Consider the following 72,089-nt stretch of genomic DNA (forward strand, 5'->3'; position numbering starts at 1 on the left):
CATCCTGAAACTATCCCCCATCCCTGGTCCATGGAAAAATTGTGTTCCCCAAAACTGGTCCCTGGCGCCAAAAAGGTTGGGAACCACTGCTATAGGCTGTTATCAAATAGCCTGTTATCAAACAGCTCAATATCTGAAACTGGAGTAAGCTTTCCAGGTTGCTGGTTGCAGCAAGTCACATTCTACCCTTACTGCCTCTCCTTCCACTCTCACAGTGAGAGAAAACACAGCAGGGGGGAATGGCAGACATGGCAACCTCCCTCCTGAACACTGCATCCATTACACTCTAGGAATTTCCTGAACCTCTATGGTATTTACCATAGAGACTGGCAAATTCCTAAAGAAGCAGTAGGTGTTGACATCACTTCTGGGGGGGGGGGGGGTTGCATTGCTGCATTAGCAACCCTCCACCTCTCCATGCTCCATTCCACCAAACGCACAGGATTCGCAGCCCTAAACTTGAGGTTGTACATTGCACAGTACCGTCACGTCCTTATGCATGGGTTTGCAGGCATTAAAGACAAGGGGTATCCACCTGCTCTGAGATATGTCTATAGCCGCAAGCGTAGAGGTGAATCCTACAGCTACCCTCCGCTAGTGGCAATGGTTTCCATGGAGGCAAGGATCATTACTACTCAGACACGCAAGCCTCTAGAGTCAAAAGAAGGTTCCTTGTGAGCACCACTGATTAGGCTTCCCAAGTCCCCCACAGCCTCCGGTACTCTATGGTACCATAGAGTTTTCCTCCCAAATTGCTAGAGCCTCCAGGAAAACCATAGAACTTTACTGGATGCTCCTAGAGTGGCTAGAGCAATGACATCACTTCCAAGTGACATTATCACTACAGCGACATCGGGGGAGGATCTACTTGGCAGATCTACCGATATCGAGGGAGGATCTACCATAGGCTTCCCAATCCCCAGGTCCCAGCGGGGGATCCCCTGGTTTTACAGGCTTTCCCCCTCCCCCAGCCAGCTGGCCGGCGGAGGAAGCTCCACCCCCACAGCCATTATGCACCTGCAGGAACGATTCCCATAGGGAATGATGGGGAATTGATCTGCAGGTATCAGGGGCTCTGGGGGGGCTGTTTTTTGAGGTAGAGGTGCCAAATTTTCTGTATAGCATCTAGTGCCTCTCCCCAAAATACCTCCCAAGTTTCAAAAGGATTGGACCAGGGGGTCCAATTCTATGAGCCCCAAAAGAAGGTGCCCCTATCCTTCATTATTTTCTATGGAAGGAAAGCATTCTAAAAGGTGTGCTGCACCCTTTAAATGTGATGGCCAGAACTCCCTTGGATGGCCAGAACTCCCTTGGAGTATGCTTGTCACACCCTTGCTCCTGGCTCCGCCCCCAATGTCTCCTGGCTCCACCCCCAAAGTCCCCAGATATTTCTTGAATTGGACTTGGCAACCCTAATCTACCATGGGGGGGGGGGTTGGGAACCTCCAGGGCGGGAGAACCCCCGCCTGGCCTGGGAACATGGCAGTCCTACCATGGATAGTGGAAGGGATCTGTGAGATTTAGCCTATAGGGGACATCCCTATAATCAGGGCTTTTTTTGTAGCAGGAACTCCTTTGCATGTTCGGTCACACACCCCTGATGTAGCCAATCCTTCAAGAATTTATAGGACTCTTAGTACAGGGCCTACTGTAAGCTCCAGGAGGATTGGTTACATCAGGGGTGTGTGGCCTAATATTCAAAGGAGTTCCTGCTACAAAAAGCCCCCTACCTGTAATCATGATGTGGTTTGAAGGTGATGGGTATGCCAATCTGCAGTCTGGGCAATCCTGCTTCCCCAAGTCAGTGTACAACTTTCCAAGCTCCATTGATTTCAGTGGGATTTGAGCTTCCTTGAAAACACCAACACACACAGAGAAAGTTGCCTTATATTGAACCAGTCTATCAAGAACAGTATTGTCTACTGCAGCAGCTCTCAGATGGAAATGGCAGGGACTGAACCTGGGGCCTTCTGCATGCCAAGCAGAAGCTCTGCCATGGAACCACTGGCATCTCCCCTCCTTATCCTCTTGAGGTATGTATCCTGCTTCTCAAATTTATCTGGAGGACAAACCCCAAAATTAATGTTCAAAACAATAAGAACATTAGAGAAGCCATGTTGAATCAGGCCAATGGCCCATCCAGTCCAACACTGTGTCACACAGTGGCCAACCCCCCCCCCCCCCCCGTGCCATCAAGAAGTCCACCAGTGGGGCTAGAAGCCATTCCACTGTGCCCCCCCAAGCACAAGAATACAGATCATCACAGCCCCAGACAGAGAGCCCCAGAACAAAGGAACCCCCCAGGCTAAATAGGGTGATACGATTCCTATCTCACTACAGCTGCTAATTTTCTGTCCCAAGTATTTCCCATTTGCTCCGATCAAGCTGATCACAACATGCCTTGTACCCCAGCATCCTGAGTTCCTTCTTTGCAAACACTTCCCCCACTTTCTGGCTATAAGAGATCTCCATTCTGACTTGTATCTGCTTAAGAGAGTTTCAACTCTCAAAAACTTATAGCTCCCAAAATCTCATTGATCTCTTAGGTGCTAGACTAGGAGTGGCCAAACTTGCTTAATGAAAGAGCCACATAGAATAAATGTCAGATGTTTGGGAGCCGCAAGACATGAATGTCAGATATTTGAGGGAAGGAAGGAAAAAAGATGGGGAAGGAGAGAGAGGTGGAAAGAAAGCAACTTCAGATGCATTCTCCAAGCAGCTGACTGGCTTGGCTTGAAGTGATTTAAAGAGACAAATGCCTTCTGTAAGCCAGCCAACGGGGCGGTGGGAGCTTTGAGAGCCACACAATAGGTATGAAAGAGCCACATGTGGCTCCTAAGCCACAGTTTGGCCACCCCTGTGCTAGGAGACTTCAATCTAGCTGTTCTACTGTAGACCAACAGGGTTCCCCTCTAACCCCCAAAATGCAGTTTACGCTTATTATTTTCAAAAAATATTATGGAAGTTTTTGAAAGACTTATTTATCGATCAGATAAGATGCAGTTGCTACATGAACAACCAAAGAGTGTTTGAACGTGTTTATGGAGGTATTTTGAGAAATTATAAAAAGCTGCGCTTGGCTATAAAATGGCCCATTTCTTCTTCCACCCTCTGAAGACGTCCAAAGCATCTGTCTGAGTTTGAAGATGGTTAAAGATAACCCAGCCAAACCCCATTCTAGCTTCTGTTTATTTAAAAGGCGGTGGCCCGGCTGCTACAAAGTCAGCGCCTGCCTCTACCCTGGCGCTACTGATTACTTTCTGTGGTCAGTAAATGGGTCTGAAACTGGAAAATGCTGCTGTCATGTTTTGGAAAAGTTTAAAATCCTTCCTGGTTTCCAGGGCAGTGTCAGAGAAGCATAAGAACAACATGTCTTGCACCAAATGAAACAATGCTGTGACTGAGAAGGTTAGCCAGTCCATAGGTTATTAACAAGAGGCCATCCTTGACCTGAGAAGCTGGAGGAAAACTTACAAAATGTTTCTCCCTCCCTCCTCTCTTACTGTTCTCTTGTCAAAGAGAAACATAGATGTGAAAATATGATAGGGTTGGAGGGAGCTGTACAACAGGGGGCAAGGCCAGCCCTACCACTAGGCAAACTAGATAATTGCCTAGGGTGCTGGCCTTCTGGGGGCACCAAATTGGGCACCTCCAAGTGACTTGGTGACGTTATCAGTGTATGTTGGGGGAGGGGGGGGTCACCAGAAGTTTGCCTTGCCTAGGGTGCAAGGCAGTCTAGGGCTGGCCCTGGGAGGGAGCAACTAGTGAAAATCACCTCCTGCCTTGTGGTGGTAGAAGTACCGTTTTGCTTATTCAAGAGATGGGTTAGATCCAAGCCACTAAGGCTGCCCTCCTGTACCCAAAATCTAGGGCTGCAGACTCTGGCATGGGAAATTCCTGGAAATTTAAAGGTAACTCAGGAGGGATGTGATGTCACTCTACGACAGTCTTCTGTTTCCCTTAGGCTCTATCGTATACCATAAAAAAACACACATTTCCTCCCGGGGAACTGGTCTCTGTAGTCTGAAGTCCTTCTGGGAAAACTCCAGATCCCACTGTGAGGTTAGTACCCCTACTCAAATCACTTTTCTGTTATCTGCATTTTATTTTTACAGTCAGTAATGGGGTCCATCATATGTACACGGAGCTGCCTTTGACAACAGTTTACAAGTTACAGCTAACGCAGAATACTACCTGGTGATGTGTGAGGGCCAGGCATTTTAGATCCAACTGGCTTCAATTTGCGAGCGTGCATTTGGCTCCCTCTGCTGACCAAAAGCTTGAACTGAGCTTTTTACATCTGCATACTTCAACACTAGCCCTTTTCTAAACAGCTTGGGTTCAGGTAGCCAGCTCAAGGTTGAATCAGCCTTCGATTCTTCTGAGGTCAGTAAAATGAGTACCCGGCTTGCTGGGGATAAAGTGTAAATGACGGGAAGGCAATGGCAAACCACCCCATAAAAAGCCAGCCATGAAAATGTCATGATGCGACGTCACCCCAGAGTCGGAAATGACTGGTGCTTGCACAGGGGACTATCTTTACTTTTTTGTTTTTTGCCTTGTAGGATTATTTGTAAAGCTATTATCTCAAACAAACAGGTTCCTCCACTCCCCAAACCCCGGCCTCTCCCAGATCCACCCCCAAAGTCTCCAGGTATTTTCCAACACATGCAACTTCCAGCTGAGTAACCAGAAGTGAGATGTCACTGCATTGTGTAACACTCAAGGGTTTCCCCAAAACTCTGTGGTAAAAACCACTGCAATAGGGGAAATTCCTAAAGCATCAGGCAACATGCCAGCATCATTTACAGGTAATACTCCCTCTAAGCTGTAGAGTCTTGTGAGCAAAATTCTACTTTGTGAGCTACTAATATTAAAGTTGTAACCTACTGCATAAATTAGTTTACTTTGGGGGCATTTTTCCTGAACTAAGTAAAAAATGTGCGAGTTGGAATCCAAAACACTGAGCTAGCTCACACTAACTCAGCTTAGAGGGAACGCTGCTTACAGGTTCTGAAACAGAAGTGGTGTCATCTCCTCACCTTTCCTCCTGTGTTCCATTGAGTACTGGCAGGAGGATGGGAAGTGCAGGTGAGAGCCCTAGAAACAAACTCTTAGCTGGTAACTCAACTAGACCAGAACATTATTGCTGGCTCCCAGTTGCAGTCCATAGAACACCTTGCATGTGTTGGTCACAGGATGACGCCTGCTCCTCATTGGCTGTTAGAACAGAACTTTGGATTTATTTGTTTTTCAAAGGGAAAAGAGGTAGTTGGACAGTTTGAAGAAGGAAGACAGCACAATGGTTTAGAGGTACTTGTTTAGAGATTTATTTGTTTTAAGATACCATGTTAAAAAGAAAAATTCAAATGGGATTAACAGTGCAAATTGATTATTTTTTTAAAAAAGGTTAGACTGGTGTAACTAAATGGGATTTGAGTAGCTGTGATTTAAAAGGCCATATGTTATGTAGGAATGCAACAGGTGGAGCCTGACATGAAAGGCTTAAAAAACTGTAAATTTTCTCCTTCCCGTTCAGTGTCTATGTTTACTTGGTTAGTTAGAGGGCATAAATACTTCAAAACATTGCAAATGAATAGCAGCTTCTTTGATTTTATTTTTTTGGAATTTTATTCTGGATAATTCATATGGTTAACTATGTTCGTCTGTAGCAGGAAAATAATTCTGCTGGCATGATCTTAATTGTCAAGGTACCAGTGGACTCCTGTACTGGTATTCTGTATGGACCCTCAGCCTCAGTTTCCCTTCTACAACAGAGGGATTGCTTTTAAAAAAATATTCTGAGACTCAAGGCAGATTACATACTGCAAATCAATACAATCAATAGGATGTGACAACTAATAACCAATGTAATTGGACTAGAAATACAAAACATTGCCCTACACATATTGTCTTAGGCTCAGACTAGATGTGATGACAACCTTGTGGCCACCATGAGATCACTGTTAACATTTTAAAGTGGTTCCTACCCCTCCCCCCCTCGCAAGTGCAGCTGTCTTAGGGGCTTCCTCCATTTCCCTTCCCCTCCACCAGCCTATTAAGTGCCCAAAGCCCCCCCTCCCTTTTGGCATTTGATAAATGGCAAGGGGGGAGGTGAGAGCCGTGTGCAGGCCTGATCAGGACTGGGCTCTCATAGCATTTCAAAATCAATTTAAAATGGCAACCGCATCTTTATGGCGGCCATGAGCATGCTATCATGTCTAGTTCAGCCCTTTTACTAAGTCAGACAGTTGGTTGAGGTCGTCAGCCTACAGGTGGGACCTGGAAATCTCCCACTTTTCCAACATCTCCAGCTGGCAGAACTGAGCTCCCCTGGAGAAAATGGATGCTTTGAAGGGTGGACCCTATGGCATTGTACCCTTCTGAGGCCCCTCCCTTCCCCAAACCCCACTCTCTCCCGGATCCACCCCCAAAATCTCCAGGTATTTTCCAACACAGATGTGGCAACCCTACACTTGATCTGCTAAGGTCAGTACACAGATTGGCAGCAGCTCTCCAGGTTAACAGGTTAGAGGTCTTTCACATCACCTGCCTCTACTAGGATCGCCAACAACCTGGAAAAGTGTCCAGTCTCTTTATTATTATTATTTATCGCAATGGGTGTGAAATACGTTCGACAGCAATAACAGATTCAGGTGGGTAGCCTTGTTAGCTGGTCTGAAGTAGAACAAAGCTTGAGTCCAGTGGCACCTTTAAAGCCAACAGTCTTATTCAGGGTCTAAAATATGGAACGCTTCGCGAATTTGCATAACAGATGGGTCCCGTGGCACCTTTAAAACCAACAAAGTTGATTTCTTGCGGACGCAAACTTGGGAACTGGAAAGTTTATACCCGGAAATAAATTTTGTTGGTCTTTAAAGGTGCAGTAGCTGGACTCAAACTTTGTCCTGCTGCTTCAGACCAACGCGGCCGGCTGCCTGAATCTAGAAAAATAATAGCCTTCCTTTCTCATCCCATACATGGACAATTCAATGCTCTGCAACACGGAACCGGAATCCTAAATTAATCTGTCATAAATTTTCCCAAACCACCGTCTCCATTTTAGGCGCATGCTCATTTAGCTGCAGACTTTTTTTTAATAACCTCTCTCGCGCTCTCTGACTCTCTAGGCGTCTCATGTCTATGCTCTGAACGCCGAAGGGCGACTGATTTCACCCGAGTGCTTCCGGATCACGGCCGATTTCCTTCCTGACAGTGGCTCTTTCTGCTTTGGCGGCGGCGGTGAGTGCATCGTAGGCGCGTTTGCAAAAGAAGACGGAGGCTGCGGGTGGGCGGCCTTCCCTGTCTTTCCCCAGCTCCCCGGAGGTCTCCTCTCCCTCCCAACTGTGACTTCGGTCCGGAACCTCTCTCAGCACGAGAAATGGTGGAGATCTTGTAGAGCTGCCTTCATCTCTGGCGCATCCAGACGATACCTGGGGGAAGCCAAAGCTGGTACATCTTGTGTGACTCTAACAAACGACGGTTGGGTAAATTCCTCGGTCAGATCCCACCCACTTTCTTCTCTCTCTCGCTCATAACTCTTGTTTTTTGGGAGGTTTTTTCAAAGGCGCTTTTAAATTATTTTTATGGGATCTACCTGGTAGAAAGCTTCCCTCCTCCTCCTTTACTTCATTGGAGATGGAAGAGTAAAAAGAAGACTGCAGATTTATACCCCGCCCTTCTCTCTGACTCAGAGCGGCTTATAGTCTCCTATATCAGGGGGGGGGGGGGAACCTCTGTCCCGAGGGCCGTATGCGGCCCTCGAGGTCACTTGGTGTGGTCCTCGGGGATTGCTGGGCCGAACCGAGCCATGTGGCAGCCTCCCTGGGGCCTGGCTGGCGGGTAGGAATTGCTGCAGGGCCTGGAAGTTACTGCCACAGTTCAGTTTGCACTTGATTATCCCAGATGGTGTGGCCTAATATGCTAATGAGTGTGTGACCTAATATGCTAATATTAGGGGATGTGGTCTAATATGCTACTGACTTCCTGCTGGGCTTTTTCTACAAAAAAGCCCTGGACCTATGCATTTGCCTAGGGCAGCGGGTCATGTGTGTGTGCTTGCCAGATTAGACTCTCCCCACATGACTTCAAATAGAAAAACAATTATTTGTATTAATTTTGCCGGCCTGAATTGTTCTCCCTTGGCAGAGCAGTTTTTTAAGTTAATAATTTTTATGGCCCGCAAATGATGTTATAAATAGCCATATGGCCCTTGGCAGAAAAAAGGTTCCCCACCCGTGTCCTATATCTTCTCCCCTCACAACAGACATCCTGTGAGATGGGTGGGGCTGAGAGGGCTCTCACAGCTGCCCTTTCAAGTATAACTCATGCGATAGCTATGGCTAACGCAAGGCCATTCCAGCAGGTGCAAGTGGAAGAGTGGGGAATCGAACCGGTTCTCCCAGATAAGAGTCCGCAGATAAGAGATTGAATTTATACCCAGCCCATCACTCAGAAGTCTCAGAGTGGCTTACAGTCTCCTTCCCTTCCTCTGCATCTGTTCTGGAATACCTGTGCTGTATAATATTGTTTAATGTATTTCTATCCTTACAGCACACTTGACATTTAAAATTCACTGCATGCAGCTGTCTTATGCTAAGTCAGGCCATTGTTCCATCAGTCAGTATTGTTTGTTGTAGTGGGCAGTAGCTCTCCAGAGTCTCAGGCAGATGACTCACATTGCAGGGTGTTGTTCTGTTAAGGTAGAAACCAGCTATACTGCCTGGCAGCTATTGTCCTGGCTGTCAGGCAGAGGTCTTTTAAGTGAAGATGCTGAGCATTGCAGTGGAGACTGCATGCAAAGTGGATGCTCAACCATTGAGCTGTGGTCCTTCTCTATATTACCAAAATGCAGATATATATATGTGTGTGAGAGAGAAAGAGGAGGGTGGAGAAGGGGAAGATCTACCTGAGTCAGAAAGGAATCTTATGTATTGTAAATGACTTGAGATTAATAACATTGGGTCATAATCAGTGAAGTAATTATGTTGGAGTAAATGGGTGGTTTTGCATCTAGAACATGACTTCATTTTGACTCATTGCTGACTTCCCTCAAAGTGGTTATGTCCAAATTGAACTACCAATTATGTGTGGTATGCTTTTTGAACCTGTGTAACTTCTCTATAAGACTTCGTAGGCGTTCTTTATCTTGGTGCTGTTCCAGATACTAAGCATTGCTGGCTGCTTGGCAGCATTATATATATGTGTGTGTGTATATATACTTTTTTTGGTCTTGCTTTTCAGACGTCCCCACTAACCAATGTCCGGAAATGGTGATAGCGCAATTACAAGTCCCTCTGAGGGATCTCTGTCCACAGTTGAAGTTCTGCCTGAGCAGCCAAAGTATGTGTGTACACTGTCCGCTGAGCTTATTGCCAAGGCGCGTGAAGAGCTGCAGGAAAAACCGGAGTGGCGACTGCGAGATGTGCAGGCTCTCAGAGACATGGTGTGCAAAGATTATCCTAACCTTGGGACATGCCTAGATGATGCTTTCTTGCTTCGGTTCCTCAGAGCCAGGAAATTTGATTATGATCGAGCGCTTCAGCTTCTTGTGAACTACCACTGCTGTAGGCGCAGCTGGCCTGAAGTGTTTACTAACCTGAGACCGTCTGCTATAAGGCCTGTGTTAGAATCTGGGTTTGTCACTGTGCTTCCTCACTTGGACTCTGAAGGACGTCATGTGGTCTGCATTCGCCCAGGTATTTTTTGTGACGCTGGTTATTTAAGAGAGGGCCAGTCATTCCTGTGTCTTTATCATGTGTCTGCTTGTATCAAAATATGCCTCTGTCCTATAGCTTGCTCTCTTGAAGCTGATGCATTTTGTTTAGTTTCCCTTTGTATGGTACTAAAAATTCTGCAGTTCTAGTAAAAGCAATGATTTGGGATCACAGTATCAATAATCTGGGGACAATATTGATTTTCTTATTTTTTTAGGGGGAGCCAGCTCCAAAACCATTTTTGTATTAATCCGATGTTTTCCTTAACCAGATGGAACATCTGTTTTTATTATTCTGTTCCTAAATCTGCTTCTTACTGCCATGTTTTATGAAGTGTTTTTTTTTTTCTTCTCTCACCTGCTCCTTATTTTCTTAACTTCTAATATAGTGTTTGCAGAAACACATGGGGTATTGAAAATACTTCATGATACTTGCTATATCATGCAATAAGAATAAAGCCCTAGCCCTTGGGTGTATATATTGTCTGGGTAAAACTGATGTAATTGTAAATGTTCCAAATTATATATTGAGCTAATATTGTGATCTAGAGGAGTGTGTGAGACAGGATGCTGGACTAGATGGACCACTGGTGTGATCTGGCAGGCCTGTTTTTTAAATTCTTACATAGACACAGAGTACCTGTCTTCAGGGCTGGGATGTGAAATGGACCATAAAGAGGTAGAAAAGGGGCTGTTTATGTAGAAAGCATATCTTAAAACAAAAAAGACTCATTACTTTTTATATTCCATAATGGATCTCAAAGCAGCATAAAATAGGGTTTGCAGGAGGTCTGAGCATTGATCAGCCCAGATCCAAATCTGTTTAATTCAGGAGCATTGCTGTACCACGTGCTCTGCTTCCATATTCTGGCACTTTACAGTGTCCGTTCAGAACAGGTTGAAATTGTCTCCCATCCACCCCAATAAGTCAATGTATGATTTTTGTTTGGCTCTGAAAAGATTAGGCAGTTATGCAAACATAAATTAATGAGTAAGTTCACCTGGATGGGGTCCAATAAAATCAGACCTCTTTCCAATTTAAAGGCCTCTCTAGTCCACCCCCACCCATAGTCCTGACCCAAGACTAATGTCATATGATGCCAACGCAGAGATTAAAAATGCATTCATTTTGACTCCTCCCTTTGGAGTACTATTGTCCACGTTGCCAGGCTCCTATTTCTTTCTCCACCCGTGGCTTGCTTACAGAGTTGTATCTGCATGAATTCAGTGGTCAAAAACTATTGTAGAAGTGAATGATCCTATGCTGAGTAGCTGTGCTTGTGGAAGCAATTTTTCTAATCTTTCACCATCCACCAAAGCTTCCTGTGCCCCCCAATATGCTGAGCTGAGGGATTGGTGATACCTCACCCCCCAAAACGGCATGGAAAGAAACTTAAGTATGAGTCTGAAGTGAGAGGGCTTTTCTATTTCTTTTCTATTTCTATTTCTTAATTTTTTTTTCTTTTTTCACATTAACCCATATGACATTTCCATCCCCCCTCCCTCCAAAAATTAAGAAATAGAAAAGCTTTGTAACCATATGCTACCAATAAATTGTTTAAAATCTGAAGTGAGAGGGGAGAATCAAGAATTATGTTTGGCTTATCTGTAATTTCTTCGTCTGCATGAATTTGATTTTATACCTTTTAAAGAAGATTGGATGGAATAATAGTCAGTACACTTGTATATGTCTTGACCTGGATAATGCAGGCTAGCTCGATCTCATGAGATCTTGGAAGCTAAGCAGGGTCATCCCTGACTAATATTTGAATGGGAGACCTCCAAGGAATACCAGGGTTGTGACATGGAGGCAGGCAATGGCAAACCACTTCTAAAGATCTCTTGCCTTGAAAACCCTGCAGGGTCACCATAAGTCAGCTGTGACTTGACAGCAGTTTCCATCACCACACTTGTATATGGCTATAAACCCTGGTCTTCCTATGGAATGACAACCTCCAGTATAAACTGATAGTGTATCTTCCCTGAAATAACAGGCATTTTTCTTAAGCAAGAAAGTAAGAGCTGATAACTGTCAAGAGAAACTAGTAATTGTAAGGCAATTGGAGCATATTGTTGGTTCTCTCATTAGCTTTGAAACTGATCGTCCTTGTTTTATGTCCATAGACAGATGGACACCAAGTAACTACCCAATTACTGAGAACATTCGTGCCATTTACTTAACTCTGGAAAAGCTCATTCAATCTGAAGAGACACAGGTGAATGGAATTGTGATCCTTGCAGACTACAAAGGAGTCAGTTTATCTAAGGCCTCCCATTTTGGTCCCTTCGTCGCCAAAAAGGTTATTGGAATTCTTCAGGTAAGGCCTGAAATGCTGTGCATGAGGGATGTGCAGTGGAAGCTGCATTTGTCAATTAAAGTGCTACAGATAAAGTGATGTAAGACCAGTCCTTTCCTAAAGAAGTATCTAGTAGAAAACAAGTAGAGCATTATTCTGCAAGAGAGAAGCTTCATAAATTGGTGAAATGCAGACTATTTCAAGTAGGCTCAAAGGAGCTGTCAGATATTTAGATCAAGGGGCAAGAATGATCTAGATAGGGGCACTTTTGATCTACTGCATTTTGAACTTACTGAATGAGAGCGGGGGGGGGGGGGTGGAACAAGCCACCAATGAGATTTTTGTCCCCAAATGTATTCTTTGAATTTGCTCAAAACCTACACCAATTACATTGGAATATAAGTCACAGAATAAAAGGGGGAAATGTCCAAGCTCCAAAAAAAGACTTGGTGTGCAATTAGCTGCCTAATATTTCTTATCTTTGAAATTGAGCTGGTCATAAAATACAGATATTATGAATCCTAAGTAACATTTTTACCCATACAAAATGAGTTGTGAGCTACAAGACAGAAGTTCTAGAGAGAAAGATGGATGTGATTTGCATCAGGGGCATACAATATAGCATTAGTTGGCAGATACATGGGGGGGGGCGGGAAAGGTAATCTCTATTTATTTTTAAACCAAGTTTCTAGTCCTTACTGTTAAACATACAACTGACACTGTCAAAGTAAGAATCCTATGCTCAGAGGATGGAATATTATTTGTAGTATTTATTGTGTTTGGACTTCTGTGGGTTTCTGTTTGTATATAAATTATTCTATAAAGATTATTCTTTTTAAAAAAAGTATTGTTACAGTTGGCATGGGCAAGGGTAATGGTAAATATTAGGGTTTTCCTTGTTTTTCCTAAGAAGCTGTGAAAAATAACTAAGTTTATACATCTTCTGAGAAACACCTAGCACTTTTGGTAATGTCCTTCCAGCATGGCATGTTTAACTAAAGGAAATAAGCAGAAAAGGGCCTTAAGCTGAAGCATAGTGATGTGGTTGGCTTCACTAACGCTGGTGCGGACGTCGCTTTTTGGATGGGTTTGAACCTGGTTTATTGTTGGGCATTTGTGCTTCCTCACCCATCCCCATATGCTGCATGTGTTCGCTTTAAATTTGCCATTTTTTCTTTAAAGAAGAGCTTCCACTTTGGGACATAATAGGTTGATTGTTTGTATCTTTGCGAATATAGCTATTGGCTACAAAGAACTTTTTTGTTTCAATTCTGCCAAACTCTGTGTTCTTGTATCAATAGAAAATTAGGCTTCTTATGATGTAATGGGTTTATCTTAAATCAGTTTTCCAGATATTCTTATCCATAAGTGGACCTTTCTTCACAAATCTTGCTTGCATGTTTTTTTTTTTCTTTAGGATGGCTTTCCTATTAGAATAAAAGCTGTCAACATAATTAATGAACCTCGCATATTCAAGGGCATTTTTGCAATCATCAAGCCTTTTCTGAAAGAGAAAATAGCAAATAGGGTAAGTGACAGGGTCTTTTGGATAAATGACAAACTTGGAGACTGTATTTGTATTTAACCCAAACTGAGGATGGTGTGCCTGATTTGCTTTATTCATCGACTTGTTTCCATTCTAAACATCCTTAACAAAGAGCTAAATTTTATAATACTGGATAGCTACAGCCAGTAATAATAAGAATTATGAATTATTGGGAGGATTTTCTCTAATACCTCTTTTCTTCAGACATACGCTCTATGGGTTTTTTAAAAGCTGATTGCAGGACAGTGTAGTTGGATTGTAGCTCAGGCTCATTGGGCCAGTTTTAGCTGCCACATGCCCCTGAAGCCGAACTCTATCCAGATCCTTCTCCAGAGGCATAGAGTGGCTGATAGACTGTGGCTGTGCAAGGGATCTGATCTCTCTACTGTCCTAAACCCAACAGTAGAAGTGCTCTTGTACTGCTTACCTTGGTGGAGCGGGGGGGGGGGGCTGTCTGTGTGCAGGCAAGACCGCAGGGTCAGTTTCCTCTGGTTGAATTAGGTTCTTTTGGAAGCTGAGGATTATCTTGTAAGTTGCTTTGGGGATCTTAAAGGGGTACATTTCTTCAGAGGCTGTGCATCTTAACAGAGGGAGTTGGAAAGAAAGGCAGGGGGATATCCTCTGCCTTTCTCTTTAAAACTCCTCTGCTGTAATTTCCTTGCTGGCTGAGTCATTCTAATGTGGACTCCCTCTTGTTTTCAAGTCTCATTCTGTCAGCTGGATACACAAGGCTATATCAAGGTGCTTCCCAAGCACACTTCTTCTTTTCCCCCTTCCCTAGTGAAGCTAGCACACATTATAAAGAAGCACCTGTGCTGTTCAGCTACAGCACATAATTCTTATTGGTCCCATTTTTGAGGCTTTATTTTCCCTGATCCCTCAGAATACTGTCTGCCAAAGAGCCTACAAACCCAAAGCAATCTTGGATAAAAGGCTGAGTGAAGATACAACTGATAAGCAAGCACTGTGAGATGCTGGAGGTGGGGAGATGGTACCCTCTTTGCCTTTCAGCCTCTCTTCCCCCACCTGTCCTGCCTTCGCTCGCTCTGCTCCTCTTATTATACTATTAGTTTGGACACTTCATGCTGGCAGAAGTTCTCTCATCACCCCTCCTTTCTCAAAGCCCCAAATAGGTATTTTCTGTCCAAAACTTTTTTTCCCCAGCAAACTTCCAAGGCCTTATGGTTTCTTCTTGCCTTGACCACACCTCCTTCATTCAGACGTTGGGTGAGAGCAGTTGGATCCAAAGAACCTCAGAAGGACAGAACATAGCTGCTTGTGCTATTCTGCACAAGAGACCACAGGTTCTCTGCAGAGCTGTTCCGTAGCCATTCTTAGGCTTGTGCAAGAGATTGGGAGCCTTATTTTGCAAGTGAGAACCCCCTTTGAATTCAGCACCATGTCGTATCACACAACCTTCCATCAAAACGTGTAGAAACAGTCGTTTCCTTTAAATAGAATGGCTCAAACTGTGCAAAAGTTTCAAGGTACCTTGAGGGCACCTGAGCCTTGGAATACGTTTCATGTTTCTGGATATCTCAGGGATATTAAGTCTGGTGACTGCTGTCACCACTGCCATTTTGGTTTCATGGGCAGGTTTTGAGAACTGCAGTCTGTCCTCTTTAAAAACCAAAACTGACCTCTTTAAAACAGACCTGCCCCAGTGTAGTTACGGTAGTTGTTAGTAAATGTGATTTTTGAATTGGTGTGCTATTGACGTGTCTGGGTTTCCTCCTCCAGTTTTTTCTGCATGGGTCAGACATGAGCTCCCTCCATCAGAACCTTCCACCCAGCATCCTCCCTGAAGAATACGGGGGCACGGCGGGCAGCCTGGATATCTCCACCTGGAACGACCTGCTGCTAGCCTCAGAGGGTGACTTCCTGTATGATGTCTCTCAGCTGGCTCCCTCCAATGACCCTTCACCTGATGCCCCACTAATGAGCGCAGAGGTGGACGAGAAACAGTGTGATGACTCCTTGCGAAGTTTGAAAACGCAGCTCTATTACTGCTATTGACTAGACAGGGAACACCACCCAAGAGGCACCCTTCCAAGTCACAAAGAGATGGTGAACTCTACCTTGTTCCTCAAACAAGAGCCTTGTTGAGGCACTTTATGTTGGAACCAAAGCAAATGACAAAGGGGGAGGAAATGGAGCAAGGTAGAGTTCCGTGGAACTCGGGTAAGATGAGGTACCCTTTCAACATCCTTGAAATCCATGGTTTAGTGACCCTTTTCGTTTGCATATCAATGCAGATTGAGAGCTGCTGTTAACATCTTGGTCCTAAGGCAGTTTACTTGAAAGGAAGTTGCATTGAAATTGTGGGAGGGGCTTCCAGCTATGTAAGATTAGCATCATAGTGCTGGATTTGCCACTGTGGACATGCTGCAGTAAGGTTCATACTCAAGCCTCTGCTACTTGATGTTGGTTGAAGTGAGGACAAATGGCAGATAAACTTCCAGGAGACCCATTTTGGCTGCCCTGTTCATACTCTCATCCTGCTTGTCACCATCCCATCTATTCAGTGACTCTCCTGTGTCAGTGGAATAATTTTGTCACTTGGGGCAAAAACTTGAATGGCACCTTGCAGCAGTGAGTTAGCAAACGGCAGTTATAATAAAGCAGATGCATTGACATTTGCTAACCCTGCTAACTTTGGGGCATTTTCTTGCATGATTGTATGCCCATATTTGAATTTGTGTAACAACGAGGACCAACTAGGAGGGAGAAATGGTTTTTTGCACAGTTTTTTAGTTGCCAGTAAATGCCCTGTCGTAGTAATAGAATAACTCCTCTTAAGGTGGGGAGAAATGCAGACATTGTAATGGCTGTAGGTGTAAAGGTGGGAGGAGAGATGCTTGTTCAATTATTTTATTTTGGGGAGAGGATTTTTGAATTAGTCTTTGTAAAGCCAAACGTAGGCAGGGTATTCTATAAGCACAACTATCAGGTTTGTAAATGTAACTTTCCCTCCCCCGTGCAGTCTGTGGTGTTTGTCCCTTAGATCTTGGTGCTGCACTGGCCCTGATTTCTTTGGCATAGGCTACTCCTGATCTTGTCCCCAGAGCCATGTTGTCCTGTCGTTGTACAGAAGTGCTTCAGAACCTTCTGTCTGACTGTAGTTTAACTTTCCAGACCCTCCCCATGTCTTTCCTTTGAATTATCTCACCTGAAACTAGTTTCTGATTTACAAAATTTGAGTTATAGATCTGTGATTCACATAACACGGAAACTACAGGTTGAAATATTAAATAGGAACTGGATTCCTGAATGCACTGCTGCTGACCTGGGCAGCAGGTCAAGGTTACTTTTCACCCCCTCATATTGACAGCACTTTTTTAAATGCTTGGGGAGGGAAAGGGGTGGGAGGGGCATTTACTTAGTGCCAACTAGACCAGAAACTGGTGCTTATTGTAAATATGAAATAAGGTCTTCAGAAGTGGGGCTGTTTTATTGTATACGTGCCAAACTGTATTTGCCTTTTTTGTTTCTAAAACCCATATTACCAAGAGGAAGGCAATTTGCCTCTGATGAACTGCTCGGACTAGTCTTGTCTCCTCCCCACCCCCCCCAAAATCCATTGACTTTCATGTACAGTGTTAACTGTCAAAGCTGGACACATAATGGTTCTCTAATGTTTATGGGAACTCTCTTGAGGTTGCAGGCCAGTCACAGACTTTCATCTCCCACCCCCCTTTCCAAACACGGCTGTTCTGTGGTGAGAAGGCACGGACACCCTCAGAAATGGTGCTTGCAGTGTTTTAACTAGCATGAGAAGGAGCTGAATGTCTTTTCCATGGAACTAATATTCATGTGTGATTATCTGAAGTAGCACTGATTGTGATACTTGAGCCCCCCCCCCCCCCCGGTAAGTCGGCCTAACAAGTACTGAGAACTTGGTGGGAGGAGAGTAACTTTCAGTTAAGTGTTAAGAAATATCACTAATCTAGCACTGTTGAAATATGCATAACCTCTCCAGTATGCCTTTGGCCTATGACAGTCTCTCTGGAGCTTAAACTAATGTCTGAAAATGGAAGTTGTTGGTAGGGACTACTATTTTTTAAAAAGAGGACTTCTTGTTTATTCACTCCAAGCTAGAACTTTCCCTTGTGGCTGAATACATGGCCAGTGTTTCATTTCAAGGGGAGCATCTCGTGTGCAGTATTAGCACAGTGCTAGATCTGTGGAGTCATAACATTGCACAGCCAGCTGCTCTGCATAGGCAGGTATGTGCAGGTCAGTTCTTTCTCGCTGATTCACGTTTAAACCTGGCCTCAAAAGACATACCATGCCTACGTGGTTCTTCCTTGCGCAAAAGACAAATTACAAGTCCCACGTTTCATTTGAAAGTTTTCGTCAAGGACAGAGTTTTAACATCCTTTTTAAAACTATATATATACTGCAAAACTATCAATTGAAGGAAGCACTGGAGGAAGAGTTCTTGAATTTTTTCTAGCCTCTGCATTATAAGGTTTGTACATTTTAGTGACAGAACAATCTTTAAAGATCTAATAGAGGCTTGATTTTTCCCTTGGTTTTTACAAGTGCTGCACCTTCTCCCTCCCACAGGTACTCGAAATAAATAGGCTTCTAGAAGTTGTATTTACCTGTATTTGGTTATTTTTATAGGTCTTGTCTAATTATTGGAGCCTACTCTGAACTACCTTCCATCCATGGCTCTTCAGACATCACAGTTGTGTTTCCTATGAATCCTGTCAGTTCAGTTGTAGCTGCCCCAGAGCTACCTCCAAGGAACAGTCAGCAACCTACAGCATTTAAGAGCAACCATGTTATCACTGAGGTGTTAGTATAAGCAAACAGTTTTTTTTTCCAGAGGGAGAAGAAAGCATACCTGCTGTCCCCTCTAGGATTTTGGGCTACAAGGTATTTTTGCAGTATTGAATTTTCCAGATATCCAAATCGAAGTGGGCCAGTTGTATTAGAGTCATATGAGAGTTACCATATTGCCTTTAAGACAGCTAACAAAGGAAGTAAGGTAACTTGTTTCTGCAAGTTAAAAGTACTTGAATTCATACTGTGGCTAAACAGGCACCTTATAAAGCTTGAGGTGTTTTTCCATAGGGTGGCTGAGGTGCTTTCTTTGTACTATCCTGTCAGTCAGTGTCTTTTGGCATTTTACTTAGTAATGGGTTTCAGACTTGTTTTGCCTTTTGCTGTATGTAGAATTCAGGTGTTTGATTACAGTACACACCTTTTGAGAATTTATTTTTATATTGCATTTTATAAAACGAGTTGTAAAAGTGTAACTCTATGCATGAATGGATAGTAAAACAACCTTACTTTAAAAACAGCCTCTTTTTATTTTAGAAGAATATTTGCATCACTTAACTTCTTATTCCAAAGTTAGTGCAACTGAAGACGCCTCGGAGAACTTAATGTAGAAAGTATTGCCTGTGTGGTTGGTTAGCCTACATGCTTTGTACTTTCAGAATGTGATGTATTTTGTCATCCATTTGTGTTCCTATCACTTTAGGTTTTTTTCTTTACCACACATGTTTTGCTCCCCCTGGTGGTCAATTTGATATAACATCAGTTTATTTCCAGCGTATTTTTCCTTCATCTTAAAACTGCAGGGAAATATGCTGGAGATAATGATAGAATATCAAATTGACCACTAGAGGGAGCAAAACATGTGACACACTATGCACACACAAACCAATGTGTATGGAGGAGCCCCTAGAGCGGTTGACTTGCATGACATAGGACTGATCCTAATCAATACAGCATTCTGAAACATAAACAGGCAAGTATATTAGTACATCATGAGCACAGGCACTTCATCCCTTCCCCCACATGCAAAAATTTTCTATAGAGTTTCTAGCCCGAGTCTGATCTGTTCAAACACCTAGTGGATGAGCTAGGGAAAAAGGACACTGAACAGCTAATTTTAATCAAACAGGTTTATAGTGCAAATACACTGGCATTTATAAGAATTGTTCATATTACAAAACAGCACTGGAATAAATCTTCATTTTAATGTGCCTCAGTTAAAGCTTATTTAGGATACCATGCACATTGAAATTTATTAGGAAACACTTGATTTCTATACTTTTGTTCCTTACAATGAAAATCCAAATAGTTGCTATTTTTAACAAGTTGGCTCACTACACTATTTTAGGATGCTATTAACAACAGGTTTCCCTGAAGTGGAATGTACAGAGTTTACAGCATGGCTTTCACTTCCATACACTGAAGCATGAGGATTACTTTAAAATATATTACTTTCAGTTCCATTAAACACCTTCAAACATTGTGTGTAGGGCTACACAACAGGCATTTCCCAAAAACTTTTAACAGCACAGCTGTAGTAGATTAATAGTAAAGCTAGCTAGCTTGGAATTTAAACACAGCAAAATAGACATAGTTTAGATCTTGCATCAAGCATTAGGCAAGGTAGCAGCTTTCTACCCACTGTATGTTGCTGGAGAAAGAGCGCTTCAGCTATAACTCCAAGAAGAAATACAGAACATTTGGCTTTCAGCAAAGAGGAGCTTTGTTTCTGTTCCTGTCTTTCAATTGAAGTCCCGATTGGTAAGGACAAGTGGAGCTACTAAGGTCCAGACATAAAGAGCAAGACAGACCCAGCTCGAGGAGATCTTCACCCAGACGGCTGGCCATTTGCTTGTCATAGTTTTGAAGTCGGCATCAGGGCTGTGCAATGAATACAACAGGTTAAATTGAGCCACGATGAAAGCTTCAATAAGGTTAGAAACAAACAGAATTCCTAGCGCTGTTTTTTTAACCACTCGGCTGAGCAGAAAAGCAGTGACAGGCCATGATACTGGCCTGAACTGCATGAATAGGGGAGGGGGAATACGCTATTTTGGCTCCCCCTCCCCAATCTTCCTGGGAGGGGTCATTTTAGGTTATGGTGGTAGGGATCCCATTCCATGGCTGGAAATCTTCCATGGGAGCCAAGCTACTGTTTACAGACTATACTTCGCCAATACAGCTTCTATATGCACACTTAAAGAGTATTCCTGTGAGCCAGAACAAACCTTACAAGTCTTTTCCTTGCATTGCTATTTTAAGATGAAGAAGAAGATATTGGATTTATATCCTGCCCTCCACTCTGAAGAGTCTGAGCGGCTCACAATCTCCTTTACCTTCCTCCCCCACAGCAGACACCCTGTGAGGTGGGTGGGGCTGGAGAGGGCTCTCACAGCAGCTGCCCTTTCAAGGACAACTCCTGTGATAGCTATGGCTGACCCAAGGCCATGCTAGCAGGTGCAAGTGGAGGAGTGGGGAATCAAACCTGGTTCTCCCAGATAAGAGTCCGCACACTTAACCACTACACCAAACTGGCTCAGGAGTTGTTTAAGAACCAATGAAAGACATTCTTTCACCTGGTCTCAGAGGGGGTCAAGGGAACTTCCACAGCCTCCAACACTGGGGGCAGGGTCAACATTCTTAATGAGATCAGGCACAGCTCAGCCATATGGGTAAGCTATGAATAAAGCCCTAAGAAACAACAATTTCCTTCCATGCCCATGTGAACAGGCAGGGAACGAACCACTTTAAAGGGAAGTTGCAAAAAATTCAAGTTAAGATATATTAAAACAGTCTGGAGGAAAGCCAGTTAACAGAGGCAAGGGGGCTCACTGAAAACATGCAAGTTACAGACCAAGCTGGTTGCAGTGGAACAGTTCTAATGTCACTTCCAAGTAGTCTCCCATAGTACTTATTGAAATGTTTTTTTGGCCTCACAGAAGGGGGACTGTAAGAGAACTTTAGGCCACTGACATGCATCTCTAAATAGGAATGCCCAACAAGTGATGGCATCTCTGATTCCCAAGTAAGAACAAGGCTGATCCGTGAATCTCATTCCAAATTCTTGCACAGCACTTCCTGTACTCCAGCATTTCTTACTTCACGGGAGAAGGATGGCAGTTCTGATCTGCAATTTGAGGCAACATATAGGGAAGCCTGCATTGCTAGCTACAAGTCATCAGCTCAGCTATGTGGCTAAGTCTTCATTTCTCTCAAGCCCAGCCACCCTCTCCAGCTCCCAAGGATTTTATTGCAGGATTGTTCCAGAGATCACTGAGCATGCCTGAAATCATTTGACGCAATTAGAGGCACGGAACCTTATCTAAACTGCTAGTTTACAGACACTTCCACTCCTCCTTGAGCTTATGAAACCAATGTACAAAATAGTGAAAATACAAGAATCTCCTATTAAAATCCCCCCCCCCCCGGATACACCTACCTATACCAATTGGTAAGAGTCATCATGATATACAAGGAGGCGAGAAACAGCATGAAGTGGAAGAAGGCATAGCTGTACTGCACTCCTTCCTTTTCATTATCTGTGACACGCCGAACTTCTCCGTCTTCGACGTCACCAGCAGCACCTGCGGCATCATCCAAGATGACGCTGTCACTTGCAGAGAGGGTCAGCTTGTTCACCTGGCTGTTGCTAGAGGATCGAATGCTGCCAAACCATTCAAGATAGATAGATACAAAATTTCAAATCTGCAAATAGCAAAGCTGCAACTAGTCACAGACCAGTTTGTGTGGCCTTCTTGAAAGCATTCATAAACTCCTTGAGGTCTAACCCCCACCCCACATATGTACCATATGATAATAAATTTTTATTTATTCCCCGCCCTCCCCGCCGAAGAAGGCTCAGAGAATGGTTTAAAGGTACACAATGCAATTCCACTGCTGACTATAAGGACATCTGGCTATATAAGCTGCCTGGAAGTGAACCATATGTCAGCAGAAAACTCAGTTGCAAATTTAAGAACCTGTCAGCTGATGAAGACTGTAAAAATATTAATTCTCTCACCAACTGGAAACAGCTGCATCTGCAAAACTAGCATTTAACAGTGAACTGTGGGGAGGGGAGGTGGATTAAAAATACATGCATCACTTTCAGTTTACTTTGAGTACTGTTTACAACATATTTCACCAACATTCCTTGAGCCTTGGATTGTTAAAAAGCAGCCTTCTGTCCTCTTAAATTAAGAGAAATTGAAAAACAGAGGTGGCATGTCTCTGTTCAATACAAGCTAGGAAAACTTCCATGCACTTGACAGACTGCCGCAAGCACACACTGATGCTACAAAAAGGATCTGTTTACTTGCAGTTTAGCAAGCTTGCTTCTCAGATCTCACCTGGAGTACAAGAGACAAAGCACAAAGATAATAAGTCCCACAATGCTTTGCGCATCCCACCACTGCAAGGCTTTTTGTGGTGCAGGAGTCGGAGGAAGAGAAGCGGCAGTGGCATTCGCTGGGCCTGCGGTAGGGGAGGCTATTTGGGTGATGAGGTCCAAGAGGCTTGGGTTACAGCTGCGATCTGAAAGATAATCCCAGAGATAAAGCACAAAACCCAAACTGTCTCTCAGCATTCTTAAACACAGGCTTCGGGAACAGCCACTGCCAGAAATGTATGTTGCCTATAACTGGTGCGACCCTGAAGATTTGTTTCCACTGAAAACCATCTATGAGCAGGTACTTCTGATATTAGTTCAAATACTACATAGTGAGTTTGTATGCTACATAGTGAGTTTGTATGCTCTTAGGAAAAGCATATATGTGAAGTAAATGCAGAGTGCAACCAGGGTTGCCAACCTCCACGTGGTATACCAAAAAGCACAAAAATTCTCGCACAGATTTTCTCCGTGCCGGATGCTGTGTGTAAATTATCAGCTGTGAATTGGTGGGAGACGCCTCTCTGAGGAAGGTCGTCCGAAACAGTGACAAAGGCGCGTCGCTATCAGAGGCTTTCTCTATCCCCACTTTTCTAAAATCATTCAAGTGGAACGAAGCTTTAAAAGTGCAATATGAAATTCCAATGGATAAATCTACAAAAGAAAATAGGAAGTTTCTCTACATTGCACTTTTGCAAACACTGGCACTTCAATTCGTCTGCAGGAGCAGCAGAATTGTTCTTTAGCATCTGAAGTCGGAAACTGACATGCATGTTTAACAGAGACTTTAAAATTCAACCTTTGTTCTCACATTATTGGAGAATGGATTTTGTATATTTAGTGCATTGCTTAATATGAACTGTTGCCAAATATAACTCTTATGAATTGCTTTTTCAAGTATTGAGTGTTTTTGTTTAAAAATATGAGAATTTTTGTTCATTAATTGGCCACGATTTTTGTGCTTTTTGGTATACCCTTCATTGTGGCACTCTAGAGTTGCCAGCCTCCAGGTGGTGGCTGGAGATCTCCTGTGATGACAACTGACCTCTAAGTGACAGAGATCATTTCACCTGAAGAAAATGGCTGCTTCTCCCAATCTCCCCTCCTCAGGCTCCATTTCAAAAATCTCCAGGTATTTCCCAACCCAGAGCTGGCGACACTCTTGCAACTGATCCACGATTCCCCTCACACTACTGTTCCTTGCCCCCATATTGTTCAGCGTTGACATTAAAGTCCACACTGCTCCAATTCCCCAGATCCTCCCCAAATTTGTAGAGGTTTCAACCATTTCTTCCATTGCCACTGTCATTCTGAAGCAGCCACAATAAGCAGCACATCCAAACACTTACCAGGCTCGTTGGACATGGCAGACCAAGTGAGGAACATGGTGTAAAGTGTAATGATGGAGGACTGGAGGAGGCCCGAACGAGGCTGGTGTTCCTGTTTAAACACACAAAGTGATTAATCAGACAGAAGCACTCTCTAGTGCTTTATCAGTGGCACCTAAACTAGGGCGCGCGTGCGCACACACGGTTGCCTTATACTGAATCATATCTTTGGTCCAACAGACTTGCTAGTTGTTTTATTCTAAAGCCCTGCCTCTGTTTTCTTCAGAATTTTCCTACAAGCTTCTTAAAGGCTGGACATAAAACAAAGCATCAAACGTGTGGCAAAAAGCAATACTCAAAACAGCGTTCATCCAGGTCTCCTAGCCTACATATACTAACTTAATGAACAATGCTGTTCAGCCTCCAAAAGACTGATTTCAAGATTGCCAACCCTGCTGATACCTGTTCTCAGGGTCCTTCACAGCACTCCTGCCTATTCAGAAGTCCTATACAGCCAGCTACAACCCACCCTTTGACAAGACAATGGCTGTGTCTCAAGGCAGCTTTCCATACAAGGTTTTTTTTAAAAAGGATATACTATATTTCAGTTATTTGTACCCCAATGTCAATGAAACAACAGGTTGCATGATCAGCAGGGGAAGAAGCCGGGAAGACTGTGACAGCTGGCTAGAAGTAGCTAGGCAGGATGTCTGCTGAGTTTATTTCCCCTCTGTTTACTAGTACTTAAATCTGGGCATGGCAGGGCACTTCTGTCTCACTCCCTGTAGATTGTAGCCTGGAGCCCAGGTTAAGAGACCTTAATAGATGAGGACATGTTCAAATAATGCAACTTAAACTGTATTTTTCTGTAAATCTCTTTGTAGAGAAAAGAAGCATACATACGAAGCTACATTATAGACAGTCAGACCTTTGGTCTATCAAGGTCAGTACTGTCTGCTGTGACTGGCAGTGGCTCTCCGGGTTTCTTCATATCACCAGCTACCTGATCTTTTCAGCACAAGGTACTGGGAGTAGAACCTGGGACCTTCTGTGTGCAAAGCAGGATGCTCTGCCACCGAGCCACAGGACCTCCCAGTACAACACAAATGCCTCAAACAAAAACAAGCAGCTCTGTTAGATTACATGATTGCTCCATCAATAAAACCATACATTTCAGAGCTGCACAACTGGCTCAACTGAGGTTTCTGAGCTCTTTGGTAGAGAAGGAAATAAGCTTTTTAAGCAAGACTGGAACCTATCTAAGATGCCAGAGAGAAATGCTCCCTGCTCTATCTAGGAATCATGCTGATGACATCTACATTAAGATGGCCATACATGCTTAAAAGCTGTGTTGCACTGGCTGCAGCAGAGACAAAGGGGTGCTTTGCTGGGATTCCTTCAGAACAACGTGGCTGTGACTGCTCCTTGCCAATGGGTGATTTGTTACTGCATGTTCTTCTTCACTGTTCTACACAGACTGTCACCAGAGATAAATTTATTGTGTATCATTGTTAAAATATTCATCCACTTCTGATAACCCACAAATTAAGACACTTTCTAAGTCACTTTTGTAAAGCCTGTACAGTTGATTTGGCTAAATTCTTCTTTACTGTTTTTCATTCTTAAAATATTTTTTCTTAAGTGTTTGTCTATGGGCTGTTAAAACCCGAATATATAAAAAAGTTAAAAATACGGCAGCATATAATTTTTTTTAAAAGCATTTGAAGAGGAACCCTATTGCCAAATGCAGCCTACCTGGACCTTGGGAAGGATTGAGATGATGGAGACCGCAATGCACAGGAGCATATTAAAGCTGATGAAAAACTTGTTTTCAGGGCAGATTTCAGATTTTGTGTAGAAGACATAGAACAGCACAACAGCAGTGAGAGACAGGATGTAGTTTATGGCTGTACATGACAGCAAAGCTGAAGAGAAAATACACAAAAATCACAACATGAAAATGTGCACTGACAAAAAGTACACAGGTTAAATTTCAGTCTTATCTCCTAAGGGGTCTGGCTAATTTCGTGTTAGCCCCTCTCCCCTATGCAAAACTGAGCACCGCTACCTCACTTTACATGGTAATAAACAAGCTCTGCGTGAAATCATAAAGAATATCTTCAAAGCACGTCCTCAACTGGCTGATTCCAGAACTTTGGAACATCAACAGAGCCATCATGAGCAGAGTTAAACCCTGCTAAGCCCATTCACTCCAATAGATCTGGATGCACATAACTCTGCTTAGGGCATTGCAGTGACTATTTCAAGTACTTTTCAGTCATGTAAGTATCTTAAGCACTGTCTTAACCAAAGAGGACGCCTAAAACAAACTATATTCTCAAACACAAGGAGATAGTTGGCAAAGTGTTAGTGGTCAGACACATACTCTGGCAGAGTGGCACTTTATAGCTTATAGAGGCAGAGACTCCTCTCCATACATCACCCCAATATCTAAAGGGCACTGCTTGGGCCAAAGGTGGACCAAGATGGATGCTAGCCAGGCATCAGCCTGGGAAAACCATTTTAAAATGTGAGTCAGAGCAGCTGGCTGTCTACTACCCCTTCCTTGCCCTGGTAAGATGCATGACTTTAGAACACGACTCACTGATTTGCTCAGCATAATCCCATCATCGTCTCAGTCTCACTAAGCAGCAATTAATCAATGCTTAAATCTATTCACCTTACCTATTTCCCTTCCTGTCTGGTACTTGTAGAGCCATCAAACCTTTCTGTCTCCCTCCAGTTAAGCCATTCAGTCATTGTTTCCTGGCAAATGCATCATCCCCTTTACATTTTGCCCTTTAACTGGATTACCCTGCTGGCCCAGCAGTATGTGTGTGTTTTGGATCTCTCCTCACATTCTCTCTTTTCTGTGGGCTGTTCTCTCTAGCTTCCCAAAACGCTGGTCATTTTGCTGCTTCTGCAGACCTCTTCAGGACTGGCAATTATCACCCTTCCCCAAAATCACGTTCTCCCTTTCCTCCCTGGTATTTCTCTTCATTAGCCCTTGTGTGTGTGTTTCTTGTGTGCTTTTTGGTCTTTTTCTTTATAATAAGAACCTTTCCAGTTGAACATCTGCCTGGTTTATTTGAGCGTTCTCTAAAGGAAAAATCCTGGCATATGTAGGTGGAGAATCCCAGTTACCCTCCTCTCGCTCTCTGTCTTTTTTTGTGAATTCCCCCAACTTAATTAGAGACTACCTATTTGGTAAACAAAAGCAGGATTCAAATGAGAGCAGCCTTCCTAACTGCAACACTTAAGCAGCAGGATTTAACCTATTGTATTTGGCTCCAGTGCTGTGAATAAAGTGACTCTATACATTGTATCATTTAGGTTTTATAAAGCTGGCCAATAAAGACAAATTTCATATGAAGCGGCAGATGAATCAGGTTCTAGTTAATGTCTGGCTTTGCACCACTTACCAGCATACCAGCACCTGGCATTTCCCTCCTCCATTTTTTCAACCCAGGATTCATTCCAGGAATGAGCAAAATCGACAAGCAATATTAGCTGGATGAGAATGAAGCAGAAAGCACCAGCAGTGCCAATAGCAAACCATGCTGAAAAGGATAAAGGGTTCTTTGTCAATTACTTGGCATTTGAGAGCCCTGAAAGTCACCCTCCCTTTTCTTGGCATGCAGATGTTCTATACACACCCCTGTTTTTTCCTCCCTCCATTAAAAAACCCTTAAGCTCCTCTTCAAACTCCTTAACTTAAAAAAAAAATGGAAATATGGAGCAAGAGCAGCCAGTTTTCTTTTAATCTGTTTTTGCCATTTTGGTGTGAGAAAAAATTAAGGTTTGGGCTTCTGTGAAGACACCTCCTGAACAACAAACTCTGGGGGAAAGTCAGATACAGAGCAAGTGTGAACTTATAATTAGTTCATGTGTGAAGAACAGTGGGAAAATCTTGCTTCAGATTCTCAGATGTGAAACTTCATCCAACAATTCAGAACCAGAGTCGGAGAAATATGTTCAAAGACTGGGAGGCAGGGGCAGGGAACAGCGCTACAGATTCTAAGTGTTGCAGAATTTGCTCCTAAATGAGCCTAGGCCTTTTTGAGCATCATCATAAATTGATTTAACATCTGTTCTTTGCAGCCTAGTGCTATATTCCTTCAAATAAGCATTGCCCTGCCTATGCCCTTACATATCTGCATAGCTGACATTCCAAGAGACCAAGGATACCAGGCTCCAGTCTAAACATATAGATTATCAGTGTGTATGAGGTGCCTTAGCTCCCTAACCTTGATGAAGAGGCTATCTAGGGCCTATGATCACGGATAATAAGCTAACTTAGGGCAAAGTTCATACAGCCAACATATGAGAGGCTGGGTCTTGTCAAGTTTGTCACATTCCTACTTGACATCTACATCTGATTCTCTAGACTGCAGAAAAGTATATATTGCTTGTGCCTTATTTGTTCGGAGCTGCATGCCAACAACTCCCAGTGATTCTGTGTGGGTCTTGGCAGGCAGAGGGAATATATTCCAATTACATGTATTCGGCACACTCTGAGGTCTTTGTATTGCATATTATGCATTAAGATTTTTCTACTGCCTGTTTCTGAAGTTCATCTAGCCAGTCTCCATCCAGCCCACTGAACTCTGGTGGGGATGGGGTCCCAGAGAACACTCCTGGGCTCAGGAATTCCCCAACACTAAATCAATCTCCTTCACACAGCTGATCATTTGGAGTGTGACATGGCCTGAAACCCTCCCTTTAACTGCTGACCTGCAACCAGGTTTCCGTTTATTTGGTCTGGGAGCAGCAGAAGAAAGAAGGAATTGGAAACATCCCCAATACTCAGTGGAATTCTAACTGGCCTCCCTGCACTGATTTACCATCTTGACTGCTAGAGATCGGGCCAACATTTTTGACAATTTTGACACCTAGGACACTTATGACATCTATGTCCTAATCTTAAAAATGTGCTTACACCATCCACGCTGTTTCATCTGCTTGTTTTATGGTTGAATTTTTAATTGTTCTGTAATGTTGTAATCCATCCTGAGCCCATTATGGGAAAGGGCGGACTATAAATGCACAAAATAAATAAATAAATAGTTCAGAGTCCCAGGGAAATATTGTTTTCCCAGGGCTGAGTCCTTTGGAACCAGGTGCTCTAAGAACACATGCCTCAGGGGCACTGGGGAAACCATCATAGCATTCTGCTAGGTCCCTGGTAGGATGGCCTCCAATGACACCCCTCCCTTTGGTACAGCCTGAAAAGTTCAGTGGGAAGGTAAGAGGCAGGCAGTGAGTTTCCCTTTGGCTCACATTACAATCCACAAGGAAGAACTCAGAGCCACAACACTCACCTAGGATTCAAGGAGACTATAAGCTGCTGTAGCTCACATTCCAAACTAGGCCAAAACCAATTTCTTCCACACTTTTACTTCTCAGGAAAAAATGTGGGACACACAAAGCACAGGGAAACTGGCCTCACTATGTGGCTGGGTGCTACACAAGATCAGCTGACTCAATCAGTTGCACTTAAGCATTTGAATTGTGAACAAAACCAGTGACCTTTATATGCTTCAACATAGATTATGTTTATGTCTGCATTACAACATAGAGAGAACTCAGCCTCTAATATGTAGATCTACGTGTAGATCTATCTCACACCAGGCAGTAATCTTCACGCTAGGTAAAAGCCTCATCTTAAAAGGCATTCCAAAACAGAAAATATTTCACAGCAATTTTTTTCAGTACTCTCAAACTCCCTTACTCCCCATTTTTTCCTACAGAAAAGTAGAACAAAGTCCTCAGGGGCAAAAAACAAACTTCCCTCTCCCCCCCACCCTGGTTTTCACAACTGTCTTCTACAAACTGTCCTGAACATAGTTATGGTTTTTTAAAAAAATATTTCTTTAGCCCCATGTGCATACCTCTTGTGAAAGGCCCCTCGGGAATGTAGAATGCTCCAACCATGATGCCAACAACTGCAGCTATCTTGAAGAACCAAAACCTGTTTTTAAAAAAGCAGGAACATTTCCCCCCCCCCCATAGTAAATTATTTTATGGCCATAAAATGTTTTATTAATAAAAAATACTCAAGCAGCAACATTCATCTGCATACATGCTTTCTCTTGATCCTGTCTGCCAGCAGAGATTCTCCTACTGATCCAGGTCCAAGAGTGACCGTCAGGCTCAAAGTAGAAGGGCTCTCAGGACCTATCCACTTGTCTGGCCTCCAGAAGCCCCAACATCCCCTCTCCCCACTAAGATGTTGTTAGCAAGTTAGGTCACCTCATTACAATTCTAAGAGGGCACTTCTGAGAACAGAAATTTCTTAATGAAGTTTATACTGCCTGAAGCACGCAAGCTGTGTGCTCTGATCAAAGTGGTTCTTGAGAAATTATCTCAAACCTTTCTGCAAAGTGCTTTAAAAACACACAATCATACATAAATTACCTAGAAACAAAGTATGTTAGACAGCTGCAAAGTTGACAATTTCCAAGTGAAGAGTAGGGATCTACAAGTGATTTCAACAGAATAACCACAGTGTCAATGAGAAAATGGACAAAGCAGCAAATAAAAAGCATTTTTCTGTATCTTAGAACTTAGAAAATAATGGCAAGAACTCCAATACTGGCACATGAAGCTCTGGCTACACTAGACATCATATATAGCTGCTAGCATTGCCAGCAGTCCTTGAGAAATGTTTTGTTTTTTGAGGAGTAAATGGGTAGCTGTAGCTTTTCATAGCATGGACATAAAAAGCATCTCTCTGCATTTTTTTCTCTAGGCAGCTGGGAACCCTAACCACAATTGAAGCAGAAGTGAGCATAAACCCAGCTTGTTGCTGGCCTCATGGGCACACCTTGCTCCTCCCCCCTACTTCCTCACACAAAAAGTTAAATCACAGTTCTCTGCATGAAAGGGAAGGAAGGAGAGGTAAGCCCTCCAGTCCAGCAACAAACCAGAGCTGTGGACACTGCAATTATATGTCCTATGGTGATGCAGCCATGCTGTTTATAGGCCTAGCATATAAATTGTGGGAATACTTCCAGGCTTAGCATTTACATAAATGCACCCCAATGTAAAATTTTCTGCACTTGAAAGCAGTGGCTATAATTCTATCATATCTCTGGGAGGTACACTTACATAGTCAATAACCCTGTAATAGGAAAGATACAATCTTTGTTTTAAAAAAAAAGCTCCTTCATAGCTATGCCATTAATTTTCTATGCTTCAACACAGTCTCTGTTTTGGACATTCCTAAGCAAAGCCGAGAACAGGAGGCCAATCCTGAATTTCAGCATACCCATTATGCACAGCAGCTCTTGGATCTTTGCTTGTTTTCACTTGTATCATAAGCAGGGAGAAGAGGAAGAAAAACACGGCCATGGCAAAGCTGATGCGGTAGACTGCCCTGTATCCAACCAAAGCTTCGCAGTGAACAAAGCCCTTCATGTGGGGAAGGCGAGTGTGAAGGCCATCATCACAAAATCCAGGCACCTTAAAGAACAGACCAATAAATAACTCACAGGACCTTGCCAGAGGTAGATCATTTAAAATACAGTTCCCTCTGCAAATATCACAGCCCCAGGCCCAAAAGCCCCAATTCACAGCCTGTTTCCACTACAGAACTGCTCCTGGGTAAATAAAATGACAACTTGCTAAAATCATTTAGCACATTTCTAAAGTCATGCCTACGCATATGTGTTGAGTACTGGATGTGACAGAATAGCCTTGTTTGTTTGTACAACCAACTGGGTGTGTGAATGAAGCAGAGAACAGAGTTTAATTTTAAACTCTGTCATCCTCCACTGTCACTCTAGCCATCTCTCTTGCCTTTTCCTTGCCAATCACCTCTCGGTAAGCCAAGGGGCTACCTGAGCTCTAACATTTGAGAGACAATGACAATAAAGCACTGATGACTACACTGATACAGGACTACAGCAGTATCTCCAAAGCATGGATTACACTACTCTTAGGAAACTGAAGCACCCTGAAGAAAGAGGTTTTGAAAAACTACTGAAGAAGCCAACTGTACTCCAGCATAATACTTCCCTTAAAACAGTGAAAAATGGACTAAGCCTGGAATGTTGCTCTTGGACATCAGCCTAGAACACTGGAATACAAGCCCAAAGTCAAACCAAGAGGTGGCTTGCTACAGGGTAACAGAAATACCATCTCTTCTTCCCTTTTTTGCCTTTATTGCATACCAAACAGTAAGCACAAAATGAGACCCTCATAGTTCTGAAGGGGTATGCAATTTAAATCAATGAAAGAAGACAGAGAAAGAAACAAGAACACCTGCAAATGAATGAGAACGGACTGATTATACGACTGTTCATTACCTTTTTCAGCTGCTCTTCCATGCCTGGCGCCAGCATGATGCAAGCAACAAGAGTGCTCAAGAGAAGCAAGAAGGCATATATAAGACGAGTCACTGTAGAATTCTTGCTGTTGGGACAACAGCGACACAGGAGACATGATGCACCACTGCACAGACATGGAATCTGTAAACAGATACGAATAAGGACATTTTATCGTAAGTGGTAGCATGTGCACACAAACTACACATTACCTATGGAATCCCCATGCGACCACTGCTTCTTCAGGAAGGAATTTCAGCTCATTTAAGAAGGTGATTTTGTAGGCATAGGAGGTTCACAAACATGCAGCAACTTTTCACTTTATTTACTTAGATATTTTATACCCTGCTTTCCTCCCCAATGGGAACCCAAAGCATCTTACACCACTGTTCTGCCCTCCCCCTTAATACTGTCAGTTGCCCATGAGGAAGGATAGGCTGAAAGACTGTTATTAGCCCAAGGTCATCCAATTCATTATTAACTACCCTAGATTCTTTTCACAACAGATTATATGATTTGTTTGCCAATCATTCCCTCCCTAGCTTTACAACATCTAAGTTAACGGCTTACTAACTGAGATTACCTAATTCTCATGCTCTTTTGGTCTACAATTACATTACAGTACAGAACTCTATTCAAATAGAGGTTAATTTGCTTTAGAACAAGTGTTGGTTTTTATACACCACCTTTCCCTACTTTGAGATGTCTCAAAGCTGCTTACAATCACTTTCCCTTCCACTCCCCACAACAGGCACCTTGTGAGGGAGGTGGGGCTGAGAAAGTTCTGCAAGAATTGTGACTGGCCCCAGGTCACCTAGCTGGCTGCATGTGAAGGAGTGGGAAATCAAACCCAGTTCTCTGGAATTAGAGTCCACCACTCTCAACCACGGACACCAGGCTGGCTTTACATTTATTACAATCTGGCTATAAACATTTTCCCACATTATCTGAAATATGTCTGAAAAAATAAGACCTAGGAGATTTACCAAATTCCACCTCCCCTTCCAAAAGTATATTTATGACCCTTATCATGAATAATTTGAAGCAGTCTTCACTGGAATCTGTCACTGATTCACTATGATCAAACAGTTATTTTGTGCAAAAAAAAAAAAACATGTTATGCAGCACTTAGATCTAATAAAGGTTTTGGACAGGTCTCACTATATGCAATTAGATCAGCTGCCTGATTTGCACAACTTGTACAAAATATCAGTGCCAATATAGCTGAGTTGCTTTTATTAAAAACTTAAATCTAAGGAAATTCTACAGATTTTTAAAAAATTCATGCAGAGGATAGCAATGCTATTAATTGAGTATTTAGTAAAAACAATCATGTTGCAGCAGGAGTCCTGGAGCAGGCACCAAAAACCTCCCAGAAAACCCACATTTATCCTACCCAGAAGCATGTATTAGAAAACATATGGGGTAGGAAACAGCAGTCTATGGCTTGGATCCACTAGAGCTGCTTACAAAGTTGAACTTTCTCACTTCCCTTTTCTGGCTGCAGCCAAAAACACACCCTGAAATGCTATTCCTGACTGCAGTGAATCCAAGCTCTGGGAAAACCTCCCAGAGCTGCCCACAAGTTAGACCAGCAAAAACCACAGTGTAGTGGCCAGACCCCTCACCCCTGTACCCACTCAAAGCCCTCCCACACTGTATAAACCTTCTGTTGTTGTTCAGTCACACAGTCGAGTTCGACTCTTTGAGTAAACCTTAGTCGCTATATAAACACACCCACCCCTTCTGCCCCGACTCGTGTCCCCCTCTGTGATCCCCACATAGGGCTTCTCAAAAGCGTCACCCCTTCACTACTGAGGGATGAGCTCTGACTCATAGACGCTCATGCTGGCATTCATGTTGATAGGTCAAGGTGGATGGGGTATCAGTGTGCTGCATGGAGGGACTATGGAAGAGTGTCTCAGCCAAAATGGGGCAGCCCATCAGCCGGGCCATTCTTTGACAGTTTGCAGGGATAAAATGTTTTCCAAAAACTTTTGCTTATCTCTGGCCTTTCCCCATATGGGGACTGAATCAGAACCCTGGTCGGCTTTCCATTGAGTCAAGCCTGTCTTTGAAGTGTTCTCTGCCAGCCCTGTAAGGCTTGTGGTGACTTCAGGGCTGCAGTGGGAGGCCATCAGCCCTCCTGATGGCATGCCTTCTTGGCCCAGTGGGTAGGGTGCTAGTCTTGGGTGTGGGAATTGATCTCTGACTTTTTCCTTTTCAGAGGAGGGGGATATGTGGGTTTGAGCAGATATGGTTGCCTATGAGGCAGTCAATCCCATGCCATGGGGACAGGTATACATCTCCTGTCTGCCAAGTGGGGGGCACCCTTCCCCTATTTATTTATTTATTCGATTTATATCCCGCCCTCCCCACCAAGGCGGGCTCAGTGCAGCTTCAACATAGAATTCAAAACAATAAAGTTAATAAATATTAAAATACATTGAATAATTTACAACAGTTAAAACAAGAAAACAATCTGACAGTTCGGTGCTATTCTCACAACCATTCCTTCACAGTTTTTAGGTACCAGTCAGTTATATGCCAACCGGAAGAGGACCGTCTTACAGGCCTTGTGGAACTGCCCAAGGTTCCGCAAGGCTCTCACCTTTTCCGGTAGCTGGTTCCACCAGCAGGGGGCTGTGATTGAAAAGGCCCTGTTCCCTAGTTGACTTCAGAGGGGCCTCCTTCGGTCCGGGGATTACTAGCAGATTTTGGGAACCAGATCTAAGCACTCTCTGGGGAACATGTGGGAAGAGACGGTCCCTAAGGTAGGTTTGAGCCTACTTTTTCAGATGCATGAAGAGAATTCATACTTTGTGAGGTCTAATCTATGACATTCCTATACAGATACTTTCAGTTTTGCATCAAAATATCTCTAACTAAGCTTCTTATCCAGTGTGGATAAAAATAATTTTTAAACAAAATTTAAATGAGTTTTTAAAAATGCAAATAGTGCTTACCAAATGTCCAAAGTTTCAGCTACATTCAAGAGATAATGTAATATTCAAAATGAAATCTGAACTTTATGCAAACGTAATCTCTTAAAACTGAACTTATGACTGACTTTCTTATGAAAGGCTGCTTTCTTTGTAAAGAAATCTGTGGGCAAAACCGCTTTGTTACCAGACATTGCAACAGTTTGAACATTTATTACAGCTTGATCCTGGGGAGTCACAGACTGGCACCCACTGATCCATCCAAGTGTCCCTCGACTTCAGCTTTACACTGTGCTTTCACTGTAAATGTTTCTACCAAAAATTGTTTGTCTTGTGGAACTCACTAGTGCTCCCAGTGTAACTACCAGCCCATGCTTCTTGTTTAGTTATTTGCTTTTATGGGGTGCAACAAAGTGTAGAAATTATATGATGAAGAGCAAAGGAACAGAGTGTAGGGCTTACCTGCACACGTCAAACAATGAGTGGACTAAACCTTCAGGTAGCAAAATGGACTGCATAACTCCGTACAAATAGAAAACTGACACTCTATTTACACAGAGTTTAACACAAGTGAGCATTCCAAAATGTGATTTTAGATAATTCTTCCTTCACTCACAGTCTGAAGTGATGCACTCCATTCTCCCAACCTCAATCCTAACTCCTTCTCCTACGTGTATAAACTGGATCCAAGTTAGGAGAGGTTCTGTGGACCCAGAGAAACCACATTTTAGGGGGTATTTGGAGCTGTAGTTGGAGGTGAGAAAAGTCACACTCTGCAGACTGAAAACCCTTCTGTTCCTATGCTCTAATGGATCCAATCACCACAACAGAAAGGAATACTTGAAAAGCAGCACTTGCTAGCATGGGATGCAAGTTGTACCAGTGATACCTTTATTTGAACCATACACGATAAATTTCAGATTCTTGCAACCCTAGTCCTATTATACTGCTTATCAGATGTTCTGTGCTTCTAATAGTAGTGTAATCCCCCTTAAGTCTCAATGAGAAAGGCAGCCAATAAATCACATTAAAAGCTATCTGAAAATAAGCATTTTTCTATACTAGTCTTTTCTATACTAGTAAAAAAAATAAGCATTTTAAAAATGCTCCGTGTACTCTGAGACACTATTCAGGGCTCTATTCTACCTCAAATCAGTATGTTTTTATTGCTCACTAATGCATTAGAATTTGCTAAAAAGTATCCCGTTCATTTTAAACGGACCTTTTTTACGTGATGATTTTGAACCATTAAATGATACCTATTCCAAAGCACTACTCCTTAAATAATAGATTAAGATTTAGAATGTGGCAGAAAGAGAAAAACTGACAGTATATTCGGCTAAGAAATGGAAGAGGGGTGATCAGACTAGTTCAAAAGTCTGAAAACTTTTTGTTGATTTTTGTTTAAAAGGCTTGATTTAAATTTGTATACTTCTAATGCATTTAATATTGTTTGAGATGCGAGAGCCTTTGTGTGCAATGTTCTTTATTTAAAAATCTATCTTTCTCTTAACCTACAATTTTTTTCTCTTTCACGTTTTGCTTACCGAGAATTCCACTACTACCATCTGAAATATCACCCTACTTTCCTCTAAATGACAACGAATATTATTTATAAAGAGTAACCATATCCCCCCACCCTCAGCCTCCACTTCTCGAGGCTGAACAACCCCAGTGAGCCCAACCTTTCTTCATAAGGCTTAATCTCCAAACCCCTAACTACCCTCATTGCTCTCCTCTGCACCCAAGCTATTTAATGTCTTTCCTATAAAAAGGCCTCCAGAACTGGACACAAGACTCCAAGTGGTACTATCACATCTCATGTTAGACACTATGCATCTACTGATACATCCTAAGATCGAATTTGCCTTCTTTGCTGCGTCACAGTGTCTACACATACTCAATTTGCAATCCACCAAAACCCCAAGATCCCATTCACACATAGAATCAGAGTTGGAAGGTACCTCCAGGGTCATCTAGTCCAATCCCCTGCACAATGCAGGAAACTCACAAATACCTCCCCCTAAATTCACAGAGCCTTTACTGCTGTCAGATGGCCATCTAACCTCTGTTTAAAAACCTCAAAGGAAGGAGAGCCCACCACCTCCCAAGGAAGCCTGTTCCACTGAGGAATTGCTCTAATGGTCAGGAAGTTCTATATGCTACTACCCAGAACAGTATCCCCCACTCAGTATGCACGCATAACATTTTTACTACCCAGATGCAAATTTTCCATCTTGTTCATATTTACCCATTTTTCCAATGTATCCCAGTCTGACTGTATTTTGTCTCTTCCAGAGTGTTCAGTATCCCACCTAATTTGGTGTCATCTTCAAACTTAATGAGTAGCCCCTTCATGTCATCTAGATCTTTGATGAAAACATTAAAAAGCACCAGGCCCAAAACTGAGCTTTTGTTTTTTTTCTAGGCCAGTTGCCAGGGGTGTGTGTAGTGGTGGAGATTATAACTTTGAGACTGCCCATTTTGACTGATACTGTAGCAATTCACTTCAGGAACATAAGTGTATTGTTAGAAGTGGAAAAATTTTCCACTTAGAACTGTATAGCACTATGGGAAAAATTTCTAGGGCAAAACAGCAATTTAAATTGAGACCACAATACCATTCCCAAACATCAAAACCCTGATGTGGCTGCTTCAGTCACACACATTCCAAAGTTGTTCCCACTCACAGAGGAAGAAGAAGCAGGGAGCCAATCAGAGGCATAGCAGTACGCAGGGGCACTGAGGAGATTACAGCAGCCTTCAACTATACTCATTTCTCATGGTATACTTGGAGTTCTATTACACAGAGCAGTTTGGAAATTGCCCAAGTGGCCACTGTATCACTGCTGTAATGTGCATGCCTGGACTGTGTTATTCATTTGCACATGCTTTCAAAACTCAGATTCCATGCTTATCTACCTCAGTCAGAGTAAATACACACTCCATCTACACATGCAGGGATACAAGGGAGCTCAATACCTTCTGTCCACACACTCAAGATAGTGATAACTCCAAAGGGGAAAGAAAAAGACAGCAGCATCTTTAAAGAAATAAAGCAAGTGCATCAGACAGTCGTAAATGGCCCTGAGACAGTGACAATTTAAGAAAAGTAGCATACCTTCATACAGCTGCTGCAAGGGGACCTGCTTTCTAAACTATTACCATAATGTTGGTGGTAGTTCAGAAGATGTTTGCTAAATGTGAATGTGCTTTTCCCTTTCAATAATAAAAATCATACTTCAGATTCAGATGAATTTCAGCAGGATCCTTAGCACAACACAAAAGCACTCAAGTGGACACATTAATAAACCCTGAATCCTTAAGTAAAAGCTGAAACAAGAAAAATATGAAGGGACCCTTTGTTCCCACTAATGATGCACGCTCCCTCTTATACGCAAAGATTACTCTTCTTTACCAAATCAATGTACAGTAACCTATTCAAATAACCTAACAAAATTAGAGAAAGAGGGGCACAACAGAAGACCTGCTAGCGAAACGCAGATCCAGATCCGTGGGACTAGCTTTATATCATAAAGAGTAAGGGTTCTAAACCTGATCAGCTAATGTGCTAGTGAGCTAGCTATGACTCAGCTGTCATTTCCTGGCTAGGCATCAACATCATTCCTGGAATGGAAGTCACTAGAAAAGGAGAAAAGAAAGAAAATGAGTCTAGAGGGAAACCCTCCCAACACTGGGCAGAGGAGGAAGAGAAGTCACAGGAAGCCCAGCTCCATAATACAGCATCTGATTTTCAGGCAGCTTCAATTCCCTCTATCTCCAATTAGGAGATTACGTTGCAGCTGATGTGAAAGGCTCCCAACTGAGTCTTTGGACAGATGCTGCCAGCAAGAGTTGACACTGCTGACTTTGCTATGATCTTGTATAGGGCAACTTTATATATTCAAGAGAACTAAGCAAACAAGATCACACAAAACCTTCTTTTGCTTTTTCACCTGAGTAACTCTACCAACTTCCCTAGATGAGAAAACAACAACAAATCAGTGTTGCTCTGGCAGGAGCCCAATACCCCTAATTAACATAAGAGAGCCCTGATGAGTTAGACCAGTGGTCCATTTAGCCCAGCTTCCTGCTTCAAATAATGCCAAACAATTTGTCCTGGAAAGGCAACCAAGCAAAGCATGAAGAGAGGCAGACTTCCCCTTCGTTCCTTGCAGATATCTGCTATTCAGAGGTAACCTGCCCCTGAACACGGAGGCTCCACTGGCGATACAAAAACCGATTCCTCAAGAAAAGAATTATCACCCTATAAAAACGGACCACAGGATCTTCACGATAATGCCGCACGAGCGGGCTCCGAGTCTCTCACCCACCACATACCCTACTTCCCCGGAGGCAAAAGAAGGGGCCCACCCACCGAACAGGGCTTAACCCGCACCCAACCCGGAAGCCTCTGCCGGCTGGGCCACCTCAACCCAGGCGAGGCCGTTGTTCCCCGGACTCACCCAGCTGGCCAGAGAACAGACTCCCAGCACGGCCCCCATGGCGGCAGCGCAGCCCCTCCGCTCACGGGAGCGCCTTCGCCTCCTCGCCCCCTCTTCTCCCTTCCCAGCCGCCTCGCGCCGTCGCGGCTATTGTTGTTGTTATTGTCCCTACCAGTCTTGAGCGCCGCGCTCTGGCAGCCGGCCAGGGCCGATCATGAGGGGGAGGAGGAGGCGGAGTCTAAAGAGCCGGCCAATGAGGCGGCACAGTCAAAAATGCCACGAGGTGAGAAGAAGGAAAAGTGGAGGCAGAGGAGGAGGAGGAAGCGGTAGCAAGGAGGATGCTTAGTGACGTCATTGAAGCTGAAGGCGCTGATTGGACAGGAACTTTTATGAAGTGGCTGTGTCCTAATCGTTTACGGTACGGGGCAGTTTAGTGGGAGGCATGTTTGAAGGAGGGGTTCCGGTTCTCCCGAGGCAAGGCGTCACCGGCACTGCCGGGAGCGATTGCCATAGCAACAGCCCTTCTGCAGTACTAATGGGACCGCGGCTTCTGTTTAATGTCACTGCTTGACAGCGGCTCCGTCATTTACATATCAATGTACCGTATGTCCCCCTTTTTCGTGCGTTCATTAAACTTGGTTCTTCTAAGAAAAACCTCGTGCCGCCAGGAGTGAGATTTCTCCCACCCCCTTTACAAAAAATAGTGGGGGATAGGAGCTAGCAATACTAACTGGATTTGGATTATAGAACATAGCAATAACATTTTTAAAATGGCTTCAGTATTGAAATCGTACTCCCTCCTCCGCGCTAATGTGTTATACAAGAAGGCAGCCGGAACTGCGTTCCTGCTCAAAAAAAGCCCTGGTTATAATAAAAACGTTCTAAATGTTAAAAGTAGGAAACAGTGTTAAGAAAGCCTGATAGTTACCCTGGAGAGCTTGTTTCCCCTAGTCGGAAAACATAATATGCATACTCAAAACTTCCCTCTTCCGTGTTCCAGGGGCCAGGCTGAAGTTAAACCCTGTTTCAAGTTAAGCTTTTAAAAAATTGCTTCTTGTTGTTGTTTCAGTATGAGTATAGAGCTAGGTTTTAAGCTTTTGATCATTGTAAATTCCAAAAAAATGGCAAGATTCTAGAATGATGAGTCTGATGTAAAGAAATTCAGTGTACCCACTGAAAATGACTAATATAATGGATTGTACGAATATAGTAATTCCTTTTTTAATGCATATTGAGATTCATATTTACTGTTGGGACTGATTTTTTCAAAATCATGTAAATCTTTGTGACTTCCCAGTTCCTCCTGAAATACAATCATTTTCTTCTAATTTCTTTAACAGACTAGTGTCAAAGGAAGGGCAAAGATCAGCCTTAAATATTCATGGAATTTCAGGAATATAAACTATCAATTCATGGCCTATGTTTCTTCAGATGTAAGTACAAAACTGTTATGTATTGGGACTGGAACTTGCCTTAAGGTTCTACCAGAGACTTTGCTGAGCTTGAGGCTCCATAAAAATAGCCACCTGGACTATGAGAGCAGGCCAATCAGGAGTCATTGAGCCAGTCCATATACCTATAGTTTTAATTTAATTTAATTTTCCGATTTATACCCTGTCTTATCCCGCAAGTGAGCTCTGGGCGGCTTACAACATTAAAAAACCTTACCAAAACATTAAACGACATACAAACTAAATAATATCATAATTACAGAATTAACAGAAACCATGCTCCACATAGTTATGTGTGTTGGGTCTTGAGTGGGGTTATTTGCATGTAAATAAGCAGGGCCTTTGACCCTGCCAAGCAAATCAGTTTCTCTAATGCAATGCTGTAATCACTGAATAAAAAGCTGAAATCACTCTCTCATGAGCGTCCTCCTGCTTTGAACCCAGTATTTTTCCACTAACTGTATATGCAAACATTCAGCCCAGCCCCTTCCTACCCTTGTCTGCCTCCCGTTTGTCTGTGGAGTTTGTTTTGGAAGACTCTTGGGGAAGGGGCCTACTGTCATGGTGAAATTCCAGTGTTAATTCATTGTTTTATGGTTCTGCTTAACCTGGTCTGTGAAGTATCATGGAGGACCTAACTTTGCTGGTTTGTTATTCTTTCCCTTCCCCCCTTCCCTGCTTCATGGCTTGTAATTAGAATTAGTGAGAATCGAAACTAAGTAGTCGGCACCTTCCCATACATTCCGGTAAGGGAGTGAAAAACATCTGGGAAAGCAAGGACACAGTCCTGATAATGCTATGGGAAAGTAGACAGTTATGATAGTTTATGTGTGAATGCTACCCCACAACCCCATCCCTTGGAATCCCTTTGAAGTAGTCTTTAAAAGTATTGTATCAATGTATAGTTGGCATTACTCTCAAGAACCTGTTACCAAAGTATCGGTCTATCAATAAACGTAGTCTTTGTATCAACTTCGACTCATCATTGAACCCACGTGCTTGACACCTACCTTTTTTTCCTCCTTCATTTAAGCGTTGTCAAACATCATGTATACTTCTGATGCTGGATAAATAAATATTAATTTTGGGAGCAAGTATGGAGTACTGATTTTAGTACAAACTAGGGATGGGGAAAGTTGGGCTCAAGTCCCTGTTATGAAGCTGACTGAGTGACCTCTGGTCATTCTGTCACAGCATAAACCTTATGACATGGTTCTCAGGAGGATAACATGGGGAACCGTGTATACTGTCTTAATCTCGTTGGAGAAAAGTGCATCAAAAGTGTAATAATCCACAAAGTTCCTCAGTGTTCAACTGAATTTATTTGTAAATATGTCTAGCACTGCAATTCCAGAGACACATGATGACATACCATTACTATGCCATTGTGCTATTATTATCTGGGCAGTTGGGAAACATTATCAGTATGTCTATATTATTATTACACAGTCACCATGATTTTCCTGTGACATAATGTTTTTAATATTTTACTTCCGTTTAGAAGATCATTTGAAGCAATTATACATTTTGTTATGAATAGCACTATAAACCATGGGAACATATGTTGCGGGTCTAACAACATAATTTTGTCATGCCTAAACAAATTAATTTAAAATTCATTTTCATGGTACTTCCCCTTATGTACTATTTAGAACATAAATATTGTTTCATTGTCAGAATTAATGTTATCAGTTGTGTTGTCTCGTGCAAATGTCTGAGTTCTGTTAGAACTCTGAAAACACCATCTATACAGAACTGGACCATACTCCACTCTATGATAAATGGAGGTTAGAAGGAAACCTGGAAAACAGCAACAGATACCTTCCTCTCGGTGTTCAGAGTACAAAATAAATTATAGTAATTTAGTCCTTTAAAAAAATAACATCTTCTTAAAATCAACCAAATAATGCAACATATTTTAGTTGGTCCTTATGCATTATAGTACATGACTTTCATTTTGGATTTTATTTTGGACAAGCATGTCTGCCTGCAGTTTCTATTTGTAAAGGTAGTAAAGTTGTATAAATATCATGGTATAATGACACACCGCACCTCAAAAAGGATATTATAGCATTGGAAAAAGTGCAGAAAAGGGCAACTAGAATGATTAAAGGTTTGGAACACTTTCCCTATGAAGAAAAGTTAAAACGCTTGGGGCTCTTTAGCTTGGAGAAACGTCGACTGCGGGGTGACATGATAGAGGTTTACAAGATAATGCATGGGATGGAGAAAGTAGAGAAAGAAGTCCTTTTCTCCCTTTCTCACAATACAAGAATTCGTGGGCATTCAATGAAATTGCTGAGCAGTCAGGTTAAAACGGATAAAAGGAAGTACTTCTTCACCCAAAGGGTGATTAACATGGGGAATTCACTGCCACAGGAGGTGGTGGTGGTGGCTACAAGCATAGCCAGCTTTAAGAGGGGATTGGATAAAAATATGGAGCAGAGGTCCATCAGTGGCTATAAGCCACAGTGTGTGTGTGTATATATATATGTGTGTGTGTGTGTGTGTATATGTATATGTGTGCGTGTATATATTGGCCACTGTGTGACACAGAGTGTTGCACTGGATGGGCCATTGGCCTGATCCAACATGGCTTCTCTTATGTTCTTATGACACAAGTTTTTGTAAAATGCACCCTAACTGCCAATCTGACTCCCAAACTAGTTAAACTACAGCACCATACTGTGAGGTTCAGTGCTTTTAGCTGTATGCAATAGATAGTATGCATATTAAAGTCTTATGGATTTCATTGCAGTTACTTCACAACTTTAAATCAAATTTTTCTGGTTTATTTTATTTTGGATTTGTCTCTATGTCTTCTTTGTGTGTAATTATGGTACAATGCAACGTGGTACCTTTCACTTTCTGTGATTGGATTGCTATGATCTCTGAACAGAATGTGCTAAAAGATTGAGTCTGGCACCGGGTATGTAAGAACCTAGCTATTTACAGATGAGTTGCTGCTTTTGATATAAAACTCTTAGTTAGCAAACATCCAGATTACTGCAAATTCTTCAATTTTCCAGGCATTCACATCAGTGGCCTTCCTGAAATAAATGCTCATACTGTAACTATTTGTTTTGATTAGGCATCTCAAGTATTCAGTAATATTTATTGACTTTAGAAATTGAAGATCTGCAATTCATAGGGTGATGTTTTATTTACACACACAGCTTTCAAAAATCCATGTGTTTTTAAAGTTAGATTTAGAAAGCCTCCTCGCCAGAACAGTAGTTTTCAGAATACCTCTGACACCTCTATCTGTCTAGCTATTGCTTCCCATTTTTCTTCTAGTTAAATCATTTTTAACCTAGAAGAACAATAGCAGCCTTATACCCCACTGATCCAGGTGACGCATTCCTTTATCTAAACCTTTTAACAGGAGACTTGCTCTCTACCAACACAAAGCATCCTGATTGCATTCAGCATCATCTCAAACTACTTGTATTTAGGAAAAAGTATGACCGCAATCAGCTTTCTGACTGCTGTAGCAGGAAAAAAACACAAAAAAAGCCAGAAGTTTATCCTAATCAGCTGGAATAAATAGCTTGTCAGATATAAATTCCCTTTAGTCTGAATGACCAAACTATGCCATGCAGGGTCATCTGTAGATTCATTGTAGACCCACCCAGGCATTTTCAGTGGAAACAGGCTACTTCCAAATGGCTTTATGACAAACTACAGAGTGCTGCAAAAATGGAAGTCTATAATTAGAGTTTATTTCATTTATACCCGACTTTTCTTCCCAGTGGGGAGACCAACATTCTCCTGTGCTCCATTTCATCCTTACAATGACCTTGTAAGGTAAGGTAGTGTGATGAGAGAGAGTAAGTTGGCTCAAGGCCATCCTTGGAGTGAAGATTTGAACCTGGGTCACCTAGATCCAACTGTGCTGGACAAGAAGATGAAAAGGTGTGCAATCAGGACAAGTCTTAGCTGGTTACTGCATATGAACCATACTTATATATCAGTCTTTATCATTTGATGTATCACTGTATCTAGTGAGCTTCTTCCAAGGCGAGGTGGTACAAGGGGAAGACTTGCAAAATTTGCAGCCAGCACTTTGCAAGGTGTAAAGAGCAAGGTAGACGTAAAACATGGTACTTGTGAGTGCCCACTTGAACAATCCTTGTATGGACACATGCAACTCCAGTGCCTTTTCTGGACATTACCAAGTACAGTTTAAGGTACTGGCTATCACTTACAAAGCTTATCACGGTCTCGGCCCCTCTTATTTGCAGGACTGCCTCTTTCCCTATGCTCCACCATGACATCACATGTCAGCAGGGACTTCTGCAGGTGCCAGCCCACAAATTTATTTATTTATTTATTTATTTGGGATTTATATCCCGCCCTTCCCACGAATGGCTCAGGGCGGCATTATTGGGCAAAATGGGCAAAATCAACAACTGCCTATACATGTGCTTTCTCCGTTGATACTCTCACTTTGTGGAATAGCCTGCCTGAGGAGGTCAGGAAAGCTCCCCCTCTAGTGGCCTTGCAAAAGCGATACAAAACTGAACTATTCAAAAGGATGCATGGTTTAAACATTACGTGGATAAATGAATGGGACGTGATCTATACCAGGGATGGCCCATGGTAGCTCTCCAGATGTTTTTTGCCTACAACTCCCATCAGCCCCAGCCAGCAGCTACCGTTGGCCATCCCTGATCTATACCACTGTGTATAGCATATTGTCAGTAGGATCCTCTTTTCTGTACCATGTAATGTGACATGTCAATACTTATGCTATGCTTCTGCTAGGGTTGCCAAGTCCAACTTAAGAAATATCTAGGGACTTTCGGGGGGGGGGGCAGGAGCAAGGGTGTAGCAAGCACAGTTGAACTCCGAAGGGAGTTCTGGCTATCACATTTAAAAGGACTACACTCCTTTTAAATGCCTTCCCTCCATTTGGAATAATGAAGGATAGGGGCACCTTCTTTTGGGGCTCATAGAATTGGACCCCCCAGTGCAATCTTTTTGAAACTTGGAGAGTATTTGGGGGAGAGGGACTAGATGCTATGCTGAAAATTCAGTGCCTCTACCTCAAAAAACAGCTCCCCCCAGAGCCCCAGATACCCATGGATCAATTTTCCATTATACCATATGGGAATCGGTCTCCATAGGGAATCATGGAGTGCCCAGCAGTCATTTCCCTCCCACCCCCACACTTTCTGATGACCCTGAAGCAGAGAGAGGACCTACAAATCGGGGGATCCCCTGCCCCCACCCGAGGATTGGCAGCCCTAGCTTCTGCTTTTTTCTGGTAGTTCCAGACTTCTAATATCCTAATGCACTAGTTACTGAATGTCCCATTTTGTTGATTATACTGGCTCACTATGTGTGAACTATAAATAATGTAAATAGAGAAAAGGTGCATAGGGAAGCAGTCCTGTGTTATTCAGTTCTCCCTTAGAACTGCAATCTGTGTTTCTGAAGAGTATCACTTCAGAGTGTGCAGCGTGTGTGCGTGTGCACGCATGTGTGTGTGACTGAATGCTCTTCCATTGCACAATATTTAGTGTCATTCTGATTGGCCTTAAAAAAGCTATTATATGGATTTTCTTTCTGGTGAATTCTGTGTGGGTCAAGGTGGCTGGCTGTTCACAACATTTTTTTTTCTTCTGTACAAAAGTCACCATGGTGAGAAATGCTATCAAGTTACAGCTGATTTATGGCAGTCTTGAAGGGTTTTCAAGGAACCCCGTGGCGCAGAGAGGTAAAACTGCAGTACTGCGGTCTGAACTCTCTGCTCACGACCTGAGTTCGATTCCGGTGAAAGCTGAGCTCAGGTAGCCGGCTCAAGGTTGACTCAGCCTTCCATCCTTCTGAGGTCGGTCAAATGAGTACCCAACTTGCTGGGGGGAAAGTGTAGATGACTGGGGAAGGCAATGGCAAACCACCCCGTAAAAAAGTCTGCTGTGAAAACGTTGTGATGCGACGTCACCCCAGAGTCAAAAACAACTGGTGCTTGCATAGGGGACCTTTCCTTTTCTTTCCTGTAGGGTTTTCAAGGCAAAAGATGTTTAGAAGTGGATCCAGGTGGGCAGCTGTGTTGGTCTGAAGCAGCAGGACAGATTTTGAGTCTGGCGGCACCTTTAAGACCAACAAAGTTTTATTCAAGGTGTGAGCTTTTGTGTGCCTGCTTCCATGTCATGAACCTGGTATTCCTTAGCAGTCTCCAAATACTAGCCAAGGCTTAGCTTCCAAAATCTGACAAGATCAGGCTAGCCTGGGCTGTCCTGCACACAGAAAACTAGCAAGACTTGCTTAAAACCTGGTGTTTGATTTTCTGTGTGGCATGGACCAGGCCTATGTCAGTTTATAACATGTATAGAACTAATAGAGACTGGATAGTGTTAATAGCCCTAATCTTTGCAAGTGGATTTATTGAAGAGTTTAACGGTTTCCTTTGCTAAGCCATGCAATCATGTACATGCTTTGACATTGCAGCTGACTTTTTTTAGATTCCAGAAGTTTACTGAAATTCTAGGAAGTGCTTAATATTTCACGGTTCTTTATGCTGCTTTTGCGGTTTTGCAAAAGAGTGACCCTGGTTGAGAGAGGACACTTCTGCTCATAAGAAATCATTTTCACATGGTTCCCTGTGTAACAGATCACTTTCTGTGTCTTCTACTTTGTTAAATTGAACAATGACTTTTCCTAATCTCTTGTTGCTTTTATTTAACGGGTTAAATAGATTAAAATCTAAACCTTTAAAGGTCTTAAGAATGATCAAGCAGCCAAACATGCCTGACCACAACATCAACATGAACCATTTTCCCTTGAGTTTATTTATTTATTCATTCAAAACTGGCTGGGTCCCAAAGCACAAGTTCCAGAAATGCTTCGGAGATTAGAAGAGTCAGAAGAGAGGCTCCTGTTTAACTTTTATTTTTTCAACATCTGCCTGATGAGGGATTTGTAGGAACCAAAGGCTTGCATACCATTTTGTGTAGTTTTGATTGGCCCTAATAAAAAGTCATTAGTTGGAGACTGATGTGTGAATGTGTCATTCTTAATTGTGAAATGCTAAAAACTAATTAACTGAGACTCTGTGTTACACTCCATTTATCTCCTGAGAGCCAGTTTGGTGTGGTGGTTAAGTGCACGGACTTTTATCTGGGAGAACCAGGTTTGATTCCCCACTTGCAGCTGCTGGAATGGCCTTGGGTCAGCCATAGCTCTCATAGGAGTTGTCCTTGAAAGGGCAGCTGCTGTGAGAGCTCCCGCAGCCCCACCTACCTCACAGAGTGTCTTTTGTGGTGCGGCGGGGGGGGAGGCAAAGGAGATTCAGAGTATAGGGCGGGATATAAATCCAATATCTTCTTCCTCTCAAGCATGGCAGTAGCTAACAGCATCCTTTTCTTCAAAGCCATGTTTTCAGTGTTTAGATTTTCATGTCACATATTGTATTTCCAAGTCAATACCTGCTGACAATGTTGTCCAGGTAAGCCTGCAGCAAGAGGGATGGGCTAAAAATGACATGCCAGAAACAGAAAGCTCACCTGGTCCAAACCATGTGGATGCTCTGTCTTCTCAAGATGTCCACTGATTGTTCTTTTCAGAATAGTGGCAAAGTTGGGGGTGCTGCTGAAACAAAAACCTGGGTGGTGGCATCAAAAAAAAGGTTTGGATTGTTCTGATGCAGTTTATAAGTTACGCCAAAGACTTGTGCTGTGGAAAGGGAAACTGAGTTACCATCTCACCGCTGAAGTTTCTGGTTTCTTATCTCTGAATACTACAGCAGATATATCACTGCTGCACTAGTAGACTGTCTGCTATGTCATATTAACACATGGCAGCTTCCTTATCAGTTCACTTAAATTTCCCAAGAGCTGAGTCTCCTTGCTATAAGCATCCTTTATCAGAACTTCTAAGCATTATCAGCATGTACCGGCACTATAGACCCACTTAAAGGACATGAGAAAATCTCATATCTGGAACTGAAACATCTTTCTTTATCCTCTTCTTAATCTATAAATGTCTTGTTTTATAAGAAAAGGAGCCTATTTATATCCAGAAGACCATCTGCTGAGAGGCAGTGTGCATGCATAGTTCACTAATTTCCTGGCTTGAATTCTTTTGATTTAAATTTTTTATTAGATTGCTTCATCATCAGTTTATTAGATTATTGTGGGTAATATGGACACATGTTTAGGAGTTAACCAGCTCCCCTTTTAAATATGCCTTGTGGCTTGAATAATATCAGGGATAAGACACCAGTAAAACCCTGGAAGAAATCCTTCGATGTAACACTTGTACACACATACACACACACACAAAGTTGCCTTATACTGAATCAGACCCTTGGACCTTCAAGGTCTGCCTTGACTACTTATACTGGCAGTGGCTCTCCAGAGTCTCAGGCAGTGGTCCTTCACACCACCTCCTACATGATCCTTTTAACTAGAGATGTCAGTGATTCAACCTGGAACCTTCTGCATGCCAAGCAGATGCTCTACCACTGTGCCATGGCCCCTCCCCTAATATACAGTCTAAAGTGAAACTGTAGCCCTCTACAGACATTCTGTTTGCACATGATGGGACATCACCAGTCACACATACCAGTAGTACACAGGTCCCCATGAAGCATCTGACACATGCAATCCTATAACATGTGAATTAGGCAACAGGTAGATTTTCCACATATTTAAATTTTCCATTCATGCAAAAAAAAGAACCCTGGTTTTCCAGGGTAGCGATTCACAGGAATGAAAGCTGTAAGCACATGGAAAATCCACATTGCCCAATTCACATTACAACATTTTGCATATTGCAGTCTTGAAATGAGCACCTGGTGGACTCTTGCAAAATGGGAACGGAACTTTCCACGTAGGCACTTAATGAAGCAGATATTATGCAAATGTCATATATTTTCAGTAATCTCTCCGTGCTGAGATGGGAGTCCTGACCCACCTTTCTAGAATTTACTACTGCTTAGGAATTAGGCTTGCCAATCCCCAGGTCCCAGCGGGGGTTCTTCCGCTTTTCCAGGCTCCTTCCCACCCCCAGTTAGCTGGCCGGTGGGGGAAGCCCCGCCCCCACAGCCACCATGTGACTTTCCACCTCCGGAGGCTTCAGTCTCTGATTGGAAAGGCTTCCTCTTGGGATGGTGTGTCTGTGTTACTTTGAAGAAGTTGGCAGCAACTCGTAAGTAGGGATGCCAATCCCCTGCTTCAGAGTCACCAGAAACGGCAGGTGGGGGGAAATCTATGCTGGGCACTTCATTATTCCCTGTGGAGATGGATTCTCATAAGGTATAATGGGGAATTGATCTGGAGGTATCTGGGGCTCTGGGGAAGCTGTTTTTTTTTAGGTAGAGGCACCAAATTTTCAGTATAGCATCTAGTGCCTCTCCCCAAAATACCCCCCAAGTTTCAAACCGATTGGACCAGGGAGTCCAGTTCTTTGAGCCCCAAAAGAAGGTGCCCCTATCCATTATTTCCTATGGAAGGAAGGCATTTAAAAAGGTGTGCGGTCCCTTTAAATGTGATGGCCAGAACTCCTTTGGAGTTCAATGATGCGTGTCACACCCTTGCTCCTGGCTCTGCCCCCAATGTTTCCTGGCTCCACCCCCAAAGTCCCCAGATATTTCTTGAATTGGACTTGGCAACCCTATTAGGAATGTAAGCAGTTGCAAATCAACATGATCTTGCTCTCTGTAATAAATATACTCAAGGGGCACACAAGATAAAAGGCCAACCAGGAGTGTGGGGGTGAGAAATAGAGAAGGAGCCAGCGCATGCATCCCATAACACCATATGTGTAGTATTGTGTACAACAGGACACATTACCGTTGCTTCAACTTAAGCAAGGCTTTTTTTTATTTCGCTGTCTACCCCTTCTCTGTTTGGCTGGGTTTTCTTTTAATTGGCCTCTCCAAGGCTTTTTTTTGTAGCAGGAACTCCACAACCCCCTGATGTAGCCTATCCTCCAAGAGCTTACAGTAGGCCCTGTACTAAGGGCCCTGTAAGATCCTGGACGATTAGCTACATTGGGGGAGGGGGGGTGCTAATATGCAAAGGAATTCCTGCTACAATAAAAGTCCTCTCAATTAGCTTGCTCAGCTGCTCACAGGAGCCCCGCAGGGCCAAAACTACAGGAAGCTGTTTGTATACATTACAGCATTTTGCATCTCTTAGGGATGCCCATTCCCCATCTTCACAACCTTGGTTCTTGTGGAATTTTTGTCATTGATCTGGTAGTCATCCATACACACTTCAGCATTTCAAACAATTCCCTGTTTATCTCACGGCTCAAAGAAGATACCACAGGTATGAAGAGTAGACTAATGGAATTTAGGTCAGGAAGAGTCATCGAAAAGTCATCTAGTGCAGTGGATTATAGACAAGAGAATCCTTATGTCAGAGGGAAACCTCCTTGCCCTTGAGATAAGCATTTCCATTAACGGAGCAAGTGCACAAGATCCAGCCCAAAGGGTTTAGGAGAGTAATTTATTCTATGTATTTTAAAAGGATATTTCTGTGCTGCCTCTACAGAAGCCTGCTGCTCAAGGCCATTTACAATTTAAATAACATATTTAAATAACAATACAATTAAATGACAATACCATTTAAATAATATATTGGCCAGAAACAATGTAAACATTAACTGTTAAACAGAAGCAAACCATTTAGAAAGCTGGTAAGATAAAGCATGGGTAAAAAGATTTGAGCTTCAAGGGGGGGCATTCTTGAGGGATGACATGATAGCGGTTTACAAGATTATACATGGGATAGAGAAGGTAGAGAAAGAAGTACTTTCCTTCCTTTCTCACAATATAAGAACTCGTGGACATTCAATGAATTGCTGAGCACTCCAGTTAGAACAGATAAAAGGAAGTACTCCTTCCTTTTAACACATGGAATTCACTGCTGCAGGAGGTGGTGGTGGCTACAAGCATAGATATGAAGAGGGGATTGGATAAAAATATGGAGCAGAGGTCCATCAGTAGCTATTAGCCACAGGGTATTGATGTAACTCTCTGGGGCAATGATGCTCTGTATTCTTGGTGCTTGGGGGGGGAACAGTGGGAGAGCTTCTAGTGTCCTGGCCCCACTGATGGACCTCCTGATGGCACCTGGTTTTTTGGCCACTGCGTGACACAGGGTGTTGGACTGGATGGGCCATTGGTCTGATCCAACATGGCTTCTCTTATGTTCAGAGGTGAAGTGCCACAACAGAAAATGCTGCCTTTCCAATTGTCACCAGCCTCACTTCTGAAAGCAGGATACAGAGAGTGGGACTTGAGAGTTGGATAGTATGGTAGGAGACAGTCTTTCAGATACTCTAGCCCAGGGGTGGCCAGACTTGATTAATATAAGAGCCACATAGAATAAACATCAGATGTTTGAGAGCCACAAATAGATGGGGGGAGGAAGAGGTGGAAAGAAAGCAACTTTAACTTTAAATGCATTTTCCCAAGCCACCAACTGGCTTGGCTTGGAGAAGTGATTTAATAATAATAATACCTTTTATTTATTTATTTTATTTATATCCCGCCCTCCCCGCCGAGGCAGGCTCAGGGCGGCTATTTAAAGAGACAAATGGCTTCTTCAAGCTGGCCGAGGGGATGCGGGGGGGGGGACCATTAAGAGCCATGCAATATATTTGGACTCCCCTGCTCTAGCCCCAACCTGTTTAGGGTAATGAAGGTAAGAACCAGCACTTTGAATTGTGCCCAGAAACAGAGGGATAACCAGTGTGGATCTTTCAGCACAGAGGTGATACAATCCCTGTATCCCAGCCCTGATAATAGCCCAGCTGCTGCATTTTGGACCAACTGAAGTTACTGGACTATTTTCAAAGGCAGCCTCTCACAGAGAACATTACAGGAATCTGTCTTGGATCTGATTTAACATGGATCACCATGGCCAGATAATGCTTTTCACGGAATGGTCACAGCTGGTGAACCAGCTGGAGCTGATAAAACGTTCTACATGCCACGGAGGAGACTTGGGCCTCCAACAGTAGGCCAGGATCCAGTAGCTCCCCCAAGCTACAAACCTGCTCCTTCAGAGGGAGTGCAGCCTCCTTCAGGATCGGCTGACTCCACAGTTCCTTGGCATGTTCTCCATTGAGCACCTGGATAGGCCAACAGCTCCTCAGTCCTGTATCTGCAGAGAATTGCATTATTGTGTGAGGATGCCTGGGCTTGCGGGCATTCAGTAAGATCCTGAAACTTCAATGAAAAATGTGAATACGAAAATATCGTAATAACACATTGTGTTAATAGAGTTCTCCACATGAAAGGAGCTACAGGGATCATTACGGGATAAGCTTTTTTAACTGGAAACCCTGTTTCTTCAAGATGGTGGTGGGCAAAAGGTGCACTGGTTGAAATTAACCAGACTTTCCCCAATCCTTGCCACTTTCCTCTGAGAGCCAGGAGGTGTTGGTGAAATCAACCAGTCTTTCTTTCAGGTTATCAGTCCTGCCAGAACCATAGGGTGGGAGAGGTGACTGTGATGAATTCAGGCAATTAGCCTGGTAGCCGGGAACAGCTTGCACTGATTGGCTGAGCAGCAGTCATGCTTATCAAAATGTATCAATTTCTTGAATGCTGGCAGAGTGATGAAAAAACGCCTCACAGAGTTAGTTCTGCTTTGGGGACTGAAGCAGTGCAGAACTTGAAGATATCTCTGGTGTGAGTTCAGTCTGGAGACTGAGGAAGGCAGTTGTGAAGATCAACTGGAAAGGGGCTGGGATAGCCTGTAGGCTGAGTTCCTTGAGAGGCAGGACTAATTTGGGAGTTCTGTCTGACAGTGAGAGTTATCGTGAAGAAACTCTCTGACTGGAAGTTGAGGGGTTCTGTCAGAACATCAGGGCAGACTCCTGGTACAAATTAAGAACACCAACACACACAGGAAGTGAGAGACTAGATTCTGGTGATTAGAGATTGTTTATTTGTTTAATTATCTGCCTGCTAATTGATTAGCTTATAATACCAACCAATTACTATTATTTCTCCCTCCCTTGCCTTTGTAAATCAATAAATATACTTTTTGGTTTTATATTTGAAAACGTTTGGTGCCTTGTTTAATTTCTGACAGGAATTCAGTGTATGTACCTGAGGTACTGGGGGAGGTAACAGGAAAAAATTATAGTGGTCACCCTCCCAAGCTGATCCTGACTGGTTCCTTGCAGGGACTATTGAAGAAAGGGACTGGGTAGACAGGTGAAGAGTCTCATTGCAAAGTTTCTTTCTGTTATCAGTGTCTGTCATTAGCCTGCCATGATAGGATTGGATCTGAATTTAGTTGCAGGGTAGCTAAGGCTAGTGTTTGAAGCAGGTCACCGGAGAGAGTTTTCCCCTACTACACAGAAGAAACGTGCCAACATTTAAAACAGGGAAAAGTATAACTTGTGAACATGCTATCTGGACTAACTGAAGTGATGGTAGATTCCCAATTGATCATTAAAGTGCCTGGGAAATGCTTCAATGTGTAATTTCAGCCTAAGAGGGTGGACTGGAGTGGTGCTTAAACTTTAATTAGGAACTGGGGGGCCCAAGTTCAAATATACATTCTGCCAGGGAAATTCTCTGCGTGACCTTGGGCCAGTTACTCTGTCTCAGCCTAACCTACCTTACAGGGTTGTTGTTGGGAAGATAAAATGGAAGAAAGGGACGATGATGCTAATGCTGCTTTGGGTTCCCATTGGGATGAAAAGCAGAGTATAAATATCTACATGCTCTGACCTGGATGGCCCTGGCTAGCCCAATCTTGTCAGAGCTCAGTAGCTAAATAGGATCAGGTCTGGTTAGTATTTAGGTGGGAGGCTACCAAGGAAGTCCAGGGATGCTCTGCAGAGGCAGGCAATGGCAAACCATCTCTGAACATCTCCTGCCTTGAAAACCTTACAGGGTCACCATATATTGGCTGCAATTTGATGGCACTTTACATTCACACACAAAGAATCTAAATACATATATTAATCACATTTCTTATACACAGGCTGGATTACAGATTATGTTGTAATAGGGGCTAATGGGCTCTGTCTGGGCTGTCAATTTTATATGCATGGTCTGAATTCAGAGAATACATGTAACATCATAAAGAAATGTTGTCCCCCATCCCCCCCCCCCCAAATGGCAGCCATATCAGAGAAAAAGCCCAAAGGTACAGTGAGAAGTTTTATATGAAGTTTTTAACTTGTTTTGGAATGTTTCCTCGGGGGAATTTTTAATGGCAACGTAAATACCATTTGCTTCTGATGAAAGAGAGAACAGCTCTTCTTTCGTCAGAAGAAGTTACATGAATCTGGGTTTTTTTTAAAAAAAAAAAATCCCCAATGAGGAACTCTTTCCCAATGTCACAAGAATGTCACCTTTGGGACCTGCCCTTTGATTAAGTCACCAGTCAACTTCAATAAAGCCACTTCCAGTTTTCTTAATGACGCCAGCAGAAAAGCCAAGCCATCATTCAGGGTCAAAATAGAGGCAATGCTGGAAGATCTATGATTGAATCCTCTCAGCATTTTAAAAATACTAACAGCAGCTTACAAATGGAACCAGCTTGGATCAGGGCTACCTGCTGAGAGTGTGGGAGAAGGAGCTTAACTTGTTCCCTCTCCATTGTGGTATCACCAGTAAAGATCTGTGATTATCAGGATAAAGGGCTTCTCTTTTTGAGCATAAATAAGAAAACACATGTATAAATTTGCTAAAATACATCCCAAGAAAATCTTGGAACAGTCTTGTTGTTTTATCATTAGAATCTCCCCTACTGTCCATTAGGGGGCACTGTATTTTTTTCTAGATTTATCGCCAGATAGTAGGCACCAGGATTGTTCTGGCTTGCAGAGAAGGCAAAAATGCCAAAGGAGATATGCAAATTCCTGAATTTGCTTTTAACATAAGTATCTTTGAAGAAATACGCATTACCATAGAACATTACTGAGATTTTTCTCCAGTACTTCTTCCAACAACTGTGCCAGTTTCTGGATTTTTCATATAATTTGTCCTTATACCTGTTCCAGTGGTATCATTCAGATTTCGAATGCCCAGGCTATATGTTTCTCTCGGCCTCCTACATTTGGCCCATAGCCTGTCTGCATTTAGCCTGTAAAAATTCAGGAGAGATATCAATTAGTTGCTGCAAAAAGAAAAGACAAGATGTTTATTATGGTATAGGCATAGTTAAAGACTTCCTGTATCTGATTATCAGTATCTACTAATCAGCTGTCAACCCAAATAGGTCTTATGTATTACTATGTAATCAAATATAGTCCATATCTGTATTCTAGATATACTCTGTAGGTATTTATACAGTATTTTTACACTATATATACTCTGACCTCTGAGTATTTAGTGGGAGCACCTTGGATCCTAACATAAAAACAAAGAAACTAAATGTTTATTAGTAGAGTATAGTATGCACGGCATTTAAGTAGCTTTAATACAGTTAATTAATGAAAGGCATCCTAACAGGTTGTGTTCACACTATCGCTATTGGCTTTTTAAAAATCTGTAGTCAGCCCTTACAGCAGTGATCTCCAGTATAATGTCTGTGGGCTGGCTTGCAAGCTCCAGGTTTGGAAATACCTGGAGAACTGGGTAGTGGGCCCTGGAGGGCAGCATTTAAGGGGGGGGAACCTCAGCAGGGTGCAGTGCCACAGAATCTACCCTCCAATTCTCTCTGTCATCTAGGGGCTGGTTGTAGTTTTGAGATTAGGAAATCTCCAGGCCCCACTGGAGACCCTATCTGTAGGTATCATGTAGGGTTACTTAACTGACTCCAGGCAGGGGATTGTTTTCACGTGTGTAAAGCATGCATGGCATGATGACATCACCCGGAAGTGATGTTGTTATTGCACACGACGCTCTAGCAATGGGGTAAAAACTCTATGGCACCATAGAATTTTTTTTACCCGATTGCTAGAGTGTCATGCATGCAATGTGCCCTGGCATGATAGCATCACTTCCGGCTGATGTCATCACACCAGGCATGTTGTGGTGCGCTGGGGCTTTTCAGGGGTGGGGCTCCCCTCACTGGTCCATTATGGGGTGACAGGTTGGAGGCCCCAAAATTGGAGGAAACCCCACCCCCGGCAGGAACTAGTGCCATAGCATCCACCAATGTCTTTTTTGGACCGACTTCTTTCTTCCCCAACTAGGGTTGCCAAGTCTGACTCAGAAAATATCTGGGGACTTTGGTGGTGGAGCCAGGAGCAGGGTTTGACAAGTGTGATTGAACTCTGAAGGGAGTTCTGGCCATCACATTTACAAGGACCATGCTCCCAACTGAGGATTGTCAACCCTATCCCCAGCTAGTTCTACCTCAGCCAGTAGACTTTCCCCCACTTCACTGGAGTGAGAGATGCCTCAGAGGAGCCCAAGAGGTGTCATCTTTGGATCTGCCACTGGCAACACTGAACCACAAAATTCACTAAGTGCTCATAAATTCTGTACATTTTTCAAATTTTAATTAATTACTCCAATTTTCTATGGAAAATACATTAACACCACAATGTGTATCATTCTTAAGCACTGGAATGCACACAACTTCCTCGGATTCAATAATACATACATACACACACACACACACTTGACAGAGGAGGTTCCTGGTTGAAGATATGAGCCACAGAGCTAATTATATCCTAAGCCAAGTATTGATAGTGTCATGAACCAAAACATTTTGTTCATGACAAACATTCTTTGCTGAGATTTATTTTCTTATTTTATGCTGAGGGCATACATTTGGACTCTTGCCCAGAACTCCCAGCACTTCAGCTTTCTGGGTCTCTCTGACACTAAACCTAAAATCTCTTGTACACAGCGTTCCTGTTCTAAGATTCAAACTCAGCTGCAACTGTCGGGGTGAATAGTTCAGTGGGAAAAAGGAAAACCAAGCCAGTCTACATTTTAGTCTATAATATTCCTGAGTTTCCTGTCATTAGCAACATGGGTGAAAAGTGAACCACAGGCAAGAGTGGGTTGGCGCAGAGGTGCACTTCACTAGACATAATAATACAATAGATAACATAGATTTAATATTAGGAAACAAGGTGACTCTGAATTCAAACCATTAAAAAGACAATACTATTAAATCTGTCTAAACCGGAAACTTTTGGGGACAAGGCATCAGCACACATTAATTTCCAGGAAGACCTTTTCAAAATGTCTGTGTCTATTTGGTTTCCAGGCCACTCCTCACCTGAAGCAGCTCCAGGAATGTTGTGTCTTCTCAACAGGTATCAGAAGAAGGTGGGGAGGAGAGAGAGAGAGATCATAAGAAGAGCCCTGCTGGATTAAACCAGAGGTCCAGCAAGTCCAGCATCCTGTCTCATTCAGTAGCCAACCAGTTCCTCTGGAGGGCCAACAGCAGGGCATAGTGGCTGAAGTCTTTCCCCGATGCTGCCTCCTGGCACTGGGATTCAGAAGCTGACTGCCTCCAAATGTGCAGTTAATTTTTGTTCACCATGGCTCATAGGTATTGGTAGATCTATCCTCCATGAATCTATCTAATTCTCTTTTAAAGCTGCCTGCACCTGTGTCTAGAGAACCCCATGGCACAGAGCGGTAAGCCGCAGTATTGCAGTCCAAGCTCTGCTCATGACCTAAGTTTGATCCCGGCAGAAGCTGGCTTCAGGTAGCCGGCTCAAGGTTGACTCAGCCTTCCATTTTTCCAAGGTCAGTAAAATGAGTACCCAGCTTGCTGGAGGGTAAAGTGTAGATGACTGGGGAAGGCAATGGCAAACCACCCCATAGAAAGTCTGCCATGAAAATGTCATGATGCGATGTCACCCCAGAGTTGGAAACGACTGGTGCTTGCACAGGTCTTTGCTTTTTATACCTGAGTGTCTATGCCTGAGAGGTGGGGGGGGGGGAGAAGGAGGCAGGTAGAAGAACGGGAAAAAGAAGAAGAAACTGGAACTGAAGAATAAACCTCCTGGCCCCATTCCCTTAAAAAAAAAAAAAACTAATCTGATTGTGGATAAGAAAGGACCAACCAATAGTTTAGAAGAAGAAAGAAGCCTTTCTCCATCAGAGAAATTTTAGCAGAAGGAAGTCCTTGGATTCAACCCACGGATTCATTAACATGTTATCCCCCCCCCCAATCAGCTTTTTGAAGTCTTTCATTTCAAAGTGCTATGCCGAAAGCATGTGAAACAATACACTATCATTTACTGTGAGTCATACTTTCAGAAATGAATGATAAACCGTGACATTTGAAAAGTTCACTACTTTTTTTTTAGCAGAACTTCCCACTGTAAAGCATTCAAAATGATATTCCCTTCACAAAACAAGTGAGGCCAACGTTTTGAAACCAGCAGCAGGGGCAGAAGATAAGTTATTCTCTGGATGTAGCTAGGAAACAGTTATGGAATGAGATCCTCCAGAGACAGCGAGAACAGCACTTCCATGGCCCCCAAAAGCTTTATCGTCTATGCGCAGATTACTACAGCCAAAAATAGCTCGTTAAGAGTAAACATTTTTGGGACAGCTCTTTGTCTTGCTATTCAGCGGCTTCTTTCGGTTTGCATGTCAACACATCCCCACTGATAAAAAGCAACAGACCCAGTGATTGATATGATGTACTTCTCAAGTCATTTTTGTATAATTCAGGACTCTTGGGCACCTGGGAATCCCACAGCCTCTTTGGTTAGCAGCCAATCAGAAAAAAAGACCCTATCTCTGTGTCCCTCCCCCCAGCCTGTCTCTTGAGCCAGTTTCGGAAAAGCAAAGAGTAAAGCCGTTTTTATCCAACTCCTTGCCCCTGAATCAAGTCACAGCTGAATTATGGCTACTTCATGAGGTTTTCAAGGCAAGAGACATTCAGAGTGGTTTGCCATTGCCTGCCTGTTTGGTGTAGTGGTTAAGAGTGGTGGACTCTAATCTGGGAAGACTGGGTTTGATTCCCCACGCCTCCACATGTGGCTGCTGGGAGATCCAGTTCTCTCAAAGCAGTTCTCTCAAGAGCAGTTCTGTCAGAGCTCTCTCAGCCCCACCTCCCTCACAGGGTGTCTGTTGTGGGGAGAGAAAGGGAAGAGACAGTAAACTGCTCTGAGACTCTGAGTGTAGGATGAGGTATAAATCCAACTCTTCTGTTCTGAATCACGACCCTGTTATTCCTTGGAAGTGTCTCTTCCAAATACTTACTATGGCCAACCCTGATTAGTTTTGGAGATCTGACAAGGGTTTTCCTGGGATACCCAGGCCAGGGCTTTCTCCAATCAGCCCCTCCCCCTTTTAGCTGTACTCCGTAAATGAACACTAGCAGAATTCTTTAAAATTTAGCCCAGACTCACCAAATCCAATGTGTTCCATCTCCATTATAACAACTGGCCTCCTCCAAACTTTGGTTCTACCACCAAACCTGTTCCAGTCTTCAGTCTTTAACCCAGAGGATTCTACCCTTAAGTCTCACCTTTCTTTCTTTAAAATTCCTATATATGCTTTATTCATAACATTTCAACTCTTTGACTGGATAGATTACAGTCTGAAGAATTTAATAACATGAATGAGCATTCATTTCCAAATTAATGGGGGGGTGGAATTCCCCACAATATCATTAATTGAAATCACACCAAAAAATAACCACCACCACCAACAACAATAACAAATGAATGTTGTTTGTACACTCATTGTTCAGTGCGGCATCTTAACAGGACCATGGTGCATGTGGTAAAAGGGTTTCAGCCCCCCATGCCATTTTCTCAGCCTGTAATAGTCCTGGGAACACTATTTGGTCTGTTGGACAAGCCATGTATATCTGAGGAAACATAAGGATTTGCCCAAATAGCTTCCCCTGCAAAAGTTTTAGGTTGGGAAAATAGTACAGAAACCCCTTCTTTGCTTCTGACCCAAATTCACAGCCACTCTTGTGGAAAATGAGGAGCACCCACAATTCATGATACATCTGACATATGGTGGGGACACCAGCTCCAACCTGTGTACTTTGTAATGTGTGAATCGGATTTAGAGGGTTCAAGGAGTCAGACAGAAGAGGAGAAACTTGGGCCTCCTCTACTCCCCATATTTACTGTCCTGCTTAGCTTCTGAGATCTAATGAGACTGGGCTAGCTTGGGCCATCCAAGTCAGGACACACATAGTTTAAACATCCTCAGATTGTTCACTTGGGCTGCACCATGTCTTGTACTTTCATGCATGAAATACCATCAGAGAAGACATGCCTCATATCCACCACCCATAAACCTGACCTCACCTCAGCCTGTTCTAAATACATTACCTTTAGAGGTGAAGTAACCATCTACTTCTATCTGAAGTTACTTTCCCAGTGGGATTGCTTGAGAGCAGTGCAGTCCATGGGTATCAGGTTGGAGACCCCCTGTTTGTAAAGAATCAAAGGTTGCTGGTAGCTTTGTTTGTGTTGCAAAATAGTAAAGAGTCCAGTAGCATCTTTAAGACTAACACATTTTATTGTAACACAAACTTTTGAGAAAAATAGCTCTCTTCATAGAGTCTTCAGCCATTTTTGCACTTAGCGTTTGCTCCCCTTTTTCCGCGGCGCAATTATGTCCGGATCATTTTTCTCGTTTTCCCACTAGTGACTCTTTGCGGAGTCGCCTTCCCTGAAGCCCCGGCTCAAATCGTTTTCCCACTGGCATCGGCTTGAGTCCGATGCCCTGTCAATCATTTTGTTTTTAAGCGCAAGTCTGGTTGCGTAATGACGTACTAACGTACTAACGTAACATCGAGCTGTTCCCTCCCCTTCTTTTCTTGGACAAACCGCATCACGTGTGCTGCTGCTGCTTATGGATTGGCTGCAGCTGTAGAATCCTCCACAGCCCTTTATGTATTAACGGAAGCATTCACAGTGGAGAATCCTAGCACTAGATTCCCCCCCCCCAAATTCTGAAGCACTAGATCCCCCCCCCCCAAATTTCCTCCGCTCTCTTTCCCCTCCCCGGCTGGCGCTTGCAACGGGGACCTGACTGATTCCTGCTGCCAGAGCTCCCCCCCCCGCTCCATTCTCTCCTTCCCCTTCTATGGCGCGTGTGAAGCCCGAGGTCGCGTCTATTTTCTAACCGAGCGGAATGTAGCCAGGGAGAAGAATGCAGGACTCCAACTTCCCATTTTATACATGGCGATTTTGTGCAGGTCCAGAAATCCTGGTGGCACAGCTGAGGGAGGCATTCCCTTTTTAAAACACACACACATGAACGCTTTGGCCCGCACCGGCACTAGATTCCCCCCCCCCAACAATGGTCGTTTTCGCATTATCGAGATAACGCAACAGCGAAATAACGCAACTAAAGTCAATAATAATAAAAAAAATTCTAACGAAACCAATTGAAGTGGCAATTGAGGCTATTCCAGGAGGGTTTTTTTTTCTATTTGTTAATTTCGAAATATCGCTATTACGCAAAACTGTGAAGTTTAAAAAAAAAAAATGGCTGTGCCGGCACTTTGGGGAAGCGCCGCGAAAGGCTGATGATTGGCCAAGCGGGTGGATGGGGTGGGAGGACGGAAAGGGAGAGGGTGACGCCAACAAAGCAGTCGATCCGGCGTGGATGGATTTCGCACAGGAAACTCCACTGAGTGGATCCGGAGTGGATCCGGAGGTTTTCGGAAACTCCGGCAACATGCTGAAAAACATACTCCGGCGTAAAATCCCTGAAGCGCCGGAGCAAAGCGCAGCGCCGGAGCAACATGTGCGAAATCCAAGAGAAGATCCGGAGGTAATTGGGGCGCTACGCCGGAGCAAACGCTAGTGCGAAAACGGCCATAGAATCATAGAGTTGGAAGGGACCTCCAGGGTCATCTAGTCCAACCCCCTGCGCAATGCAGGAAACTCACAAATACCTCCCCCTAAATTCACAGGATCTTCATTGCTGTCAGATGGCCATCTAGCCTCTGTTTAAAAACCTCAAACGAAGGAGAGTCCACCTCCCGAGGAAGCCTGTTCCACTGAGGAACTGCTCTAACGGTCAGGAAGTTCTTCCTAATGTTGAGCCAGAAACTCTTTTGATTTAATTTCAACCCATTGGTTCTGGTCCTACCTTCTGGGGCCACAGAAAACATCTTCATCAGATGCTTGTTTGTGTTGTGATTCCTTTTTGTTTGTTTGTTTTAAACTTGTTTTTACTTATCCAGATGGTCTCTTTTATAAACAGAAGGTTGGGATGGAGATTTTTTTATAAATAAGTATTAAAAATTAACTATACTGGACCCGAGCAAAGGTCCATCTTGTCTGGTACTCCGTCTACAACAGCTGGTTCCAGCTAGCCATGCAAGTGATCCACCTGTCTGGTGCTTGGAGCAGCACAATTTCAGGCAGGCAGTGGCAGAACAGGATGAGTGACTTGTACCTGTTGTTGCTTCCCAGACTATTGCATTGCTGTTGGGGCCCCAGGTGAGCTGTGCTATCAGCTTTTGTGGCTGGGGCTCACCTTCTTCCAAGTTGCTGGCAGCATGGGAGGAGATAGCAGCGGGTATAGAGTATATCTGTTACCTCCTCTGCCTGAACCACCCAAGAGGGAGTGAACTCCAGAAAAACAGGCTGAAGTGCTGGGCTTTCCATCCTTTCCAGCTGGCATTAATGTGGCAGAATAGGTTATGCCCAGTGCCCCCTCCCACACCTCACAGTCTCTCTTGGGACAGCAAACTGCCTTGTGCTAGGCCTAATGACCGTGGTCAGGCACAGATCCCTGGAAAGTTCACAAGCCAAGAAAAATGAAAGTAGGTTTTATGACATCTTTATAAAGCAACATTGTCCTGAAAGTTATGGGTGAGTTCTGCTGAAATGTGTTGACACAGTGAAACTTCTAAAGTCAGCAACAAAAGGAAAGCAGTGGATTGGTCCCCCCCACCCTGTTCAGAGTTCCCATCATGCAAAGTTTTGTTTAAACACTGCAGATTTCCCCACTCTTTTTAGCCAGCATGACAATATGGTGAAATGGACTTTGTGTTCCACATTCCAGGATTGGTTGTAAAAGAAAAAAAAGTGTAAACATGCTGGAAGGACTAAAAAAACCCTAGAACCCTATGTGTAAATGGAGTAACTCCAATTTTTTTCTGCATTACTCCTCACACAGAGCTCATTATATGTAGCTTTCTCGATATCATGGCACATATTTGGGAAGGACAGGCTGTAATACAATGGAGAAAATGGCCCACTCTGCAAGGTTGCTGTGTTCATAGCAAGATTCATGGTATTCCTGATAGCCAATAGCATCTCTGAGGGGACAGGATATGTGACAGGGCAAATGGCATTGGAGGGAAAGTTAACTCCTTTTTTGCACTGTCGTCCTATCCCAGATTGCTTCTCTTTTAATGACTGCTTTTTAAAAAAAACAGATCATAACCGCAAATCTTCTGAGTCACATTTGGTTTGACTCAAAGATGGTGATGATGAACTGCACTGTACATACACACATTAACTCGATAATCCTTACAAGTTCATAAGATAGGACAACATAATTATCCCAATACTATAGACAGAAAGCAAAAAATAGGTGCCTTGCATAAGATTGCCAGATAAGGTCATGGTTTAAGGGAGATTTGAATAGCTAACATTCTTAACCACTGAACGACTCCAGCTTACAAACTGAAAGCTGAAAGCAATCATTTGTAAGAATTTCCAGTGGCCATTGCCTTCATATCCCCATTGTAATTTATTTCAGTTATGCAGTTGGAGAATGCATCCAGAACTAAACACCATCTGTGAAGCATTTCAAATAAATGGGTTGGATCCTATGGATCTGATCCCTGCTTTCTTCCATTGCAAGGAGCCTTCCTGTGATTCAGAATTCTTATTAATTATTTTAAAACATAATTTATAACCCATCTGTCTCCATAGTGGGAGAAAGTGGCTCACCTCATTCTCCTCTTCCCCATTTTACAAACCTTGCAACAACCCAGTTTCCATAGCAGAGTGGGGATTCGAACTTGGGTCTCCCAGATCCTAGTCTGACACTTAACTGTTAAGGGAAGACTCTCCTAGTGCTGGAGGAAGGCATCACTGCTTGTGAGGGAGGGGCTGTGGCTCAGTGGTAGAGCATCTGCTTGGCATGCAGAAGGTTCCAAGATCAGTCCCCAGCATCTCCAATTAAAATGATCTGGAAGTAGGTGATGTGAATGACCTCTGAATAAGATCCTGGAGAGCTGCTGCAAGTCTGAGTAGACAATACTGACTTTGATGGACCCAGGTTCTGATTCAGTATAAGGGAGCGTCATATCTTTGAATGAATGTATTCAACCCGCAATGTTTGAATGGATGTATTCAACCCACAATACCCAATTCAGCTGTACCTGGTGACTTTAGTGGCAAAGGGAGCATTGTAAGCCACAGGGTAAGAGAGTAGTTCAAATGTTTTTTCCATATGATATCTGGCTCACCATACTTGTAAGGCGTGGTGCATAGCAAGTAGCGTGGGAACCATCCTCAATTCTTTTCAGCTATTGCCTGAGAGGGGATTTCCCTGTGGAAGCGTTTTGTGCAACAACCACAATGTCCATTGCTTATGCAGTAATCTGGCCAACCCGAGCGCTTTTGGCCCAAGGCAGGCCACATCTGCACCTCAATAACAGGTGGGCGTTAAAGTCGGTCGGAAGCTCCTTCTCAACAAGCAGAAAATTGGAGGAAGGATGTTTCAGTGCACACAGCCGCTGGGAGACGAAATTACAATGCGAAGCTAAACAAAGCAAAGGAAACAGATCCCTCCTGTGTGGAGTGAGCTGGAAGCCAAGCAAGTAGCTGTTTGACATCACCAGGGCTGAGCATTGGATTACAGCAAACAGGGACTTACTTGGCAAGCGAGTGGGGAAACGCCTCCCAGAAGTACAACTTCATTTTGCTGCTATGCCTGCGAGGAAACAGCAGGTCTGAAACTGACTGTGATTCGAAGCTGGCTTCTTTGGCCGCTTGCCATTCCAGGCACATAATGCTCGGGAGATGCATGTCTCAGCTGCGTCTGAGCCCTGAGCAAGTTTGAATGGTTGTGATCTCTAACTTGTTACTCAGAGAGCTGCCGAAGCCATCTTCTGTAAGTACAGTTTTATGGGCTCAATGGTGCTGCGAAGTCACTGTAGGAAGACAAAAAACAGGCAACAAATTGTATGCGGTTGTACTGAAGGGGCGACCCACATCAAAGACTCTTTGGTGCGGTTGCAGAAGATCCTGAGAATGCATTTATTGTAAGGGTGTGCTGGTTTTTTACACACATTGTTGTGTCTGTAATAGAATCTTGCCAGGCGTGAAGTGTATAAATGGGATACAGCAGAAGAGAAATAAAGTGGATTCAAGTTTGTTTTTAGAAAATCAGAATTCAGCTGCTATGGGCAACACTTTTTGTTTCATTGTTGTGTGATTGTGTGTGTGTATGTGTGTGTTAGAGAGAGAGAACGATTGGTTGGCTCTGTGAGGTACTATATTTAACACAGAACATTTTATCATATTCTGTCAATAGGGGTAAAGAGATTTTGTGAATAAGAATGCAGCATTTTTGTTTGTTTGTTTTTGGTGATTGTGAACTTTTAAAAAAGTACTGTTTTATTCACTGAGTGGGAACAGTACATTTTGGTGGTAACCCCTGGACTAGAAATAATGTATAACATTCTGGAACTGGTTTGTCAAGGCTGATTTCAAAGATACTGTGCCCAACCCAAGGGGGTTGGGGAGGAGCAAGGCAGAAGCTACTGGGCAATAAGGGACAGAAACCAAGTTTGGAACACATAACAAGGAAAGCTCATTGGTGGTTCATTGCTGGTTGTGTGCATCAGCTGTGACTAGTGTCCATTGCTCACATAGTTGCATTTTGGCAGTTTTCCTTCTACTTTACTCCAAGCATCTTGAAATAGAAAAAAAAAAATAACCAGAGATTTGATGTTGGTCTTAGGCCACCTCATTGAACAAGAAGGTCTCTTTAGGGGAGAGGCACAGTGGTAAAGAGACTCAGTGGTGAAGCATCTGCTTTCCCTGTAGAAGGTCCTGGCTTCAGTCTCCAGTATTTCTACAATTAAAAGGATCAGGGAGTAGGTGATGTGAAAGACCTTTGCACAAGAATGCCACTGCCAGTCAGAGCAGGTAATACTGACCTTGATAGACCAATTCTGACTCAACAGAAGACAGCATCACATATTTTCATGTGTGTTTATGATGGAGCACACTAGTTGCAGTAGAAGGATGCGATGGCCTACATTATTTCATTGCTTCATTGATGTATAATAGAATAATTGGAAGGGTCTGTATAGACTGTCTAGTCCAACGTCTTGTCCAGTATAAGAATTCTAAAGACAGAGCACCCTGACTGATGGCTGTCCAGTTTCTGCTTGAAAATAGACAGCAAGGGAGATCCCAACCCTCTTAGGGCTGCCAGCCTCCAGATGGAGTCTGGAGATTTCCCAGCACTGCAATTGATTTCCAGATGACAGAGAACAGTGCTCCTGGAGAAAATGGCTGCTGTGGAGGGTGGACTATATGGCACTGTACCCTGCTGAGGCCCCTCCCCTTCCCAAAATCTACCCTCCCCAGGCTCAACCACCCCAAATCTCCAAGAATTTCCCAACATGGAGTTAGCAAGCCTCCCCTTTCTCCACAGGTAATCAGTTCCATTGTCAGTCAGACTTAGTTTTTTCTAATTGATCTGTGGTAAGTAAGTCCAAAAGATTTTAGTGTCTGATAGGAAAGTTATAAAGAAACAGACTGGTCATGCCTAGTTCATTAAGCTTTGGAAGAACTGATACTGTATGGCCAGATATTCCATAATAAGACATGACAGGATTTTAAGCATCTTTTAGGCATTTTTTTCTGCCATAAATTCACTCCTTCATATGGTCTTGGCTTCCCACCCCTCCCTTCAAAAGTTCTGGGAACTGTGTGTTGGTAGGAGTGTTGAATGGGGTTGCCATCCTCCAGATGCTACCTGGAGCTCTCACACTATTATGATTGATCTCCAGACAATCAAGAACAGTTCCCCTTCTTTGGAGGAGGGGAGGCCCTCCTCAAGCCCCACCCTCCTTAAGCTCCACCCCCCAAATCTTCAACCCAGAACTGGCAGCCCAAGTGTTGAGAATTATGCACAAGAGATCCCTGGATCCTCTTATCAGAATACCAAGGGTTTCCTGTGAAAGAGGGCACCAAAGAAAACCATTGATGGTAGCTGCACTCTTCCTCTGATGCTCAATGTACTACTCGTGAGCGCAAAAAAAAGTGTTCTAGATTAATTGTAGGGCCTGTCTGAACTGTTCCAAGTTCATGTCTATTTCATTGTAAATATAATAAATCCTAAGAACATAATAGCTTTTCTGGATCAGACCATCTAAAGCAATATCCTGTCCCACACAATGGCCAAAAAGTTCTTCTGGAGGGTCAACAACAGGTCATAGAAGCCAAGACCTTCTTGTGATGTTGCTTCCTAGCACTGGTACTCTGAGGTCTACTGCCTCTGGACATGGAGGTCCTCTTAAATCCCCATGGCTAGTAGCCAAGAAATTGGATGTATTTATGGATGTAATATGTCTTCTAGGTCACTTATAGAGATGTCAGGATGACCTTCACATCTTTATTTATTTTCAAGTACAGTCATCATCATGAATACTCTCTGGAACAAAAGCCAATCTCCACAAGCTTTTGTTAAGTAGCTGCACTTTTGGCACATCTGCACCAAGGTTAATAATTTAATAGCAGAATTTCAGATAGTTCTAATAACTGATTGTTGTTTTTGGGAGGGGGCACTGTGTGACACAGAGTTTTGGACTGGGTGGCCATTAGCCTGAACAAATATGGCTTCTCTTATCATTATCTTATCATTAACATCCTCCAGTGCAATTGGTTTAATGCCAGTTTTATGACCAGATTTTTTTTTGTACTTGTTTCTACCCACTAGTTTAAAACTTACTGTTTCTTGAGGACAACTTTGTTAGGTTCTGAAAAGATTGGTATGGAGATTAGGTACAATGAGATGTGCACCAGCTGCAAAACCATAGGTAGGGAATGATACCAGATCTCAAGGGTGTGATGCATTCATTTAGGCTGCTGTTTTAAATATGTAATGAATCGCTATAGTCAACAGAGAACCAAGGTTGACTCAGCCTTCCATCCTTCCAAGGTTGGTAAAACGAGTACTCACCTTACTGGGGATAAAGTGCAAATGACTCGGGAAGGCAGTGGCAAACCACCCCACAACAAAAAGACTGCCAAGAAAACGTCATGATGTGACATCATCCCATGGGTCAGTAACTGACTCGTTGCTTGCACGACGGACTACCTTTACCTTTTTATTTTCTGTGGAAATGACGGTTATGTTTTCTATGACTATTGATTCTTATTGATTTAAAAAGAAATTTCAGTTATGTGAGTACATTAATTTGCCATGTTGAGTCAAACCACTAGTCTATCAAGAGTGTTATTGTCTACTCTGACTGGCAGCATATCTCCAGGATCTCAGGGTGAGGTCTTTCACATCACCTACTGCCTAATACTTTTCATTGCAAATGCTGGGCATTGATCCTGGGCTTTCTGCATGTAACACTCTGCCGCAAACCGTTGCTTCTCCTCAGAGTTCAAGAGGACTTATTCTCAATAAATGGACTTATATTTACAACAGTAAGAGCAGGATCATGCCTTTGCAACAATCCTATGAAACTGGGTACACAACACTTGCAGATGAGTAAGTTGAGGCATGGAGAGATGCTTTGTGTTTTTTCTGTTTTCTGAGATGGAACTTTTTCTGTAAAGACTCTGACGTGGCAATCGCAGTGGAACAGCTAACGATGCAAGACAGAGTATTCCAGTGGCTGTCAAACACCAAAGGAAATGTATTGACTGAATGCTAGGAACAGAAAGATAATATTGTTCAGCTGCAGAAAATGGCAAAGAGACTCAGAAATGCAAGAGAAACTTCCAAAACTTGATCCCATCCAAAATCATTAAAACCAATGGGAATGTTGCCATTGACTTTCCTGGACAGTGAATTGCAACTAACATATCAAAGACATTTCCTGGTCTCAGTTCATCAAGCAGGGAAACTTCAAGATTTAAAGTGAAAGCTGGAAGCAGATTTGTTGGCACAGCTTGTAAGAAATCCAGTGGGATGTAAAAGTCAAGCCCACTGTGTGCATGCAATAAAAATTAAGGGGAAGAGAGTATGGAAGAGTTTTCTTACATTGTTTATTAATATAACAGCTTTACATAGGATTGGAAAAAACAGTTTCCCCAAAGCATTATAGCTTATGTATAACACAAAATTTAACAACCATTCTCTGTGGGTTGTATTTGCCGGGGGTACATAACAGAATTCACAGTATCTCACCAAGCCAGAATTCTTGAGATTCTTCAGAAGAAGTATGACACAGTGATCAATCAATGTGCTTGGATACATCCCCCAATGTGGTAGCAATAATACAATGTCCCATCTTCACATAATGCATGAGAGATAAGAACATAAGAGCCCTGCTGGATCAAACCAGTGGTCCATCTAGTCCAGCATCCTGTCTCACACACAGTGGTCAACCAGTTCCTCTGGAGGGCCAACGACAGGGCATAGAGATTGAGGCCTTCCCCTGAAGTTGCCTCTTGGCACTAGGATTCAGAGTTTGACTGCCTCTGAACATGGAGGTTCCCTTTAGTCACCCTGGCTAGTAGGCACTGATAGTATCCTCCATGAATCGATCTAATCCCCCTTTTAAGCTATATATTAACACTGCATACCCTTGTTTCTTGCTCTTTAAAAAAACCCCAGGAATTTATTTATTTCTGCATTGGATAGGAGAAGTGTATATTTGTTGAAATCCCAAAAAGAAAAATGTTTTTATAAATAACAAAATGACATGGTACTAGTGCTTACAAAGTCTGCAGTTTTGCTAAGCTTCACCTTTTTTATCTTAAAGTGCAGGGTAAGTATTCCAGCCCTTGAATGGTATGGCAGGAAACAGTCCTTAAAATGCAGTCATGTTGGGGAAGTTGTGTTGTTAGTTATTACTGATGTCACACACATTTTCTAATAGACACAATGTGGAATGTGATTTTGAGAATGTTTAGATATATTTCATTTGTTTGCACTATTCCCCAGAAGTTTAGGAGGGCAAAGTTAGCAGTGTGGTGTGGTGGTGATGGAGGGGAGCTTGCATTTTTATAGAGCCAGCGTGGTGTAGTGGTTAAGAGTGGCAGACTCTACTCTGGAGAACCTCGTCTGATTCCCCACTACATGAAGCCTGCTGGGTGACCTTGGGCCAATCACAGTTCTCTCAGAAATCTCTCAGCCCCACCTCCTTCACAAGGTGCCTATTGTAGGGAAGGAGATTGTAAACCCTTTGGGACTCTTTAGAGAAAAGTGGGGTATATAAACCACCTATTCCTCTTCTAGATATAAAAAATTGCAATTTAGATGCATAGCCATGTTGCTTTTAGGCAGCAGAACAAACTTTGAGTCCAGTGGCATCTTTAAGACCAACAGTTTTATTAAAGGTATAAGCTTTCGTGTACACTCTTACTTCTTCAAATACATTTTCAGTGTGTCTGAAAAAGTGTGTATGCACACAAAGGCTTATAGCTCGAATACAACTTCAATCTGTTACAATTTAGCACTTTCCCAGAACTGGCCCACTAAAATTTATACTATAATTAATTCATATGTAAGATACCCCAAGACTCTTTGTTATTATGGGAAAATGTGGGACTCTCACAACAGAAGCATGACATTGTTTTTTGGCTAGATTTGCCACAAAAAGTAATACCAACACATTAACTGCTTTAGTTTTGTAATCCTGAAGTAACAGCTCCTTATTTGCTTATACAGGAATTTCAGGATATTTCATTTTTTGGCCTACTGTTTGTGAGCATTCACAGTTCTTTCAGTCTAACTGTTGTTGTCTCATCTTGACAGGGCTCATTCAATTAGGATTTAGAAATTTAGAAATTTGTGGAGACTTGAGGGCACAGCCTGGGGT

At 43.0% G+C, this 72,089-nt stretch overlaps 2 protein-coding genes across 2 annotated transcripts; one reads left to right on the forward strand and one right to left on the reverse strand.

Moving 5' to 3' along the window:
* Positions 1-7,199: 7,199 nt before the first annotated feature.
* TTPAL (alpha tocopherol transfer protein like) lies at positions 7,200-18,867 on the forward strand. Its single transcript, XM_060230876.1, has 5 exons — positions 7,200-7,452; positions 9,244-9,698; positions 11,840-12,033; positions 13,430-13,540; positions 15,299-18,867. The coding sequence occupies exons 2-5, from the start codon at positions 9,260-9,262 to the stop codon at positions 15,572-15,574; spliced, it is 1,020 nt and encodes a 339-aa protein (XP_060086859.1). The 5' UTR covers positions 7,200-7,452; positions 9,244-9,259; the 3' UTR covers positions 15,575-18,867.
* Positions 18,868-19,464: 597 nt separating this feature from the next.
* Positions 19,465-40,066, reverse strand: SERINC3 (serine incorporator 3). Its single transcript, XM_060230875.1, has 10 exons — positions 39,800-40,066; positions 32,374-32,535; positions 31,335-31,528; positions 29,956-30,035; positions 27,487-27,624; positions 25,820-25,989; positions 24,086-24,176; positions 22,699-22,882; positions 21,789-22,013; positions 19,465-20,230 (listed from the first exon to the last, which is right to left on the reverse strand). The coding sequence occupies exons 1-10, from the start codon at positions 39,836-39,838 to the stop codon at positions 20,092-20,094; spliced, it is 1,422 nt and encodes a 473-aa protein (XP_060086858.1). The 5' UTR covers positions 39,839-40,066; the 3' UTR covers positions 19,465-20,091.
* Positions 40,067-72,089: the final 32,023 nt, after the last annotated feature.

The sequence above is a fragment of the Heteronotia binoei genome, chromosome 2 (assembly GCF_032191835.1).
Source record: "Heteronotia binoei isolate CCM8104 ecotype False Entrance Well chromosome 2, APGP_CSIRO_Hbin_v1, whole genome shotgun sequence".
NCBI lineage: Eukaryota > Metazoa > Chordata > Lepidosauria > Squamata > Gekkonidae > Heteronotia > Heteronotia binoei.

Bases quoted from the DNA above. Each gene is read 5' to 3' on its own strand.
- SERINC3 (XM_060230875.1), bottom strand. From the start codon at position 39,838: ATGGGGGCCGTGCTGGGAGTCTGTTCTCTGGCCAGCTGG. The intron at 32,536-39,799 runs GTGAGTCCGGGG...ATCTGTTTACAG, and splicing joins TCTGTTCTCTGGCCAGCTGG to ATTCCATGTCTGTGCAGTGG. The intron at 22,883-24,085 runs GTAAGTGTTTGG...ATTATCTTTCAG, and splicing joins TGCCATGTCCAACGAGCCTG to ATCGCAGCTGTAACCCAAGC.
- TTPAL (XM_060230876.1), top strand. From the start codon at position 9,260: ATGTCCGGAAATGGTGATAGCGCAATTACAAGTCCCTCTGAGGGATCT. The intron at 9,699-11,839 runs GTATTTTTTGTG...TTATGTCCATAG, and splicing joins TGTGGTCTGCATTCGCCCAG to ACAGATGGACACCAAGTAAC. The intron at 12,034-13,429 runs GTAAGGCCTGAA...TTTTTTCTTTAG, and splicing joins AGGTTATTGGAATTCTTCAG to GATGGCTTTCCTATTAGAAT.